General features: G+C 38.9%; 4 protein-coding genes and 1 pseudogene across 8 annotated transcripts; 3 read left to right on the top strand and 2 right to left on the bottom strand.

The window, feature by feature from the left end:
* The first annotated feature begins 21,342 nt into the window (after positions 1 to 21,342).
* On the top strand, positions 21,343 to 24,826 carry LOC106407849 (annotated as a pseudogene).
* Positions 24,827 to 26,237: 1,411 nt separating this feature from the next.
* On the bottom strand, positions 26,238 to 27,728 carry LOC111207967 (BTB/POZ domain-containing protein At2g13690-like). The gene is made up of 3 exons (XM_048763979.1): positions 27,519 to 27,728; positions 26,493 to 27,049; positions 26,238 to 26,442 (listed from the first exon to the last, which is right to left on the bottom strand). Exons 1-3 carry the CDS (start codon positions 27,726 to 27,728, stop codon positions 26,238 to 26,240), a joined length of 972 nt encoding a protein of 323 aa, XP_048619936.1.
* A 205-nt stretch (positions 27,729 to 27,933) lies between these two features.
* On the top strand, positions 27,934 to 31,589 carry LOC125590415. The gene is made up of 2 exons (XM_048763978.1): positions 27,934 to 28,018; positions 29,257 to 31,589. Exons 1-2 carry the CDS (start codon positions 27,934 to 27,936, stop codon positions 31,587 to 31,589), a joined length of 2,418 nt encoding a protein of 805 aa, XP_048619935.1.
* Positions 31,590 to 33,587: 1,998 nt separating this feature from the next.
* LOC106407851 lies at positions 33,588 to 34,838 on the bottom strand. The gene has a single exon (XM_013848709.2). The coding sequence runs from the start codon at positions 34,836 to 34,838 to the stop codon at positions 33,588 to 33,590; it is 1,251 nt and encodes a 416-aa protein (XP_013704163.2).
* Positions 34,839 to 47,877: 13,039 nt separating this feature from the next.
* On the top strand, positions 47,878 to 52,025 carry LOC106410693 (somatic embryogenesis receptor kinase 4). 5 transcript variants are annotated; one of them, XM_022706402.2, is made up of 11 exons: positions 47,878 to 48,476; positions 48,561 to 48,696; positions 48,782 to 48,849; positions 49,141 to 49,284; positions 49,504 to 49,572; positions 49,681 to 49,752; positions 49,832 to 49,905; positions 50,391 to 50,519; positions 50,604 to 50,945; positions 51,073 to 51,467; positions 51,557 to 52,025. In XM_022706402.2, the coding sequence occupies exons 4-11, from the start codon at positions 49,223 to 49,225 to the stop codon at positions 51,869 to 51,871; spliced, it is 1,458 nt and encodes a 485-aa protein (XP_022562123.1). In that variant the 5' UTR covers positions 47,878 to 48,476; positions 48,561 to 48,696; positions 48,782 to 48,849; positions 49,141 to 49,222; the 3' UTR covers positions 51,872 to 52,025. The 5 variants fall into 5 exon arrangements, with proteins under 5 accessions (XP_022562123.1, XP_022562124.1, XP_022562125.1 ...); XM_022706403.2 differs by having other exon boundaries at positions 49,011 to 49,284; XM_022706404.2 differs by lacking the exon at positions 49,504 to 49,572.
* The last annotated feature ends 3,736 nt before the right edge of the window (positions 52,026 to 55,761 follow it).

Below are 55,761 nucleotides of genomic sequence, written 5' to 3'. Positions count from 1 at the left end.
ATAGTAAAATACTTATATACCATGGGTAAAAATGGGTCAAATCCATGGTATATCACTACTCTTTAGAGATGTTGTCCGATTGCATGGCATGCCTAGAACAATTGTGTATGATCGAGATGCTAAGTTCCTTAGCTATTTCTGAAAGACTTTGTGGTCTAAGCTAGGAACTAGACTGTTGTTCTCGACTACTTGTCATCCTCAGACCGATGGTGAAACTGAGGTTGTGAACCGAACTTTGTTTGCACTGCTTAGGTCCTTGGTTAATAAGAATCTTAGGCTTTGGGAAGAATGTTTGCCACATGTTGAGTTTGCATACAATCATTCTGTGCATTCTGCGACTAAGTTCTCTCCATTTGAAATTGTTTATGGTTTCAACCCTATGTCTCCACTTGATCTTTTGCCTTTGCCTTTGAGTGAAAGGGTTAGTACAGATGGGAAGAAGAAAGCCGAGTCCATTCGGAAGTTGCATGGGGAATTTTGTGCCAACATCACGGCCAAGACAAAGATCTATGAGAGAAAGGCAAATAAGAAAAGAAGCCAGGTCGTTTTTGAGGAGGGTGATCTTGTTTCGGTTCATTTGAGGAAGGAACGCTTTCCGGAGGAAAGGAAGTCCAAACTTTTACCTAGGGTCGATGGACCATTCCAGATCCTTAAGAAAATCAGTGACAATGCGTATCAATTGGATCTGAAAGGTAAGTATGATATTTCTCAAAGTTTCAACGTTTCTGATCTATCTCCTTTCCTTGCAGATGATCTAGATTTGTGGGCAAATCCTTTTGAAGAGAGAGGGAATGATGCGCCTCAGTCCACGGATCAGTACATGGAACCGTACCAGAATGGAGATCAGACCGTTCAAGACAGCTCAGCCGAGGTTCGCCTTCCTAGCCATACCACCCAGGACGACAAGCCGTGTACCGCCTCGACCCACTTACATCCGGAAAGAAGCTTCGACCAAGTCCACGTCCAGAAGACCGATCTGGTCACCGCCACCCCCACAAGGCGCCGGCGAGGAGGAGAGAGAGAGACGGCGAGGAGAGAGAAACAGAGAGCGACAACGAGGGAAGAGAGAGCGAGAGATGGCGCGGAGGAGAGAGAGAGAGAGGGAGGCTAGGGCTTTCAGTCTCTGAGATTTCCCGACAGAGCTTCGCTGTAGTTTCTGAATGAGACAAAATAAGGGAGGTACAACTCCTTTTATAGTAAAAGGTAAGTGAACCCTAGGTTTTGTCAAATGGGCCGTAGAGATGCCCATTATTTTATGAAAATTTTTGGGCCAGGAACCGGGCCGTTACAATTCTCCCTCCGTTACCCGGAATTCGTCACCGAATTCCAAGGCCCCCAACTTGTGGACTTAACATCCGTTACCGAAATGGACTCACACAATCACACGCAGACAAGGGAGGCATACAAGGCGTAACAACTTTGCTTGGGATCTTTAAAAACCAATGAATGGGTTTCATAAATAAAAGGAGTAGGACCACAATAGTTTAAAACCCCCGACATCCGTACAAACACAGAATGCCGGAAAGAATGAAAATGAACACCAAATCCAACAATCAATAAATAAAATAAATCCAATAGCGAAGCAGGTGTCCTACTCCTACGATTTGACCCTAGGATCTCGTCTAGCCACATTGATGTGGCGAGGCACAGTTTGTCTCAGGTCTAGGACCAGCCGCACCATCATTCTCTGATGAAGGTTCTGGGTCTTCATCTCCCTCCATGAAGCGATCATACTCGGCCTCTGCTGCTCTTTCAGCCAACCACTCCTCTGCATGTAGTGCTTGACCGGCCACCCTTTTTACCAGTGCAAATTCTAGAGGCTCCAGAACACCCACGAGCTCTGCACGAATATCTTCACGGAGTCCAACCTTAAAGAGTCGACACCACTCTTCTGCTGGTTTCGGTTGACACATCTTGGCTGTATCCAAGAACTCCTCCAGGTAGTCTCTCTCCTTGTGTTCTTCTGCACCATCTGGACCAGTACATCACAATCACATGACCCTTTAGAAGATTTCCGCGGACGTCCCCGCTTCCCCTTAGTGAGTCCCCCAACCGGCACCTCCTGGCCTCCGTCGTCCATTCCCGGGTTCCCCTCTCCCCTAATCGAGCAGGCGGCCAATTCGGCTGCAATCTTTTTGTCCGCTTCAATTGCGAAGCCTGCCATCCGCTTCACCAGTGCGAACTCGAGAGGCTCCAAAACACCCTTCAACTGCGCCTAGATATCCTTGCAAAGCCCGTTCTTATACCATCCGCACCATGTCTCTGCATTCTTTGGCTTGCATAGCTTGGCTTGATTGATGAAGTCATCGGTGTATCCAGCAACTGATCGGTCCTCTTGAGTATTCTGGATCAGTACTCCACACTGACACTTCCCGATGAACGCCCTTGGAGGTTCCCCCACTGCACTTAGCGTCTTGAATGGGCGGCCACGCTTCCTCGGGGGCTCCCCTTCGGGTGCAAGCTGAAACTTCGCATGGCCCTGTAGTATGTGTTTCACCATAGCCATCCTCTGGAAATGTGGCATCAACACCTTACGCCCCACGGTCTGCTCGTGAGGGTACCTGAACGGGAATTCCCTGTACTACTCTTCAGGTTCCGGGAACATGGGTAGCACCCAGTTACCCTCCCCGTCGCGATGTTGCCTACGGCCGTACTCCCGGGTGTTCCTCTGTCCGTAGTGCATACGCGGCATCCTCCACTCGTAATGATCAAGCAAAAACATCCTGCAATGGAAATCCGATCAGAACCATAATAGAAATATGGATATAGTGGGTGGTTTCAAATACTCATGTCATAATCCGTAAATACATAGTACTTTCGCAAACTTTTTTTTTTAAAGGTTTTGTAAAATGTCGGAAATACTGATCCCTTAAGACAACACTAAGGGATCTTAACCCCCGCTCTGATACCAATTGTAACGCCCCGATTCCCCGGCGTCCGACCGGGTTATCGAAAAGGGGGTTAAGGACACGTGTCTACTCATTTAGACAACCCTATGTGTCCCATTACTGGTCCCAGGAGTCGACGGACGCATAACCTTCTTTGAAAATACCGTCACACCCATATCCATATATTTCTACTTACAGTCATGCGCACAGGGAAAATGGAAAAGGGAGGGGATGAGCAACAAGTTACTCAGTGAAGTGACTCTAGACCAGCATGCCCGCATGACACTCTATACTACTCAATGCGGGAACCAAGACTGACTAGCCACTACAATCAGTTAATGCAACTTAATGTTTTCATTACGTTATCATTTCCAAGCATTCACAATTCTCTACGATTCTAACAACCTAGCGATCACCCAATACAATGATCTCACTCATTGTCACGCACATCAACCCATAGACTCTGACCGACTCGGCATACACGACCGACTCGATCCTATGACACCTATAACACCAAAACGCTTCTTATATCCCGCCTCTCGCGGTAGGCACATTTTTATATCCCGCCTCTCGCCGCTGGCTCGTTCTTATAATTCTTCTCTCGTGGCTGGCTCGCCTTATCATCCCCCGTGGGTAGCTCTCGCTAGACCACTACCCCATAACCTGTGGGTGCCCCGTTGGACACTACCCCACAGCTCCTATGGGTGCCTAGCGTAGAGCTACTACCCCACGGCTTACATAACCTAGACTCTAGACGCCCACCCGTTCTCGGTGGTCCAAACAGGACATCAAGCAAATTCATTGACACGTTCACATTCTCATTCTCATTCTCATTCTCTTTCACTTTCACTTTCTCATCCTCTTCTCATTCATTTACCCTTAGACTCATACTCATACACGTTCACTAGACGCCACCCGTTATCGGTGTCTCACACAATACACATCGCATTCTCAAACACAACAGCTGACGCCAACAGACATCTCATTCACGTACTTCTTGCAATAACATTAGTAATCAATACACATCTATCATCTTAGCATTCACTTCTTTCTAGCATCCTAGCTTTATTCACAAACAACACATGGGACTGCACAACCAATCATACAAGCAACACAAGACAGTCCATTAAGTCCCATTTAACAGTACGAGGGTTCTTATGCATCATGATCCATTCATCTATCATCCTAGCAGTAGACATGATCTATCAACCTAGCTCTCAAACACGAACTAATCAATTCTAACTCCAACATAAAGGAGTATACATAATCATGAGAGAAGGTTGGGTTCAAGACACTCCACCTTAGCCTAGATCTGGATCTGGATCTGGAAACAAGAGACTAGGGGGAATGAGATCTTGTCACCGCCACCACCACTAGGCGCCGGCGAGGAGGAGAGAGAGAGACGGCGAGGAGAGAGAGAGAGAGCGACAACAAGGGAAGAGAGAGAGAGATGGCGCGGAGGAGAGAGAGAGAGAGAGAGGGAGGCTAGGGTTTTCAGTCTTTGGGATTTCCCAACAGAGCTTCGCTGTAGTTTCTGAATGAGACAAAAGAAGGGGGCTGCAACTCCTTTTATAGTAAAAGGTAAGGGAACCCTAGGTTTTGTCAAATGGGCCGTAGAGAAGCCCATTCTTTTATGAAAATTTTTGGACCATGAACCGGGCCGTTACACAGAAGGTAATAACAAATAACAAAATCCTTATTATTGTTTTTTGATTGTTTGGTCAATTTTTGTTTCCATTTCCACATTCATGCATTTCTTTCCTTCGCCTTCCCCTCAAAGGACGACGACGGATCTGTATTTATATCTACCGAAAGAACAAATTTCATCCTCTTCATTTCCTTTACCTTTACAAATATAATTTTGTCAAGAAAAAATGTCTTCTCTTACTGTCTATGGTTCGTCCGTCTCCGTGGGTCACCACCACGACCGTCACGCTCATCACCACCACTGGTCACCTCTCTCTCTTGCACTCTCTCTCTTGCACTCTCTCTCTCTGTCTCTCTCTGTGTTATGAATTTTATTTTTGGCTGTTCACAGGAAAGTGGACAAAGCATGGGAGCTTGATGAAGGAGGAGGTAGCAAAAGCGGTGTGTGACTGGAAGACGGCGACATAGGAGCTCCGTGGTGACAGAGACGGCGGAGATTGTTGTTGAGGGGTCTTGGGATAATTGGAAGACAAGGTCTTATCTTTTAAGTTTTATTTTGGGGTAGAAACGCTCAGATGTTCTTAATGAGGCAAAATTCATTACGGCATACTCTTACTTATTCTGTCGTACTCTTACCTATTCTGATACTCTCCATATGGATTGCTAATGTCGATAGTGCCCTTGCTCTACTTGACCGACTGAATGACCAATCAAAAATCGGGTTTCTCAAAAACCATTATTCCATTTCCAAATCGGGAATTCGAGTAATCTGTTATTTTCGGGTTCTCTCTCTCATCTCACCCACGGGTTTCTTCAGCGTTCTCTGCTTCCTCGCTATCACGTATTGAGCTACTAGGTTCCGTCGCTTGGATGCTGAATCATTGAGCTATTGATTCCCTTTTACAGGGTATGTATCTTATATCGTCGTTAAACCCAATGTTTATGAATTTCTCCAGTACTACTAGATCGAATTGCTCTATTTAAATCATCAATTCCCAATTAATTCGATCATCAAATTGATGATCATACTCGAGTTACATGCTACAATAAAATGTAAAATGCTCGATTTACAGAATTTGATGATCGAATTGCTCCAGTACTCCACCATACACGATCACCCTCGATTTACGGAGATTCCGATTTACAAGATTCGTGGTTGTAATTGGACTGGACTAATCGATGATCGGAAAGTGTGAGTGATCTGGCTATTAGGGAATTGGATAATCAACACTGTATGATCATAAGAAAAGGTAGAACATCAGGAATCAAACTGATAACTCGAAGGGGGATAACTATTGAAACTAATTGAAGAGGAAAAAACAGCTAGAACTGGGAAAAGTTTGGAAAGTTGAAAAAAGTTGGGAAAGTTGGGAGAGTTGGAAAAGTTGGGAAAGTTGGAAAAAGTTGGTTACTGACAAAACTGTATAACAAGGTATAACTTAGTATAACTTAAATGCTATAACTGTATAACAAGGTATAACTTAATGGTTTAATTTATTTTTTGTATTGCAGATGCGTCTTTCTTCTACAAACATACACTTTGATTATGATGGACATTATTCTAAGTCTGGAGATGATTATGAATGGATTCCAATGATGCTCATTTGTATGCTATATCCTTTAGGACATCATCATTAGAGGAGATCACTTATTCGTTGTTGAAGGAGAGGATATGCAGGAATATGGGAATAGATCCGTTTACGAAGAAGCTGAATTTGGGTTACATTCCATTGGTAGTGGAACTTAAGACGCAATCATATATTTTGGATGATGAAGATGTGTTTGTTTATCTAACATCGGTGGATAAAGAACAAAGAAGAAGTATTTTGCATGTAGAGGACATCCAAGAATTGGAAATAGTTCAAATAACCGAGCAACTATCAAGAGTTGAGAAAGAAGAAAGCTCATGTAGTAGGAACTATGGTGACCGTGAGAGTGGATATGGAGAAGAAGAGAATGTGGGCACTGGTTTGGAACAGAAGGAACACAATGAAAATCCCCACAAGAAACACAACAGGAGTAGGTTGTAAACCTTTCACTTTCATTTTGAATGTTTTTATTGTATGGGATTTGTATTTTGTGATTGTGCAACTAAGTGAAACTTTTTTCTTTACTGGTATAAGTACTATAGGTAAACTGAGTAATAGGATTGTAAATTTTAAACTTTTAATAAGTCACGAAAGTAGTAAGTTTATATTGTTATGAGTTATTTTGTGTTAATTGTGATTTAATCAGAACAAAAAAAAAACCATCTCGTTGCTTACTAGTAATCATGTAGTCGGAATTACATTGTCTTCTTATAGCTTTTTCGTTAATATTCACCTTGTCTCATTTGAAAACATACTTGGGCATGAAATCGAGTTTATGTTTACATGATCATATGAGAAATGAATCTAGTATACATAAAATAACTGGTATAACCATAAAATGAGTCATTCAAGTAGAGTAAAACTAATATAAATGGAAAAATTATAAAGTACAACTATGATGTTTTATGTAAAACTGCAAATTTGGTGAAACTTCAATGACAGAAATACTAGGCTAAAAATTTCCAGCCCACCATATTTTCGAATTTCTAATTTCACTCTTCCCCCCTTCTGAATTGGCTAAGAATTAAAACCCTTATTTTTGGGTTTTCCTCATTCTCTCTATCTTCCACTTTCTCTCTCTTCCCCATTTCCATTTATCTCTCTCTCTCTCTCTCTCTCTCTCTCTCTCTCTCTCTCTCTCTCTCTCTCTCTCTCTCTCTCTCTCTCTCTCTCTCTCTCTCTCTCAGCCGAATCCCCCAATTGAAAGAGAAATAATGTGGAACAACCCTATTCAACCTAGTAACGTCCGCTTCATCTTCCACGACTTGGGGTATTACCGGTGGTCAGAGACGAGTAAGAACTCTGGGAATACCTAAGAGGAGTTGTTGGTGCAGGGAGAGCATCATCGAGCTCATCTCCAAATTCGGTTCAAATCTATGTCGCCGGTATTATCGGTGTTTCTTTGCATATAAAAGGAGGGTACATCCCATATAGCTTTAGTTATTGAATGCTTGTTCTTATTAAGCTATAAGTTTAAATTTTTTGAACAAAATGTTGTAGCTCGAGAACGACGATCACGTCTTCAAATGGGTTGATGAAGCTTTCACCGATGAGATTCAACAGTTGGACTAACAAGTTCGAACCCTAGAAGAAGATGTTTTTTTTTTTTTTTTTTTTTTTGAATGAATGTTAAATTTATTCACCAAAAAAGCCTTTTTACATCAAGTGTGGACAAATTAAAAACTCATGCTCCTAATCAACTTTTAAACCACCCCCATAACTAGATTTTTATCTACACTCTATAACCAAACCAAAATTCGAGACCATCTACCATGCCTCTTCTAGAAGAAGAAGTTTAATTGCTCAAAGCAACAATAAGAAGTGAAGGTCCCAAAATAATGCCTAAGATAATGATATCAGGAGGTCGTGTTATTATCATCAGTGTCGTCGTAGTTCTTGGAATTTTGATGTACAAGTAATTGGGATTAGTGACAAAGTAAAACTTTCTGTTTTTTCTAAGTTTTTCGTTAGTTTCTCCTAAGTTATGCGAAGTTGGACTACTACGAAGTTTGGTCAATTGAAAAAGTTTCTCTAATGTTTATGATGTTGGACAACTGAGAAAGTGAAACTAACACAAAATTTGACATGCTTATACGAATACGAACATAAAGGTAACTTCAGAAGTTGAACTACTACTATGAAGTTTGGTCAATTAAAAAATTTTCTCTAATGTTTACGATGTTGGACAACTGAGAAAGTGAAACTAACACAAAATTTGACCTGCTTATACGAACACGAACTTCATGGTAACTTCAAAAGTTGAACTACTACTATGAAGTTTGGTCAATTGAAAAATTTTCTCTAATGTTTACGATGTTGGAAAACTGAGAAAGTGAAACTAACACAAAATTTGCCTGCTTATACGAACACGAACTTCATGGTAACTTCAAATTTTCCGAGATTTTATGCAGTTGGATAATTACAAAAGCGAACAAAACCAGTTTTAAGACACATAAGCACAAACCCAACATAAACTAAGAGCATTCAACATCACAAACCAAGTTTCAGCACACACTAACAAGTTTCAGAAACGTTAATACATAAGATAAAACCTTACAAAGGCCCTATAGCCCCGTGCCTCCGCACATAAGGGTCACTGTTATTGACCGATTGGCTGAACTCCTCAACCTCCGGCAAAAGCGGATTGAACCTGAAGTCAGATAATCCACCAACGGTCTCAATCCATAGTTCAGGAGGACCAAAATAACCTGCATAAATGAGTTTAGTAAACTTTTTACTAAACTACACTTACTGAAAAATATCCAGACCCTCCACATCTTAAGGACCACAATCACCTGTCCACGACCTCTCATGTTTTCAAGACCATCCCGGAAGGCATAAGCATGATCGCCATTTGCCACACACTTTATCCGACTCTCACTATGATGAATAAAACAAGGTGTGTCAGTTACACTAATGTATAAATTTTGCTTTGATCATATGTTACTCTCTACTTACATATTGTCCCTTATGTAAAACACCATATTTTGCCTTGCAGGGTCATCGAAATGGGATTTCGTGTTGAAGACCACTGCCATTGTATCTATAAGATAAGTGTTTTCGCTTCTGTTACTTACATCTAAATATCTGAAATATATTTTAATTTTGATAGTTAGCATTCATACCTATGGGATAGTTTCAGTCCATGTGGTTCATGTGAGGGATTTCATGGATGTTCTTGAAGTCCATGTAAAGCCGATTGACCAGAGGATTGATGATGTGGACTTGTGTATGGCGCGTAGCATTTAGTGTGAACCGAAAGTTTGTTGCCTGGAAACCTAGATAGGCACAGTGAACATCTACCCGAAAGATTTCCACCCATTTTCCCTCTTGCTTCTCTAGGCCTCTAAACCTATCTTCACATCCTCCATAGATGGTCATCACCATCTTGGTTCCCTGCATAGATAAAGTTCAAGGATCAAGTTTTTATTTTTCATTGTTGCATGATATTAGAAACTTGAGAGATGATGATTTAACACTTACATCTTCATCTGCTAGGATATAAGTCTAGTGTGGTCCGCTGCCGGTAACATAGGAATAGAAAGGGTAGCTCATGTGTATTTTGACTCTGAAACGCCAAGACGTGATCTCCTCGTTATAAGAAACTTCAGAAGGCCTATTGTAGTGTGTCATATTGTTTGTTGAGAGATGATGAATATTTTTGGTAAATTTTCTAGAGAAATGTTCTATCCATAGTGAAGGAGTCGTTTTAACTTCCGCAGTGGAGTTTAAATGCAAATGTAATGATAATTGTAGACGGTTTAGTGTTGTGGCGGTTAAAATGCAAGTGTAATGATGAACTCGTGTCACGCCAAATGAAGATTGTAGAATATTATCTCTGATACTGCTTGATGCTATCATTTCTTGCAGAATATAAACAAAAAATATCTAAATTTCTTAAAATTTTACATTGTTTCATTTATTTAGACTATCTAAATGGTTAAAATTTTGTTTAGTTTCATATATTTAGACAATGTAAATTTTTAATTTCACTTACTTATACAAAGTTATATATTTTTATCAATTAAAGTTATACACAGTTTCAAATCCAAGGCATATGATTGCTGCCGTGAAAATCGTACAAATTTGTATAGTTGGGGTAATAAATCAAAGCCGTCTATCAAATCTGGAGCCGTCTATCAAATCGGGTCACTCTTAAATGGAATTGTTACAACTTGTATAGTTGGGGTAATAAATCATTAAATAACAGAAATTAAAATTACTAAATATTACCATTTTCATTAAAATTACTATAAATGCAAGTGTAGTGATGAACTCGTGTCACGTCAAATGAAGATTGTAGAATATTATCTCCGAAACTGCTTGTTCCTATCCTTTCTTGCAAAAATATAACAATATAATATGCAAATTTCTTAAACTTTTACGTAGTTTCTTATATTTAAACTATCTAAATCGTTAAAAAATTTCTTAGTTTCATGATTTTATACAATCTAAATCAGTTATTTCACTTACTTATACAAAGTTATATATTTTTATCAATTAAAGTTATACAAAGTTTCAATTCCAAGGCATGCGACTGTTGCAGTGAGAAGTCGTGTCTTCTGAACTCGTGTCTTCTCGAGGCGTCTACTGTTTGTAGCTGGGTCAGAGGATCATTATCACCTTCTCCAAATATATATATAGAAAATATCTCTCCATTTACTTGTTGAATTACCCTTACTTGAGAAAACAAATATCTCTCCATTTACTAGAGAAAACAAATATCTCTCCATGGCGAACTTCAACTTGGCTTCTCTCCCTCCTTCCATGCTTCACGAGATTCTCTCTAAGGTAGCAACAACCAGTATCCGGGACTTTGGTAGTGCAAGAGTTGCTTTCCCCGGGTTTAACGCAGTTGGCAGAGAAGATCACTTTTACAAATCTGCCGATCTCATTTTCTTGAATGACTGGACAGATGAGGTCAATGCTGTTAGAACATTCAAGCTTAGGTGCTACCAACTAGGTAATCCAGAGGCCATATACTTGCAAGGTATGTATGAATACTTCATCCTTCCATTTACTTGATGAAGGAAGGTAAAAAATTCATCTTGCTGGTGAGAGAGGATGCATGTTGGCCAAATATGTTGAGGGTATGATGAACTTGGCTTTTAGTGTTGATCATAGAATATATTGATCATATGTATCACATGATCACTAGTTGGGCACACTCTGGCCATTGGGGTAACAATAAACCTGAGATGTTTATGTCCCTATTGGGAAGAATAGATCGCAACGTCTCATATCATTGCTGGTGCTCCGCAATAATAGAACCAATGTTTGTAGTCTCCATAGATGGATCAAGAACACGATGGAAATACGATCGTTTTTTCTGGCAATGTGCAGCGTGGGACTTCTGCAATGAAATTCATTTGACTGCTCCTAACTCGCCAATTGAAGATTAGTTGTGTGTTTATGACACATGTAATTTTTGTCTATTTTAACTAAGTTTTTGTAAAATACATTTCATAACGATTGGGCTCGATTTCATATAAAATCGCGAGTGGGCTTCTAGCCGCGTTCTGGACCCTTTCGGGCTGTTTTCCGACTTAAGCATTTTTATGATTTATCGAAAGACCGCTTCCGAAACGACGTCGATTCCGAACAAGGTTCCAATTTCTCGTATAGTGGAGGCAGTTCGAGGTGTTTAGTTAACCGTTGCCATTTTATACGATCAATTCGAACTTCATACGAGACAACGAGTTATTGCGGCTTTAAACCGTAAAGTTCCGACGGTGACTCTGATCGAGATGAAACTACAGCATGTTCGATCCAATCCCGAAGGAGGGAGATACAAAGACGGGACTGTAACAGCACGATCGTTCCAGCTCGACCATCCGCCGAACTGGACTGATCCAGCTCGGCGGATGGCCGAGCTGGTCGCGTGCTCGATCCAGCTCGGCCATCCGCCGAGCTGGTCGTGTTGTCGATCCAGCTTGGCCATCCGCCTAGCTGGACTGGTTCAGCTCGGCGGATGGCCGAGCTGGTCGCGTGGTCGATCCAGCTCGGCCATACGCCGAGCTGGGCTAGTTAAGCTTGGCAGATGGCCGAGCTGGTCGTTTGGTCGATCCAGCTCGGCCATCCGCCGAGCTGGACGGTGTGCTCTGTCCACCCTTCAATAAAGCGGGAATAACCTATGCTACAGGATGCTGATTGACCTCAGACCGGTGGAATTGGAAATATAACCCAAAGCTGTATCTTGTGTCAAAATATGAGCTCAATCAAACCATGGGAAGGTCTTCATCCATAGCTAAATATCTGACGGGTCTGTACAGTTCTGCACCTCAAAAGGTTCGAACGAACAAGTTGGACTGCTTGTTTGGTTCTGTGATCCATTTCTCTTGAGTCTTTTGCTCAGGAACTTTTGTCGAGAATGTGTCGAGAAAGCTTTCGTACAGAAACGCAATTTTTGGACATTTATTTTGAGATAACCGTTTTTGACCCCAACAATGTTTGCTTCTTATTGTCGATAAAATAATTCTAGAACGTCGTACAACCTTTTCAATAAAAATTATACGAAATTTATATTGGAGAAATATTTTCCGGGGACTTTTAGACATTGATTCCGTCTTGACCAATTTTGACCCCAACAGTTAGCTCCCCAACTCGTTAGAATTGTGAGCTTTTAGCGTGAGGTTCTAGCGAGTGGCTTGGCAAGTTAGGCAAGTTAGGCAAGTTAGGCAGAATTAATGGTTAAAAAGGTATGTCGTAAGTGGTATTCTCGTTCTTCTGAGAGTGGTATGCGATAAGATTGGGGCTGCGCCTTATGACGGCTGCCTATGTACCCTTGTTGAAAGGATCAAGCCTTTCGTAGTTCGTCTTGGAGTTAAGATTCTTAAGACCGGTTTTCCAGCGAGACCTTTAGGGTCTAGTTTATATGTCGTGTAGAGGTTATCAGGCATGTTGCTGCCGATGGAATTTTATATGGGCGTAGAGGGAAGACTACGAGTTGTCATCTCCTAATCTAACTCTGTGTGAACTGCTATATCCGTTATCTGTTTCGAGAGTTTTCCGCAGTGCGTAAACTTGCGGAATTTCTGAAGACGCTCGAATATTAGTCAAGAGACAAATTTTGGGATCTCATATCAGGGTGTTTGATACTATTCCTAGAGATGTTAGAGACCAGTGTGTTGGGTTTAGGGCAAGACCTAGGTCTAATCACGGGTTTAGGGGGTGCGATGACTACTTCGACTTACGTTTCCCATATCATTTTTGACCTAATTCAGTCCCGCTTTAAAGTCTGCGATATGTTCTCGGCTTACGTGACTTGTATGGTAGGAATCGAGCATCTCTTTGAGGACAATTTTTAAGTCTCCCGAAAGTGCTGACCAAAATTTCGGATTTTTTTTTATATAGCGTTATTACCCTTGTGTCGGGTGTTTGAGAGCTATCTCTATGAGATGGCTTAATCTGTTTAGGACGTTGAGAGTTGTTGTGATCAGCAACAAAATTATCGGTAGATATTAACGTTTTTGACTCTTCGCGAAGGATACATGTTTGAGAAGATGTTAGTGTGTATGATTGTTTGGTCTTCCGAGAAGGTGTTTTTATCGAGGAAGGTATTTTTTCGAAAAACTTATTCATCAAGCGTCTGCGACGTCTCGCGATACTGAAGGTTTGTTTTTCTTTTGCATGTCGTGTTTCGCGTTTGAAATGTTTGCGGGCTTGAAGATGTTTCACGGTGCTGCAAGAGTTTAGTCTTAGCCCTACGTCGGAGAAACATTTTTTGTTTGTCTGCGGATGTTCACAGTCAAAACTGTTATTGCTGTTTGGATGCTAATAGTTTGATTTGCGATCGAGGAATTAGGACTGAGAGGTCACGTAAATTTGTCAATGGGAAGAAGCGTTTTCTTCATAGTGCTTTGTGAAGTGTTGGCCTTCCGAGATCTATTTCATGTATCTTTGAGGATGTTTCGTATAGCTCTATGAGCTCTGTTATGTGTTTTCCTTACATGCCGCATTTTACGGGTAAAACATAGTGGGCTTTAAAGTTAATGGCGTATTGAACTTGGTCAACTGTCGACAAGTTTAGATTTTTCGTTAACCGTTTGGTTGTTAGGACTGAGTTTTGTTACGAAGAATTTATCATATGATTTCCGACTATGGGTTATACGATAATTGTTTTCCTAATAGTCACATGAAGTTTTTAGACAAATCGTATATTGTCGTTTAGGCATTAGGTGATGGAGCCATGGTTGCTCAAATACTTTGGCTTGGCGTGAAGGATTTGTTCACTTAGTTAGCCAAGGACGTTGTAGGTCAAGTAATTAGACCATGGTACTTTCGTGTTAACATGAAGATCATGTTAGTTTACGATTGTCCTTAAAGGGGATTCAAAATTCCGGTTCAGACTATTACTGCAAGGCGTAATTGACCGAGGGCCAAATAGCGCTTGTCGAGATTGATAGGCCAAGTTTGCCAAGGTTATCAGTGTTAAGATGGCCGATAGTCGTAGAAAATGATTCTCCGCTTTAGGTTTCAGTTATACGATGAATGTTTCGTATAATGTTACCTATAGTCTTATGAAAATTGATTCGTTTTTGTCTTAGGAAGACGATGCCTAAGATGTTTGATACAGAACCCGTGCGGAATCAGTTGCGGGATGATTGCTTGCTCGGATGTGACTGAGTGGAATGAAAGCCAGTAGCCAGCAAGTCGCAGGGCTAAAGAATGAGACTTTTTACGTTTACTTTCGAAAGTTACTATGTATGAGGTGATCTGTTTGTACGAAGGATTTTTCGTGTAAGTAACGGGCGGTCGATTTCATGAAGGTAGTAAATCAGTGCTATGTTTGGACATGTCAAAGTAGCGATGTTTCCGCAGATTTTACGAAAACCGTTTCTGCTATTATTTCGATCTTTGGTGAAATTTGCTTGGCGTTACTCATGGAGTGCTACCGAAGTTTATTTAATTACGTTCTAGTCGCAGAACGTTTTTCATAGGCTTTTGGAGGATTCCCATGACATATTCGTTTCTAGAACAAATTGGTCAACCAGCGGTAAATCTAGCCAACGATCGGGAAGAAAGCATTCCCTTTGTTGTGCTATCTGCTACTTTTATTCCGATTTTTCTTTCTCGCAAATGTTTTTTATGCTTTTCCGTGACCCACTTGGTTGAGTGGAAACTCAATGAAATGTTTGATGCGTGAAGATTTCTTGTATATTTTTTTTGGTTTTTATACGAGACTGGCTTTATAAAGCCGGAAAGGGTTTCAAGACTTTGGCAAATCGTCGAGTTTCAGTTTGATATTGGTACAGGTTTTCTATACGCATGATTGCGACAAGAAATGCTGTATAGTCTTTGAGATTATGTTCATAATCGTCTGGATATGTTGCTGGCGTTTTAGACAAATTTTAGATTGTCGTTTGCCTATTTGGGACGATTTGCTTTGACGAAAGCGTTTAATTGACGATTTGCAAAAAAAAATTGAAGTTTGGGAGTATACGATTATAGTATACGTACCTACTCCCCTTTTTTTTTACGAAAGACAACGGTTTTGAACCGATACTTTGAAGGGTTGTGTATGTTTCTTCTTCCGAGGTTTGGAATGATTGACAATCCGGGTCGATTTAAAGACGACGCTGGGACTGTGATTTGGTTGTTTCCAGGTTGACGACTTGGAATATGTCAGTTTTAATAAAATCACTAGAAACGAATCGGTTTTAAGACGACGTTCATTTCTCTAGTTTTTTCTCTCTTTAGGAAGCGAGCTGGATATGCGTGGCGATCGTTTCTCGATTTTCAGAGAGTTTAGATCGGTTTGCAAGATCTGGCTGAACAGTTATGGAACTATATATCGAGACAGGAAAAATCGCCTAAGACTTAGTTCGCTAGACTATCCACCTAGGTTTTAAGTTCCCTAAAGTTCTATTGCAGTCTCAAAGGCGTTTTTATTTCTTAGTAATTTCCTACGAAAATTTCAAGTCTGATTTCAAAAATTTCAAGTTGGAAATACCTTAGTTCTCACGAAGATTCGGGTTAGCCTCTTCTCTGTTTTGCTTTGCTCATTTGCCCTTACTCTTTTCGTGTCTGTCTGCCTATTTCGAATAGCATGAATATTGATTCTTCCGGGACTTCTCTGCTTCCCTGGCCGCGTTTAGGCTGCTGCCAATCTTGCGGTTTTCGTGATTCATGTTTCAATCTTAGTATCATTGTATTTACGAAATTGAATAAGCATCTCGTCAAACACTTTTTAGCATTTAGGAATAGCCAGAGACGATCAAGTGATGCCAAGGATGATCAGGAAGACTCGCCAGGTGATGAGGTTTTGGCGACAGATCAAGACGCGAGAGGAAGGATGGTGAGACCGTGGAGAGAGGGATGGGTGAATTTTGATTCCCGGATTTCGCTCAATCTCTTTCCTTATCTGAGAGTCTTTTTCAACGATCGTTGTTAGATTTTTGAAGGTTGTCAAATGTTACCAACTTTAGTTTTACGAAAGTTTTTCCGAAAAATAATGTCGAGTTTAATTTTTACGACAATTATTCCGCAAATGTTATCGATTTTAATTTTATGAAAGTTGTTTCATAAAATGTTATCGAGCTTAATTTTTGCAAAGGTTATTTCGCAAGATATTGTCGAGCATAATTTTTACGAGATTTGTTTCGTAAAGAAGTTTTCAAGTTTTTGCTGTACGAGAGCCGTCTCGAGGTTAAGTATCGCAACCAAACTAAATCAGAAGTTTTTCTCTTATCCTTGGGATTGACCCGTGGAAGTTTCGAGTAGTTTTTTCCGAAGTAAGATTTAGGTAACAAACATCGACAACTACTGGAATCTGTTACTATGGCACTGATACTTGAATTCTTACGAAATCTTAGGCTTCAGAAAACATTTTAGCGGTGGGGATACGATCTCCCATTTTGCTTTATTTAGTCTTCGTCAGTCGTTTTAGGTTTCGAGTGATTCTATAGAAATCAACTTCGTTTCTCTGAAAGTTATTTGGAAGAAGTACAGGCTTGGGGGTTCCGTAACCGATTTGTTGCGCTTCCTTTTTCTTTGATTAATCTAGGGTTTTTCCGAAAGATATTCGGATGAAGTACAGCGGCGAGTTATGGACCCGATTTTCTATGCTTCCTTTTTTCCGCGACTAACCTAGTGTTTTTCTGCGGTTTTGGAGAGAGCAAGTTTTACTTTTCCGAAAAGTTTTCGGAAAACGTGTTTTGGTAAAACCTTACGCGTTGAGACTTCTTTAGCTCGGTAATGAGCCAATCTTACGGGGTTTGATAAAATTTATCATTTCCCTTTATGTTTTGATAGAGAAATCACGAGTTTGTTTCGTTGCACTTCCTGTGGTGAAAAGTCGCGGCTAGGTTTTCGATTTTCTCAAGAACTGTGGCGTTTGCGTAACCGTTGGCCATAGGCGCAGTGGCTGCTGGAGTTGTCTTACCATCGTTGTTGCGAACTGCGATTTTGTCTTTCGTATTTCCAGACATTGTTTTGATCAATCGTTTTGCGGCAATGAGTTAGAGTAATCCCTACCCCCCCCCCCCTCCTTCTAGCGCCAAACTGTGGGAACCGAAATTCGCACCGTCGATTTTCGTAATTGGAGAAAAGTCAGGAAACTCTAACTTTCCCTGAGGTCCCGGATTCTCTGCGAGAGCCAACAACAAGTGACCAAATAAATGCTGAAAATATGAAAAGATAACAAAACAAATTTATAGAAAAGGTAGATCTTATTCTGAATCCGCATAAGAGCGTTACGATCATTACAAGAGATTATAAAAGCTTCAGCCGCAAGAGCTGTCAGCGAATTACCTAGTTCTAGCAACCTAAAACCTTAAACCTAGTGGAGTCGCAGCTCGATAACAGAAAACGGAAAAGATACGAAAAAGGTTTGATTGATTTTGGACTGACCCTTATGAAAGGCTGCCTACGTACCCCTTTAGAGGATCAAGCCGAACGTATTTCAAGAGTGAACCGGGAGATCGAACTGCTTGTGTGCATTCATCTGGTAATCGGGTGCCAGTCATAGAAACAGAGAATGTCGAGAATAATGCCTAAAAGTTTATAAGTGCAGAGAGTTCTAAGTCTAAAAGAATTGTCCTTTGCCTCTTCAACCTCGAAGTCCTTATATACTCATCCTAGAGGCGGTTTGCTCTTTCCCTTTCTGCCCTCGATCGAGTTTATCGCTTCGCGGAAATATTACATTTTCCTTCGATCTTCGTGTTTATCTTTGGAAACTTCACATTTATCCTCAGAACTAGACATTTATTTTTTCTTGCAGAATAAAAATAACCCGTCATAACGATTTGGCTCGATTTCGTATAAAATAGCGAGTGGGCTTCTAGCCGCGTTCTGGACCCTTTTGGGCCATTTTCCGACGTAAGCGTATTTATGATTTATCGAAAGAGCGCTTCCGAAACGACGTCGATTCCGAAGAAGGTTCAAATTTCTCGTATAGTGGAGGCAGTTCAAGGTGTTTAGTTAACCGTTGCCGTTTTATACGATCAATTCGAACTTCATACGAGACAACGAGTTATTGCGGCTTAAAATCGTAAAGTTCCGACGGTGACTCTGATCGAGATGAAACTAGAGGATGTTCGATCCAATCCCGAAGGAGGGAGCTACGAAGACGGGACTGTGATAGCACGATCGTTCCATCGCGGCGGATGGCTGAGCTCCGCCGAGCTGGTAGCGTGTTTGGTCCAGCTCGGCCATCCGCCGAACTGGGCTGGTCGCGTGTTCGATCCAGCTCGGCCATCTGCCGAACTGGACTGGTTCAGATCGGCGGATGGCCAAGCTGGTCGCGTGGGCGAGCTGGTCGTGTTGTCGATCCAGCTCGGCCATCCACCGAGCTGGACGGTGTGCTCTGTCCACCCTTCAATAAAACAGGCATAATTTATGTTACAGGATGCTGATTGACCTTAGACCGGTGGCATTGGAAATCTAACTCAAATTTCTATCTTGTGTTAAAATATGGGCCCAATCAAACCATGGGAAGGTCTTCATCCATAGCTAAACATCTGACGCGTCTGTGTAGTTCTGCACCCCAAAAGGTCAGAACAAACGAGTTGGACTGCTTGTTTGGTTTCGTGATCCATTTCTCTGGAGTCTTTTGCTCAGGAACTTTTGTCGAGAATGTGTCGAGAAAGCTTTTGTAAAGAACGCAATATTTGGACGTTTATTTTGAGATGACCGTTTTTGACCCCTCTTATTGTCAATAAAATAATTCTAGAACGTAGTAAAACCTTTTCAAAATAAATTATGCGGAATTTATATTGGGAGAAATATTTTCCGGGCACTTTTAGACATTGATTCCGTCGTGACCAATTTTGACCTCAACACTGGATTATCATGTCACAACAGGTTGAAAATCAAGTTATCATTTTGATTTTCAGATGTCTATTTAATGATGGTTTCTAATCTAGTGATTTTGAGCATCAGATGAAACGATCAAGAAGCTGGACGTGCAAAGTGAGACACACTCTGCTGTAAAGAGGCGTCGGATGTTACATTTCGAAGACCAGCCTATGGAAACGTCCCTTTTCAGCTCTGAGTGTTTCTCTTCAATCCTTAAATCAAACGTGAGTACACAAAACCAATATCTCAGTCTTTAGCTATGCACTAAGACGCAAACCTTATTGGTCAATTACTAGGATGCAAACCTCTATTAATTTTCAGGCTAGAGAGGAAGCACTTGATGAGCTTTCACCTGAAGGATCTCAGCTCATTGAAGGGTTTTCAGGCTGCCCTCTAAACAAGAGAAGTTAGGAGACCAGTGACCCAATCTTCTCCAAAGCTACCATCATCTATCAGCGCAGTCGTTATTTTTCAGGAGATATAACTTTAAATTAAGAAATTTTAATTAGGTGTAGGTTTAAGTTTTAAAAAATTTGGTTTAGTTCGATTTAGTGTGATATACTAATCATAAATATGTAAACAGCTTTGCTATATAAAATTTATAAAATATTTGTATTTTTCTTTTCTATTTTATTTTTAATAATGCTATGATAGCAATGATTATATGTTATCATAAGTTATACAATTGCATAACTAATAAATGCTATCGAACTAATACTTTAACATAGCATACGTAAAAACACCTATATAAAGTGCTAGAAAAAAAGATAATGGGGGCAGACACAGCATTCACCAAACGCTATGTTTCGGTGTAGTAGCGTTTTACGGACGTTATTTATGAACCTTTTTATTGTAGTGGTCTCTCTCACCAGAAAGACTTTCTCTACAGTTAGATATCGACACATTTTTTCTCCTCCAACAGATATCTTCTCTTTCGTTAGAATTTATACATTTACATATATTAACAAATATGTAATTAAATAGTGATTATTCTAAAAGTATAACCTTATAAAAACTTAAATAGAAAAATAACAAATCATTGAATACCTTTTTTATAAAAATGTATATTAGTTGATTATATTTACAATAGTAAAAATATTATAAAATAAAACTGAATTATTAATATAAAAAATCTAGTCACACTAAATAAACAACTTAATTATCTACGATTTACCACCGTTATTCATATTTTCCTTAACATTGACAAAATATTGGGTTATCAGATAGTAGACATGTCAAGATAGACCGCAGTCCGCGGGTTATGTCCAAGTAGCCCTCTAGCAGGGCGGGTCTGGACATATATATACAAACTGTAACCCGCACAGACCAAACTAAAACTGAATCCGCTGCAGGTTGGACTAGACGCGGATTTGCCCGCCTAACATTTGTGAAAGTAAGAATTTTGATGAAATATAAAAATTATGAATAACTTGAGACATGTGTTTTCTTAAATATTTTATTATCTATAACAAAAAAAAGTTTAAGATATTTAAAATAAAAATGAAGAAAAATAAGAAAAAAAACAAGCATAGACAAGACATCTGAAAAATCACATTTCATATTTGTACAACATAAATTAGGTTTTATGTTTCTTTTAGCAACTTTAGAGTCTAATTATTACAACAAACACAAAGAAGTGAATCTTGTAATCAAATATCTAAACACTTTTAACTTTCAATTGCTTTATATCAGCTGATATAGGCTTAGGATGATATTTGGTTTTTGTATCTCAATTCATTATATATTAATGAATTGGTTATTCTCAACCTTGTTAATTTTTAATCGCAAGTGTTAGATGATAACCAAAACCTAACATATTATATGTAAAATATATTTATTTATATCTCACATTTCTCTACAATTTTCTTATGGTTTCTTTTTTAAAATGAATGTTTTTCAATTTAATGCACTAATGTATATCATTTACAAAAAAAATTAATGAATTTTCTTTTATAACTCACATTCATTCTAAAATAACATTCATAGCATAAACTACATTAACATATTTTAAAATGACATTCATAACATGGAAGCTACTCAACATATTTTAAACTCGCGGATTGGCCCGCAAAACTGCTTAGCTAGGGTGGGCGGGCTTTGATGTATATGTACAAACCACAACTCGCAGCGGGCCGACCCGCGTAGTCCTCATGAAAGTTGAACCCCTACGGGTTGGGCTACTTGGATGCGGATTGTCCCGTCTGATGTCTCTATCTGAGAGAGGAAAAACATATAACTAAATAAATAAAATATTAATTCATTTTGAAAAACTAAAATCTTGAAAAAAATTGGGTTCATCTAATAAAGAGAGAAGACCAAAAATAGAGATGGAAATACTCATGTTTGACTCGTTGAGCAGAGAGGATGATACGGAATACCACCAACATTGAATCCATTTCCTTTCCAACATATGCCTATGTATGTGCTCCTGCATATGTACCAGAACAGACCTTTCAAACAATTCAAGTTGCAGAAAAAAAAATGGCTGAAGAAAACAGCACGGAAACTTCAATAATATGTTACGCGCCAAGCATGATCACCACCAATGGAGTTTGGCAAGGAGATAATCCTCTAGATTTCTCCCTGCCCCTCTTTGTTCTTCAGCTTACATTGGTCGTTGTTGTCACTCGATTTTTTGTCTTTGTACTCAAACCCTTTCGCCAACCTCGTGTTATCTCCGAGATCCTTGTGAGTAGGCCACACATTTGTTAGAATATCCCATTTCGGATGTGTAGATGATTTTTTTTTTTGGCTTCTTGCCAATCAGTCTTACAAGATTATCCTAAAACAATATCATTGATCTTAATTTTACAGGGAGGAATCGTGCTGGGGCCATCGGTGCTTGGGCGCTATGATAAATTCGCAAACACCATATTCCCACGAAGAAGTGTGATGGTCCTTGAAACAATGGCTAATGTTGGTTTACTTTACTTTTTGTTCCTAGTGGGTGTTGAGATGGACATTATGGTGGTACGCAAGACAGGGAAGCGAGCACTAACAATCGCACTTGGTGGTATGGTCTTACCATTCGTCATCGGTGCTGCTTTCTCTTTCTCAATGCAAAGATCAGAGGACCATTTGGGGCAAGGCACATACATACTCTTCCTTGGTGTAGCTCTCTCGGTAACAGCATTTCCGGTCCTTGCAAGGATTCTTGCTGAGCTCAAGCTCATCAATACCGAGATTGGTCGGATATCCATGTCTGCGGCCTTGGTAAATGACATGTTTGCTTGAATTCTCCTAGCTTTAGCAATCGCATTGGCAGAGAGTGAAAAATCTTCATTTGCCTCTCTTTGGGTCATGATCTCTAGTGCAGCTTTCATTGCCATTTGCGTCTTTGTTGTGAGACCAGGCATTTCTCGGATTATACGGAAAACCCCTGAAGGCGAGAACTTTAGTGAGTTCTACATTTGTCTCATCTTGACAGGAGTCATGATATGTGGTTTCATTACCGATTCAATTGGAACACATTCAGTCTTTGGTGCTTTTGTGTTTGGTCTTGTGATCCCCAATGGACCTCTTGGTCTTACCCTCATCGAGAAACTTGAAGATTTTGTCTCTGGACTTCTCTTACCTCTCTTCTTTGCCATAAGTGGTCTTAAAACTAATGTAGCTGCCATCCAAGGGCCTGCCACTTGGGTAACTCTCTTTCTTGTTATATTCCTCGCATGTACTGGAAAAGTCATCGGTACTGTCGTTGTTGCCTTTTTCCATGGAATGCCGGTTCGCGAAGGTATAACTCTTGGACTGCTATTAAACACTAAAGGTCTTGTTGAAATGATAGTCCTTAATGTTGGCAAAGATCAAAAGGTTTTAGATGATGAGACATTTGCTACAATGGTTCTTATAGCCTTAGTTATGACTGGAGTTATAACTCCTATTGTAACTGTCCTTTACAAACCAGTAAAACGTTCTGTTTCGTACAAGAGACGAACAATCCAACAAACAAAGCCAGACAGTGAGCTTCGAGTACTGGTATGCGTCCACACACCACGTAACGTTCCCACTATAATCAACCTTCTTGAAGCTTCACATCCTACAAAGAGATCTCCCATATGCATCTACGTTCTCCATCTTGTTGAGCTCACTGGTAGAGCATCTGCTATGCTGATTGTCCACAACACTCGGAAATCCGGAAAACCAGCACTTAACAGGACACAAGCTCAATCAGATCACATCATCAATGCCTTTGAGAACTATGAACAACATGCTGCCTTTGTTGCTGTTCAGGCCCTGACAGCTATTTCTCCTTATTCAACAATGCACGAAGATGTATGTAGCTTAGCAGAGAACAAACGTGTTTCCTTTATAATTATACCATTTCACAAACAACAAACGGTGGATGGAGGAATGGAAGCAACCAACCCAGCTTACCGTTTAGTTAACCAAAACCTTCTCGGAAACTCACCTTGTTCCGTTGGAATACTCGTTGACAGAGGACTAAATGGTGCCACAAGATTGACCTCAAACACTATCTCTCTCCAAGTTGCTGTTCTGTTTTTCGGTGGTCCAGACGATAGAGAAGCTTTAGCTTATGCTTGGAGAATGGCTGAACATCCATGGATTTCTTTAACCGTGTTACGCTTTATTCCTGATGAAGATGTAACAGATGCCGCTTCGACACGTGCAACCAACGAGACGAACAGAAATATGAATGTGGACATGAAGAAGCAAAGACAGCTTGATGATGAGTACGTCAATACCTTCAGAGCAGCAAATGCGGAGTACGAGACAATTGTTTATATCGACAAAGTGGTTAGCAATGGAGAAGAGACGGTTGCAGCTGTGAGATCAATGGATAGTTCTCATGATCTGTTTATAGTTGGAAGAAGAGAAGGAATGTTGTCTCCTCTCACCGCTGGTTTAACTGATTGGAGTGAATGTCCTGAGCTTGGTGCCATTGGAGATTTGCTTGCCTCTTCAGATTTTGCAGCCACTGTCTCGGTCCTTGTGGTTCAGCAGTATGTTGGGCCATGGGCCCAAGATGATGAAATGGATTTGCCTGATAGTCCGGTGCACTACCATGATCAACCAAATGCCATATATGGTCTAGAGGATCCAAGTTAGCCAACATAGATATTTTTTCGTATTTCTTGATCATTTTTATATTCTTTTATACCTAACAAATGTATTATAGTACAACTTTATTGGCTGACACCCTAAATTTGGGTGTTTACCGAAAACTGATTAATTTTAGGATCATTCCCTTCACAAGCGTGGAGCTCAATTGCCTTTCCTTACAGATATCGACTTCTTCTTTTTTAGATATCTATTATTAATCTTAGGTTTTTGTTATATTATTCTTTTCTATTTTGATCGTTTTCATTCATTTTCCCAAAATTTTGGTATAGTCTCATGTGTTTGTGTCTATTTCATGGTGTTTTTGATTTTTGTAGGTTTGTGTAATACCCGTATTTTTTAATAAAACTTAAACAAATACAAATTCTGAAATCTTCGTTTACTATTTCTCAAAATTCAACTCAAGAACATAAAATCTAATAGATAGAATAAAATATGAAAATATTGATAAAACATAAATCCTGAAGTTTGAAAAAGAAAGAGGTAAAAATGCCCAAAATCACCAATCGGATATAAATCACTCCTGCTCGTCAGTCTCACCAGAAATAGGAAAAGTGGGGTGACTAAGAATAACTCAGTGAGGTATGGGATGTTAAATCGAAAACAACTGACTCAGTACATAGCACTACAACCATCTAGGTCTAGCTCTAACATGAAACACGGTGTCTAGTACACCACACAAAACAATCAATGCGCTGTTAATTCGTAGCTACTCTCTGGTGAGACTGACGAGCAGGATATAAATCACTCCTGCTCGTCAGTTCACCAGAAATAGGAATAGAGCGGTGACTAAGAATAACTCAGTGAGGTATGGGATGTTAAATTGAAAACAACTGACTCAGTACATAGCACTACAACCATCTAGGTCTAGCTCTAACATGAAACACGGTGTCTAGTACACCACACAAAACAATCAATGCGCTGTTAATTCGTAGCTACTCTCTGCATCCCGCATTCCCCTCCGTGCGTACAAGAGTCCATCTGATGTTCAGATTGCTGAAGCTGTTTCTATTCGTAGGAGCAGTGATGATAGTTGGAATGATATTCCACTTCGTGAAACTAATAGTGGGAGATATAATGCAGAGTTTCTCAGCTTTTCTACCAACGGGATGGGCTCTGCTTCAGATCTCGTAAGTGGGAGAACACCGATGAAGGCTGTAGGAATGTGGGGTTCGGTCAAGACTTTAGTAAGAGGATATGAGTATATAATGGGGGTTGTGATCTTCATTCCAGCGACTGTTGTCGCGTGGTTCCCGTTCGTCTCTGAATTTCAGACCAGACTTCTTTTCAACCAAGCATTTAGCCTTGCTCTTCAGATCCAGCGTATTCTTGCTGGTGGTAAGAAGCAGAAATGAGATAATTGATTGGTTTTCTTAATCACTACTTTGCTTATTTTCCTCTTAAATCTCTTTCTGTATTGGTTTCCTAGATTCAATTGGTTTGTGTGTTTGTATCCCCTCTTTTATAAGTGAATGTAAATTATATTGTGAGAAACACATAACTGACAGAAGAAAGTAACCATACGACTAAACTAAGCTTCGATGAAACATCTGATACAAACAGAACAAAGTGGACAACATACAAGAGGAGATAAAAGTCATAGAAGCTAACACCCTAGCAGTGTCTCTCAACACTTTTGTTTCACCTACAAATAGAAGAAGAATCTACACCTCTAAGGAAAGACCTACGCCACCAAATCTGAAACGCTTTTCTGAAATTAGGACACTCAGTCCCATGCTTAGAGAACCACCTGAACCATTCGATGAACACTGGATACTGCTGCGTCAGTGGCAGTGTTAAAAGCGTATGCCCCATCCCTTCTTCCACTTCCCTCGCGTCTAATCCCTTCTTGCACCTTTGCAGCCACCCGAAATCTAGCAACATTGGCTTGAACCACATATCTACTAGCCCCGCTCTTGCTTCTCCTCCGCATTACACTCTCCCTTTCCCAATTGCAGTAAACATCAACCCTGTTACTATGCTTAATTCATACCTCACCATTGGCGACGCTTCCTCATGCATCTCCACTAGCTTTCTTTGCTTCCCCCATATCTCCACAAATTCTTCAGCTATTTCCCAGTCTATCATGATTTCCAACAGCCAAATTATGTTCTCCACTTCCCTTGATATACCTTCAATCAATGGCCTTCCGCTCTTGCTACTACGTCCCTCTTCGAACAGCTTAACAAGTGAATACACACAGTACTTGCCTGCTTTATATATGTCTTCCTTGTTGATCTCAGGCTGTTCTTTCTCGTACACTGAACTTTTGCAAAGAATACCTTTCACCAGAGATATTAGCTCGTTTCTAGGATTTGTATCACTGCAAGAGGTTATTGACCAAACCAGCTGCTTTGATAAGTTTTCCTGTGTGTTCTCTGTCTCGTTTGAATTAAACCTCGCTAAAATTTCTTCAGTTGCAGCATCATCCAAATTATAAAGTGCAAGAACTCTCCTCAATCTTTCCTCTTCGTCTTCAGTCCATGGAACAGCTTCAAGATATTTCAGATAGGACAAGCCGGCTCTAGAGACTTTGATTCCAGCCACTACCTGTTTGTGGTCAAGATGCTTTGTTAGCTCCACCAGGCACAACGATATGTTCATAGAAAAAAAAACTTTAGCAGTGGGCCTCCACACACACATCAAAGAGTCCCAAAAACATTCACCGAAATGGCAGTATGAAGTTAGAATCATGAGAGTAGTATATAACTAAAAGCCAGAGAATTAAGTGCCCAGTATCTCAACCCAGCAATAAAAAAAACTTATGTCAGCAATGTAGTCTACTACATCCTAACAAATTGTAGATTCCTTCAAATATATGCTTTTAGGAGCAATTTGAGGCTCAAGGGTTTAGCCAAAGATGTGTGAGGTTTGAATCCAAGGCGAAAATGCAGTGTTTTTCTACAGGCAAGCAAATGTAGATAACTAAGATAAGGCAGTTCAAGCAAATGTAATAACAGCAACAAAACCCATCAAACTCCAAGAGCCAAAAGGAAGAAGGAAGAACAGTTTTCCAAACCTCGAGTACATCAATGGCTCTGTAAACACCCATTTTCATGAGCTTCTTGATAATGCCATTACTTTCCTCAAACATGAGTTCCACAGTTTCCTTAAAAACGCCAAGATTCTCCACATCAGAGACTTCCATCCTGCATGTCAAACCTGGAGACTTCTGAGCAATCAAACCCGCGAACACATCCGAGTTAGCTGACAGAACCTCCGAGCTCATCTGCAGCCCCAAAAATCCACCGTTTCTGCCATTCAGACTCACCCTAGCGTCGTACCCCGGACCCGGATCTGAGACAGTTCTCTCGATCTAAGGTTCTCGGAAACTCTCTGAACGAAGATTTGGTAACGAATCTACAACCACTTCTTCTTCTTCTTCTTCATGAGTAGTCTCTTCTTGCATTGTGTTGATGGTGAGATCTGAATCTATGGGAGAAACCCGACCCGGAGATAAGATCCGACGAGGGTCGATTCGACCTATTAAAGCAGATTTAGAGCTCTGCGGTGAGCAAGGTACCGATTTGGGACCCGCTTTATCAACGTTTTCGGGTTTGGTCCTCTGATGCTGTTGCGGCTGGGTCTTGGCTTGAATGGAGAAATCACCTCTGGTGCCCCCCAAATGTGATAATCCAATCTCTATTATACACTCTAATAAACAGAAAAATAAATAATTTTTCTTTAATTCGGAAAATACGGAAATGACATAAAACCCTGGGAATAGTTGAAGTAATTACAAGTTGTACCAGGGTATAACCCATCCGCCCCGACCCAACTCGTTTGTATGGGCAAATCAATTGAACCGAATCGTCTAACCGTGTAACCATACTAACCAAACGAACCAATCCCTCAAAACCGAATCGTCCAACTCGTTTTAGCAAACCCTCTCAATGTATTTGGAGATCTAATTTGTGTCAATTTAAAACGAGTCATCACCTCTGGTGCCCCCAACAGCACAAAGCAGAATCTCCTATGGGCTCCATAATCGCCTATGCCCATTTTTCATTAAGTGGGCGTGAAATGACGGGAATGCCCTTGGAAAGTGGAAAAAAATTAAAAAAAAAAAGAAAAAGAAAATTCAAATTTGGGGGGCATTTCGGTCTGGGTTTGGTGTGGGTTTCGTTCTGGGTTTCATTAATTCAATTCAATTGAAACCAAATCAATTCAATTGGAATTCTGGAAAAAAAATTAAAATTAAAAGAAAATAAAATCCCGCAGCTCGAGGAGGAAAGCTCCTCTCCTCTACAGTTCCCACCCGAGAAGCTCGTTATTGTCTCTATTTCGCAGCTCCCTCACAGCAACTCTGTTGTCGATGTCAATAGCTACTCCGGCGACGCCGTCGGACCGCAACGTTTCCACCGGCTAGCATTCTTTCGGATAGGTCGTAATGAAGGTTAGTTATTCTCTCCTTAGCGAGCTGCAAGATAGAAATTTGATTTAGGGTTTGTAATTGAAAGTGTTGAAACAATATTGATTCTGGGATGATTTGGTTGATTTATATATGAAATTGTTATGCATTGGGGTGCGTGAATTGTCTTTATTGTGAGTAGCTTTGCACGGAGATCTCTCTGATCAATCAATCGTACATACATTTGAATTCTTATTTAAGCATTAAGCATTAATTTGTATAACTAGGTATAACAAGTAGAACTGATAATTGTTGTAGAGTAGGTAAAACTTGGTAAAACTGTTGACAAGTCGGTAGAATTAAGAACTACGGGTATAACTAAAACTTTTTTATTTTGTTCTTGCAGGATACAATGATGAATATGTGAGCGTCTATTTCAAATTCAAAGGGGATATCTCTTGTGTAACCTTGAAGACAACAGTGGAGGATATAAGTTTGGCAATGCTAGAAGAAAAGTTGTATAAAAAGCTTGCGTTGGATGAAAGTAAGGTAAAACTGGCATTGAAGTGCATGCCGATGGTGTATGGATCTGAAGAACAGCAAATTATTCGTGATGATGATTATCTGTTTGGTTTCCTAACAACCGTTGATAAAGACAACCGTAGATCTCTTTTGTTAGTGGAGGAGACGAGTAGATCAGATCAGTTAGAGAAGTTGTTGAGAGTGGGCATAAGTTCGTTTGGTATGAACTACGAAGTGTTGCAGGGAAATGATGATGTTTATGATGAAATTGGACTGAAGGCCATAACTCTGTATGTAGAAAATGGTCAAGCAAATCAACAGAAGGATCCGATAGATGCAGAGAATGATTTTATGGATACGGACACCGCAGCGGAGACAGACACTGCAGCAGAGACATACACTGCAGCAGAGACAGACACTGCAGCAGAGACAGACACCGCAGCTGAAATAGACACAGCAGCTGAAACGGACACAGCAGCTGAGACGGACACCGCAACTGAGACGAACACCGCATGTGAGACGGGTATGGCTGCAGATAAGTATGTTGAGCAGCCACCTATAAAAAAAGGTAGTCAGGTTATAGAGGCTTGGGAAGACGGTTTGGGTCTGTATAAGCTGCAGGAGTTTCCAAGTAAGAAAGCACTTCAAGAGGTGGTCGATAGAGCTGCATTTGGTGAATGCTTTCGTTATGTTATCAAAAAGTCTGACCGGAGACGATTGGTGTTAAAATGTTGTGAAGCAACTTGTAAGTGGAGTTTACGAGCTGCAAAGATTTCAGAGACTGAAATTTTTTCAGTTAGGAGGTACACGGGTGTGCATACATGCTCTTGGTCTAATCAAAGTAAAAGCAGCAACATCAAGAGGAAAGGCTCAGCAGAATTAGTTGCAACTTTTCTGAATGAGGAATATCCTGGAAAACTAAATACTCCTGTTCCGAGAGATATCATGGATCTTATAAAATTAAAACTTGGTGTAACAATATCCTACTCGACAGCCTTGAGAGGGAAAAATCTAGCTATTTCTGAGTTGCGTGGTGGTTCGGAAGAGAGCTACAAGATGCTATGTAGCTACTTGTATATGTTAGAGCATGTCAATCCGGGAACAAAAACAGGGGTGAAGTTGGATGAGGCAAATAAGTTCAAGTACCTCTTCGTAGCTCTGGGAGCTTGTATTGAAGGTTTTGCAGCCATGAGGAAGGTGATAGTTGTCGATGCCACATTTCTGAAGAATGGATATGGTGGTGTACTAGTATTTGCTAAAGCTCAAGATCCTAATCATCACCATTATCCGCTTGCGTTTGGTGTACTCGACGGTGAGAATAATGCTAGTTGGACATGGTTTTTCGAGATGCTCAAAACTGCTATACCAGACTCTTCTGAATTAGTATTTATGAGTGATAGAAACCAGAGCCTAATCGCGGCTGTAGCTAATGTGTTTCCACAATATCACCATGGCCATTGTATATGGCATTTGTCTCAGAATGTGAGAGGGCATGCTTGTAACACAACCAAAGCCGTAGTCGCATGGAGATTTATGGAGTTGGCTAGGTGTTACACGGTGGCTGAGTTCGAGTCTGCTTACGCATCTTTTAAGGTGAGATTTCCTCCAGCGTACAAGTATTTGGAGGAGCATACGGATAAACGCACATGGGCTCGGGTTTATTTCCCAGGTGTGAGATACAACTTGGACACTAGCAACAGTGTGGAGTCAATGAACAGCGTCTTTAGGGACGCCAGGAGGTATGCTTTAATACCATTGTTGGATACAATCATAAAAAAGTTTTCAGACTGGTTCAATGAACATCGGAAGGACTCTGTGGCTGGGTCGATTGATACCAAACTGGTTCCTCTTGTCGAGATTCACTTGCATAACCTATGGAGCACAGCTGAGAAAACACCAGTGCGTGAGCTTAATAGTTATGAGCTTGAGTACGAGGTAACCGACAATGAAAATGGGAAGAATTATGTTGTGAACTTGATAGAGAAGAGCTGTAGCTGCAAGGTGTATGATTATAAAAAGTATCCTTGTCTGCACGGACGTGCTGCTTACTTATATTTCCTTGAGGTTGAAGCTGCTCCTTGTCATCGACATGATGTCAAGATAGAGTATCATGAGTTGTGCTCGAAATATTACTGGACGGAACTTTGGGCATTGGTGTGTGAGAGTCTAGGGGAGTACCAATTGATAAAGGAGATGCCTCACTTGCTTGGTGTGTGAAAACTTTGTTTTATGATTTTTATGAAGTAGACAAACGATGTCTTTTGATGTTCAGAACTTTTAACTATGTTATGAAATCTTTGTTGTGGATGCTTTTACTTTTATTGTGTAGGTCGAGTGAGAGTCTAGGAGAGTACCAATTGATAAAGTCTAGGAAATTAGTTTAGGAGAGTACCAATATAATGTGTAGGAAATTAGTTTTTTAGATTAATGGTTGATGATGAAAGTCTAAACATAGAGTACCAATTGATAAACGTAAGAGTGTTTAGCATAACATAAGTTTGAACACATAAACTTACACAAGTCTTAACAAGAGTCCTCTCTCTTAACAAACAAAGACTTGTGTTAACCGAAATAAGAAAAATAGATAGGTAGGGAAGACAAAGTTTTTAGCACATGAACTCAGAACGTGCGAGGTCGAGAATCTCATGGACGGGAGGTCGAGGTAATGAGCCTCTTAAGCTTAGCAATCTCTTCAGCCAACTCTTTCACCTCCCCCCTTAGGCGCTCCACTTCTTGCTGAACACCAAAAGCCCATGGCTGATGAAAGTGCAACCCATCGTCTTGCACAGTTTCAACCAGAGTAGAAGTCAGTTTCACCATAACACAGTTTCACCATAACACAGTTTCAGCCATAGGATAACACAGTTTCACCCATAGATATCCAGAATATAACACAGTTTCACCCATAGATATCCAGAGTATAACACAGTTTCACCCATAGTATAAACTCAGTTTATCTCAGTTTCCCTTAGTTGGAGAAAAATTACCTCATAATTCTTGCAGGTGAAGTACCTACTCCCAGGCAAGGTATCGAAATCTGATTTCTACTTCGGAGTTGGAGAAACATTCGTCATTATTTCACCACCACATGGGCAACGGGTGGGAATTCCATATTGGGCATCGGCAACGAACCCTAACATGTCGTAGTCTTTCTTCAGCCTCTTCATCTCCTTCATCTCTTCATACGGATGAGTCATGTTCAGTAAAAGGGAAAGAGTAAAACCGTGAACCTTCAGAGAATATAGAAAGAGAATGGATAAAGAGAGAGTGTATGAATGGTGAGAGAGAGTTGAAATAGAGAGTGGTGGGAAAGTGAAAAAATGTCTGGGAAAAGATAGGAAAAGACGAGACCCAGATAAAAGAGCAGAGGGAATCTACTTTTTGACCAAAATAATTGGAAATTTTGGCTTTTTTCGTTTATGCCCGAAATTTTTTTTTATTCTCCCTCCGAAATATTTGCTCTTAGTTATACTGAAGTTTCTGGTTTTACCAATTTTCTTCATAGTTCTATTTTTCGTGATTTCAACATTTTTTAGTTTTACGTATAATTTTAATTTCTAAAGAAAGTTTTACTTGTCATTTTTCTGCATTACCATGAAAGCATAAATGATTAGTGCAATAACATATTTTAAATCATGAAAACTATAGAATACTTCTTTATAAGCTGATCTTATTAACAAAGTGCTCTTTGAAAGACTATATACGATGATATATTTTTCATGAAACAATGAGTTTTTTTTGTCATGAGGTTTGTAAATATTTGTTATCTTCACTAATGTATTTTGAGAAGCAGTATCTGCTATATAATTTTTGGTGACCGTGTTTCTGTATTAAGACTTATGTAGTTGGGATTTTTCGGATTATGCCGATTTCTATCATAGTTACACCTTCTTATAATAGTTTTCCGCGGTTTTCCAATATATCATTTAAACATAACTGCCAAAACGCTTAAACAGAGGTTGCAAAACAAACACTTAAACTTAGATAATACATGGTTAGATCGCTTAAACATAGAATTCTTCAAACTTTCAAACTTCCGAGTCTATACCACAAATACCAAAAGCAACATACCAAAAGCAACATACCAAAAGCCAAAACAACACAACATCAATAAAATTCAAACAAGAAGATCTAGTTTGATTCACTGGGATTACTACTACGCATTCCAAACAACAGCCAACTGAAACCGAAATTTTTCCTTGGTCGCCTTATGTTTTATGTTCTTTTACGTCGTTCACCAAAAGATGGATTCCTCTTATTCTCTTTTCTTCCCTTCCTCTTGAGGCGATCCGGAGGTATGATCTGAAGCTCTTTGATGTGATCTGGTACATTCAAATCACACCTGTCCGGCACAGAATAAATGGTCTTGTAATAAGCCAATGCCCAAAGTTCCGTCCAGTAATATTTCGAGCACAACTCATGATACTCTATCTTGACATCACGTCGACGACAAGGAGCAGCTTCAACCTCAAGGAAATATAAGTAAGCAGCAAGTCCGTGCAGACAAGGATACTTTTCATAATCATACACCTTGCAGCTACAGCTCTTCTCTATCAAGTTCACAACATAATTCTTCCCATTTTCAGTGTCGGTTACCTCGTACTCAAGCTCATAACTATTAAGCTCACGCACTGGTGTTTTCTCAGCTGTGCTCCCAGCTGTGCTCCATAGGTTATGCAAGTGAATCTCGACAAGAAGAACCAGTTTGGTATCAATCGACCCAGCCACAGAGTCCTTCCGATGTTCATTGAACCAGTCTGAAAACTTTTTGATGATTGTATCCAACAGTGGTATTAAAGCATACCTCCAGGCGTCCCTAAAGACGCTGTTCATTGACTCCACACTGTTGCTAGTGTCCAAGTTGTATCTCACACCTGGGAAATAAACCCGAGCCCATGTGCATTTATCCGTATGCTCCTCCAAATACTTGTACGCTGGAGGAAATCTCACCTTAAAAGATGCGTAAGCAGACTCGAACTCAGCCACCGTGTAACACCTAGCCAACTCCATAAATATCCATGCGACTACGGTTTTGGTTGTGTTACAAGCATGCCCTCTCACATTCTGAGACAAATGCCATATACAATGGCCATGGTGATATTGTGGAAACACATTAGCTACAGCCGCGATTAGGCTCTGGTTTCTATCACTCATAAATACTAATTTAGAAGAGTCTGGTATAGCAGTTTTGAGCATCTCGAAAAACCATGTCCAACTAGCATTATTCTCACCGTCGAGTACACCAAACGTAAGCGGATAATGGTGACGATTAGGATCTTGATCTTTAGCAAATACTAGTACACCACCATATCCATTCTTCAGAAATGTGGCATCGACAACTATCACCTTCCTCATGGCTGCAAAACCTTCAATACAAGCTCCCAGAGCTACGAAGAGGTACTTGAACTTATTTGCCTCATCCAACTTCACCCATGTTTTTGTTCCCGGATTGACATGCTCTAACATATATAAGTAGCTATATAGCATCTTGTAGCTCTCTTCCGAACCACCACGCAACTCAGAAATAGCTAGATTTTTCCCTCTCAAGGCTGTGGAGTAGGATATTGTTACACAAAGTTTTAATTTTATAATATCCATGATATCTTTCGGAACAGGAGTACTTAGTTTTCCAGGATATTCCTCATTCAAAAAAGTTGCAACTAAATCTGCGAAGCCTTTCCTCTTGATGTTGCTGCTTTTACTTTGATTCGACCGAGAGCATGTATGCACACCCGTGTACCTCCTAACTGAAAAAATTTCAGTCTCTGAAATCTTTGCAGCTCGTAAACTCCACTTACAGGTTGCTTCACAACATTTTAACACCAATCGTCTCCGGTCCGACTTTTTGATAACATAACAAAAGCATTCACCAAATGCAGCTCTATCGACCACCTCTTGAAGTGCTTTCTTACTTGGAAACTCCTGAAGCTTATACAGACCCAACCGTCTTCCCAAGCCTCTATAACCTGACTACCTTTTTTATAGGTGGCTGCTCAACATACTTATCCGCAGCCATACCCGTCTCACATGCGGTGTTCGTCTCTGTTGCGGTGTCCGTCTCAGTTGCTGTGTCCGTTTCAGCTGCTGTGTCCGTTTCAACTGTGGTGTATGTCTCTGCTGCAGTGTCTGTCTCTGCTGCAGTGTCTGTCTCTGCTGCAGTGTATAGCAGTGTATGTCTCTGCTGCAGTGTCTGTCTCCGCTGCGGTGTCCGTATCCATAAAATCATTCTCTGCATCTATCGGATCCTTCTGTTGATTTGCTTGACCATTTTCTACATACAGAGTTATGGCCTTCGGTCCGATTTCATCATAAACATCATCATTTCCCTGCAACACTTCGTAGTTCATACCAAACGAACATATGCCCACTCTCAACACCTTCTCTAACTGATCTGATCTACTCGTCTCCTCCACTAACAAAAGAGATCTACGGTTGTCTTTATCAACGGTTGTTAGGAAACCAAACAGATGATCATCATCACGAATAATTTGCTGTTCTTCAGATCCATACACCATCGGCATGCACTTCAATGCCAGTTTTACCTTACTTTCATCCAACGCAAGCTTTTTATACAACTTTTCTTCTAGCATTGCCAAACTTATATCCTCCACTGTTGTCTTCAAGGTTACACAAGAGATCTCCCCTTTGAATTTGAAATAGACGCTCACGTATTTCATCATTGTATCCTGCAAGAACAAAATAAAAAAGTTTTAGTTATACCTGTAGTTCTTAGTACTACCGACTTGTCAACAGTTTTACCAAGTTTTACCTACTCTACAACAATTATGAGTTCTACTTGTTATACCTGGTTATACAAAGTAATGCTTAATGCTTAAACAAGAACTCAAATGTATGTACGATTGATTGATCGGAGAGATCTCCGTGCAAAGCTACTCACAATTAAGACAATTCACGCACCCCAATGCATAACAATTTCATATATAAATCAACCAAATCATCCCAGAATCAATGTTGTTTCAACACTTTCAATTACAAACCCTAAATCAAATTTCTATCTTGCAGCTCGCTAAGGAGAGAATAACTAACTTGCATTACGACCCATCCGAAAGAATGCTAGCCGGTGGAAACGTTGCGGTCCGACGGCGTCGCCGGAGTAGCTATCAACATCGACAACAGAGTTGCTGTGAGGGAGCTGCGAACCAGAGACAATAACGAGCTTCTCGGGTGGGAGCTATAGAGGAGAGGAGCTTTCCTCCTCGAGCTGCGGGATTTTATTTTCTTTTAATTTTAAATTTTCTTTTTCCAGAAATCCAATTGAATTGATTCGGTTTCAATTGAATTGAATTAATGAAATCCAGACTGAAACCCACACCAAACCCAGACCGAAATCCCCCCCCCCCCAAATTCGAATTTTTTCCACCTTCCAAGGGTATTCACGTCATTTCACGCCCACTTAATGAAAAAAGGGCATAGGCGATTATAGAGCCCATATGAGATTCTGCTTTGTGCTGTTGGGGGCACCAGAGGTGATGACTCGCTTGAATGTGGTTACGAGATGAAATTGAGCGAACATCAGGACTCGCTGGCGGAACGGCGAAAGTAAAGTAAATTGATTGCTTTCTATTCTGTTTTTGTTTTTGTTTTTCTTTTATTTTTACTTTTCTTCTTTTTCATATTCGTCATGTGAAAATTCAGATGACGAGAAATCTTGTCGGTACAATTCCCTAGAACTTTTGTCATCAAAAATTTAAAAAGATGTGACTGGCAAAATGTTAGGTTTCATTTGTTGGGGTAAATGACATATTTTCATAGGAGTATTATATAGTAACAGTTCTACACAATTTTTCAACCTCGACCTAATTCTACATATTAAAATTATTAAAACCAATTTCTCCCCAATCCAAAAGATCAAAACTTGTATCTTCATAATATATTAAGTATGAACTAAAATCCACACAATCTGATTTAAATCGGTTTACTATTCAAAAATTTGAAACTTAACCAATGGCTTACCTAAATCGATACAATTTGATTTTAAAAATTTATCAAAGTCTGATTGGGAAGTTAGGTCGGGTTTGCATTTGGATCTCAGGTTGGCATGGGTTTTAAATTCAGTCCAAAACATACTAACTTGGTATCGTTTACGTTCAAACCATTTAAACCAAGTTAAACCTTCATTTATAGGGATATGAGTTTCGATCTAACTGACTGGGGAGAAATAAGTTTTAGTACTTCTAATATGTAGAACTAGGTCGAGGTTGAAAGATTGTATGGAACTGTTACTATATGATATTTCTGGTGTGGAAATATGTCGTTTACCCCATTTGTTGTTTTGCTAGGCACCCGACTTTTAACCTGAATCGAGTACCTCTCTCTCTCTCTCATGATCCGGTCCAAATAGATTGGTTTGGCTCAGTTTCGAATCTGAAAGACTTAGGGCCTGATTGGTTCAAACGCAGCGGCTACGGTTGTGGTTGTGAGAGTTTGCGGATGCGGGTGGTTGCGGTTTCTAGCGGTTTTAAGAGATTTGTAAGACTGGTTTTACGGTTATAAATTGGTGTGTTTGTGGGATATTTATGACTGGTTAACTACCAAATGCAGCAGCGGTTAAATAATAAATTAACAAAATTTACATTTTATATAATTATAAAAATATCAAAATAATAATATTATAATAAATATAAAAATTATATTTAGAAAGTTATAGTTTTAAATTTTTAAAAATTATAGAAAATATTTTTATTTAAAATTTTTATAATATTAATTAAAATATAATAGATATATTTTAGTATTCTTATAATTCCAATTTAAAATTTTTATTGAATATTTTATCTTTGTATTTATAATGTTTTTAAAAAAGAAAAAAAATTATCATCGTGCAACCGCAAACGCTAACTGGAACCAACTTTTGAATTTTTAAGGTTTAGAACGGTTTGAATCGGTTTAGAATGGTTTAGAGCAGTTTGAGTGATTGTTGCAATACGCCAACAACCGCTACCAACCGCAAAAACTGTGTTTGCGGGTGGTACCACCGAAACCAATCATACCCTTAACTGATGGATATAGATCACATAGTTATGAATATTCAGGTGTCGGGTCGGGTACGGTTTATACCTAGAACCTTTTGGATAACCGCATGAATCCAAAATTCCTATGTAAGTACACAAACAGTAGATATTTTTTTTTTTTTGCTTTTCAAATTTATAACCAGTGACTATATGTTAAATCTTGATGTTTTATGTGTAAATGGCAAAAACCATGAATTAAAATGATGAATTTGATACATTTTAGGTATCGGAACTGGTAATACACTACAAATACTGATAATATTGATAATAAAAGTGTTTACAAACGTGAGAGAGTTGAAAGAGGGTATCTCATCTCTCCCTGAACATTAGTGATCTAATCTCTAGATGACCTTTCTCTCATTCTCACTTCTCCTCATATACTCTTATTACTAGATTAGGTTAAAAGACACTTGAGATGAAGCCCATATAATCTAACCCATTAGTCTAATGGCCTCTCACACAAATGGGCCTCGTAACAGAATTTAAGTCTGCAACACCAAAGGAGACTGCACATTAAGGTTTCGAAAGGGGGGGGGGGGGGGTGGCACGAGGAAAAAGATGAATACAACTGCCATTTATTAAAAAAAAAAAAATTAAAAAGAAAAAATTGATCTTCAATTTCTCAAACTCAGGTTGCATTAAAGCATCTCCCAAAAAAATTCTCTATTTTATAGTTTGCAAACCTCTAAATTTGAAGTTTCAAGGTGTTCTTCTCCAAAAGCAAAACTTCAAACTCAACTTCAAAATTATTTATATTTTACATTATGGTCTTTATATTGTTATAATTAATATAAATCCATATAACTTTTATAAATAACTAGCATATATATAAAAATATTACAGTAATATTAATTAATAAATCTTACATTAAATATATAAAATTATAAATAGAATAAATAATTAAATATTAAACTAAAAGCAAAATACCACATTATTCCAAAAATTATTTTTGTAATGCTCCATCTTGGGTTACTCAAAATTTGTTTGGACAATATTTTATAGATTTTGGAGGTTTCGGAGTAAATTTATTATTAGTGTTTTTGGAATATTTAAATTTGTCTAATAATTATGTCTTCATGTATCATATTTAAAAAAAAGTATTAAGTTTCTTTTGTAATATTTTTGTGGTCTAATTATAGTCTTAAAATATTATAAATTATATTTTAAATTTTTTATTTAATTTTATGTGTAAATTTAGAATTTATAAAACAAATTTGAAATATTTATGAAAAAAAAAAAAATTAAGGATTAAAACGATAAATGAGAAAATACTTAAGAATCATAAACGTGATGTGTAACTAATTATAAGGATCAAAATGCAAATAAAAAGATGAAACTTCATATTTAAAGTTTTGAGTAGTGAAACTTCAAATTTGAAGTTTCATTCCTCATACTCTAAATTTGAAGTTTTAAATTTCTATTTTGGAGAGCAAAAAACTCTATATTTAAAGTTATAGAGTTTCTTTTGGAGATACTCTTAACTATGAAAGCGTTTGTGACCGCTCAGACACTTTAACTAATTGTATAGTGCGGTTAAAGTATGCACATATATTTTCATTTAATAAACAGTTAAACCAAACCGGATCGAAGTCAAAATCCTACCAAGTACTATTTAGATACAATTTCTCTATAACTGATAGACCCTGAACTGAACGGATCCTACACGGAACCGACTCAAATACCCGAAGTCGCAGGCTTAGTTTTGAACCTTCTTTTCCTATTTCCCCATAGAACATTCATAAACATTTGACCATGATTAGGTAGATATCCAATCCACACATAATTACAAACATAAACATAACTAGCTTTTGCCCGCTCGCCCGCGCGGGTGTATGTTCTATGTAATTATATGTTTTTCGTAGTTTTGAAAAAATCATGTTATTGTTTCATATGTTATTGAGTTCTAATATTGGTGTATCTTTTTTATTCGGTTTATTGTACATTTATAAACAATGAGGTTTTATTCTTCTTATATTGTATTTTTTTCTTTTGCTTGGTAAACTAAACATAAAGTGTATAAAATTAGAGCATGTAGTTGAGGTTAAATAGTATTATTAAATAAGAAAACATATAATTAAAAATATATTAAAATAAAAATATAGCATTACAAAGAAAAAAAAAGAAATTTGTAGTAATTATATTAAAAATTTGGAAAAGAAATTTTTTTTTCTTTTGTTTATATAGCGTTAAAAAGAAAAGAAATATCGATAGAAACTATAAAACTAATTGGAAAAGTAACTCCAAAATATGTATCGGTAGTAATTATATTAACAAAGCTTTATTATATGAATTGATTTGGGCCTTTTGGTTACGATACTAAAATTACTATCATCTGTAACACAAAAATTAGTGGACCTGAAGCACAAATCAAAGGCCATATAATTTTTTTTTCCGAAAAAAAAGCAGAAAATGATTGCCTGTAGTGACTTTTTATTTTCCCGTATAACATTGGTTTCTCCTACCGATCTCTTCGTCGGCGATGTCTGTTGTTCTGGTGAGATATTCTTAAACGCCTGTGATTTTTTCACTAAAAGGATTACAGAAGATAGATCTATTGATTACGCCTGAAGATCATGGCATATGAAGGTTTTTCCTGATCTACTGCTTTGTTTCGATTATTTGTGAATTTTCGTAGAATGATATGGTGTTGAAGCTATTGGGGAAGAGGTATATATAGCTTGTTAGGAAAGGTTGAAACAATCACGTATTAATAACTAAGATTTTGTTAGTTGTGAATTTTTAGTATTAAATAGCGAATATGCTATACAATTTTATTCCAAGAATGGTCTGTTTGTTAGTTGCTTATCGAATAAAGATTTTTAAATATTAGATTGTTTTATGTGATCTGCAAGAATATGAACAAATAAGGATTGTGGTTGTTGATTGATATCGAATTTTTAGAAGATTTCTTAAATATAGGAATATATTATGGAAGGTAATCATTTTGAGGTTAATAATAAATGTTTTACGTGATTTTCAAGATTAGAAATAAAAAAAAAACATTATTTGTTAGTTTATTGATATCGTATTTTCTTAAATATAAGAATAGATATCGTAAGGTAATTTTTATTTTGGAAAATAATAAATGAGTAGTTTTGATTTTGAATTATTAAATTTAATTTGAATAAATCATATTAAATAATCAAAATGTTGAGTTTTAATGTCAGTAGTATATGTTGGTAAATATTGTGAAAAACTTAGTGCTAAATACTATTTGTACTTCCCTTTTAATAGTTTAGATCCCTGTTCGAAAACGCGGCCGCCTAGCCGATTAGTCGTCCGACTAGGCGCTTGGCGGAATCCAACCGCCGCGATTTCAACCAAGTCGCTAGAATTAATCGGAAAACCGTTTAATCTAATAATACCTGATTAGGCGCTTGAAAATCGGATTAAAACCGCGTAACAATTAATCTTCTTTGACAAATATTGGGCTTTAAAACAAAAGCCCATTCGTCTGAGAGATTATGTGGCTTGGTACCTGTATTTATAAGGCACTTCAAGACTTCTCTCCCTTGTTATTAACCGATGTGGGACAAATACATGTGTTTTCTTTAAAAAAAATTTCAGCATCGCACTGATAAAAAATAAGAGGAAGATTCATTGCCGGAAAATCGAACCTGACACCTGTTAGAGTATCATATGCATCCCAAACCACTGGCCTATGATGCTTCGACATTTACTTATCACATATATTTGTATAAATACATTATAAATATATTAAATTGTATTAAAAACTAGGCCCCGATTAATCTCCGCTTAATCCCCGATTTTTTGGTAACTCGATAGGCCCGGGGTCACCGCCCGACTAGCGCCTAGCGTAGTTCCGAACAGGGGTTTAGATACATAAATTATATGCATATTAATTGTTTTCCTATTTCTCCCCTAGAACATTCATAACATTTGACCATGATTAGGTAGATATCCAATCCACACATAATTACAAACATAAACATAAAACATAAATTATAGAAATGTTCCACGGTCTGCGAACTAAACCAAGTGGACGCAGTAAAAAAAATGGCCATTAAAACGGAAATGAGCAAAGCATATGACAGGATGGAATGGTCGTTTATTGAAGCTGTCATGCGTAAGATGGGTTTTTCAGAGACATGGATCACCTGGATAATGCGATGCATTACGTCGGTGAAATATAAGGTACTCTTGAATGGACAGCCAAGAGGAGATATTGTTCCTGGTAGAGGCCTACGCTAAGGAGATCCTTTGTCTCCTTTCATTTTTATTCTATGCACGGAAGCGCTCGATAGCCTTCTCAATCATGCAGAGAGACAAGGGAAGATAACGGGGATGCGCGTCACACGCACGTGCCCTGCGGTATCCCACCTTCTCTTTGCTGATGATAGTCTTTTCTTCTGTAAGGCGGAGCCCCGTGAATGTAAAGAAGCAATGAAAGTAGTCAGGAAGTATGGTAAAGCATCAGGTCAATGTATCAACTTTGATAAATCGTCCCTACTCTTTGGTAAACGGATTAATGCAAATATTAGACAAGAGATTAAATATGCACTCGAAATACAAAACGAAGGAGGAATGGGAACTTACCAAGGTATCCCAGAAAACATAAGTGGTTCCAAGTGCAAACTTTTTGCATTTCTCAAGGATAAGTTGATGCATAGAGTGAATGGATGGACATGTAGATGGCTCTCAAAAGGAGGGAAGGAAGTGTTGATTAAATCCATTATGTTAGCTCTTCCGACTTACGTTATGTCTACTTTCATGTTCCCTTTGGAGATATGTGAAAACCTAGCAAGTGCCATTGCTCAATTCTGGTAGAGTTCAAATCCACCACAAAGAGGAATACACTGGCCGAAATGGGAAAAGGTCTGTTTACCAAGAGAGGAGGGTGAGATTGGTTTTCGTATGATCCATGAGTTCAATATGGCACTATTAACAAAACAATTATGGAGGCTAGTTCAATTTCCTGACTCTTTGGTTGCTCGGGTCTTGAGGGGAAGATACTATAGATTGAGTTCACCACTCAGAGTAAACTCTGCTAGCAGCCCATCGTATGTGTGGACTAGCATTTCTGCTGCAAGGAAGTTGTTATTACTAGGAATCAAACATAAGATACATTCAGGTTATGAAGTCAAGGTGTGGGACGATCCGTGGATTCCAACGATCCCTTCGAGGTTAGCTATCCCTGTAGCGCCAGTTATGCATCATAATCTGAAAGTTAGCGACCTCATTAATCAGGTATCGAAGGATTGGGATGTTGTTCTATTGGAGAACTATGTCAATCTTGATGACATACCACTTATAAGGAGTTTGGCCATAAGCTCAACTCATCATCGTGATACATTCTGCTGGAACTACACAAAGAATGGCCAATACACGGTTAAATCTGGATATTGGGTAGCTCAGAATTTATTAAAGACAGAGGAGGAGAAGGAGGTCTTGGAGCCGTGTATCACTAAGCTTCAAGCCTTTGCTTGGAAGTTAAAGGCGCCTAAGAAGATATGTCATCTTATATGGAAATTGTTAACTGGTCATGTGGCAGTAACGAGGAACTTAGCAAGACGCAATATGAGGTGTGATAACTACTGCCCAAGATGTGGAGAACTAGAAGAATATGTAACCCATGCCATAATCGAATTCCCGCTAGCTCTACAAGTTTGGTCCTTATCATCAACTCCAACAAGCCCATATATATTTCTAGTACCAAGCGTCTACACAAATATGGATTACCTATTCTGGAGGAAAAACGGCATTATCGAGCCAGAACAAGACAGAGATCCTTATCCCTAGATAATCTGGTATATTTGGAAGGCTAGGTATGACAAACTTTTCAGGGGGGTAGACAGAGATCCTTTGGAGCTAGTTCGACATGCAGAAAGTGAATGTCAAGCCTGGTTTGATGCAAACGAAGTTGTACAACCAGTGGTACAAGATAACAACACTGAGGAACCCCAAGTCATAAGCTTGGGTAATATTTGATTGTTAGATGGACCTTTGACAGCCTCTGCTCACTTTAGTGGATGTGAATGGGTATGGATGGACAGTGGTGGGAACATTCAACTTATGGGGACAAGAAATTTCATTCGACGCGAATCAGCCTTGCATTCGAAAGTAAAAGCTGTCATGTCCCCGTTCCTGGAACTTGACATAGGGTCAATATGTTTCAACAGAAACGGAATTGCTTTGGTTCAGATCATGGGAATTGATCGTGAACAAGCTGTAATGAAGTAAATGATCAGGATGGATCATGAGAAACCTAAGTCTAGGTCTGGAAATAGACCAAGGGACTTAGTAAGATTGAATAAGATGAAGAGAAGAAGCTGTACTGAGTGTTCAAGTGTTAGACAGTGACCGGGCCTTGTGGACGACCCATGGGTACCGATGGGCCGGTTGGCTCTTGTGGTTGAACCATAGGCGTGGGCAATCACTTTGGGCTTGTTTTATACATGTCCAGGGGTGGTTTGGAAGGCCCAGGACGTGAATTTAAAAAAGAAGAATAACCGCCATAGGCAGTTACTTGGTGGCGGTTATGGGAAAAACTGCCCCTTTTGGTACCTTTTTGGTAACTGCTCGTCCAGGCAGTTAGGGGGGAGGTTATGACCGAATTCTTCTTCATTTTTCTGGTATCTGGTCGAAAATATCATTACAGAGAAGATAGAAAACTCAGACAAACTTCCAGGGAGAAAAGAGAGGCAAACCGACGGTTGGACGATCTGATCCGTGGTGGTTCCTGGTTGTTTCTGGTGGAGTTTGTTTGTGAGATCAAGAGGATGGATACGAGGCACGTCAGGGCTTCCTTCTACACTCTGAAACACAAATAATCCAGAGAAAAATACAGAGAGTTGGTCGGATTCCCAATCCAAGACCTATGGTGGTGTGAACGCCATAAAGAGACAGTTTTGGGGCAGATCAAGGGGGAAGTTGGGAACGACCCTCTGAACGGTTTTGATCATTGTTGACAACACCCAAAGCCTTATCTGGAGCCTGTGAACACACGCAAATGGTGAGGAAAGTAGGGAGTTGGCCGGAATCCATTCCCAAGGGGCAATGCAGCCTTAAAGGGAGATTGGTGTGGAAAGCAGTTTCATGGGGAACAAAGAGGGAAGTGATGCACGACCTTTGGATGGTGATTGATCATGGATGATCATGTCTAAGGCTTCCTCTGTGTCTTGGGAACACACGCAATTGGTTAGGAGAGAAGGGGGAAGGCTTGACTCCACTCTCAAAGGCATGAACAGCCTTGAAGATGGATGCAGTATAGAAACTGGTTTCATGGAAGTTCCATGGAAGGAGTGATGGGCACGGACCATGGTTAGATATTATCAATACTGGAAGTATGTGATAAGGGTTTTATGAAGGCGTGCTAGGAGGAGCATGGACGCCCCTGATGAGGTAACAGGTGGGGACTGCAGACCATTGGACATAGTCTGGTACACTATGGGCTGATCTGGTCCTGCAGTTACACCTTACTCTGTTTTATGATTATTAATCATATTATTTCTTCTTCTTATGATTGAGATTGATGATTAGACATAGTAGCACTGAACCATAGCTTGGCCGGTTCAGAAGAACCCTCCATGGCCTTGGTTTGGCAGCTTAGTCCAGATCTCCTACTTCCTGATGGATTTATGGCGATCTGACTTTGGAATCCTCTTAGTGGTGAATTATCATGAATTATCATGGTATTTGGGGATTTTTATCTGATTGATTTCGAGATGGTCAAGGTGGCCAGTGGGGCTGTTCTAGGTCGAGATCCATAGGATTGAGATCGGTTCTTGGAATTCTGACTTGACCATTCTCTTAGTTAAGATTTATCATGAATTATCATGAATCCTAATGAGTTTTTAGGGATTGATTTAGAGATGGTCCCTTGGACCGGTTTGGCTGATCTTGGCCGAGATCTATGGGATGGAGGCCGGTTCTGGGAAATATGATTGGACCATTCTCTTAGTTATGATTTATCATGAATTTTCATGAATTTTAATTGATTTTTGGAGCAGGTTTGCTTGCGGTCGAAATTGCACCTGAGGGCATATTGGGGTCAGATCCTTGTGTTAGGATATCTGATCATATGTTTGTGTGCTGGAACATATTGTCACTTATGATATTGATCATAAGGAATTGCTGGTTATCAACCTTGGCGTTGGTAAGGCAGGCCGTGTGTGACCTGATCATGGGCAAGGATGGATGACCTGATCCTTGGATGATGGATCAAGGTGTCTGATCTGATTGATCAAAGGATGCACCGGTGGTAAGAGCAACACTAATCAGGTTCAGTGGGACATGGTTCCATGACTGATTAGGAAGTATGGAGACTCATCAGTTCTGAGTCATGTGGGGTGGTTGGTTGATTGACTCAGGATCTGATGGGCATTGTTAGTCCATGAGCTGGACTTGGTATCATAAGTTGATAAGGCAAAAAGGATGTGGGACAGTGCATGAGCCGGTAAGGGCCAGATGCATGTCCTTAGCTGTTTGAAGACTTCTCAAGGGTTACTTATGTCTGTGGGGATGGTTGGCTGAATGACTAAGTACCCAAGGGAAGAGTTTATGCAGGTATAAGGGAGTTGGACGAGTGGACGGGGAGCTGGACAAAGCTACCTCGCAGCTCGATCAGCTGGAACGGAGCAGCAAACCTCAAGTGAAGTGGTTCAGCTCAACTAGCTGGGTGAGCTAGCTAAGACAGCTAAGTCAGCTGGGACAATGAGCTAACAAGCTCTGGGAATGTGGCAAGGGTATGATCTGTCAATGTTGCATAGATATAGATAGAATGGCTTAGGGGAACGGAACCTCTGATTGTATGACTTGGTCTAAGTTCATGATCGACCTTGGAGCTAGCTGGCAGTTGCGTTTACTGACCAGTAGCTGAGGAGATCTGACCAGACAAGTGTTAGATTGGATTTAGTCCAATGGTTAAGTAGATACTATTCCGCTGCGTATGTGTTGTATTGATCTAAGCTAGGAAAGACTATGGTAGTCTTGAGCTAAGATCTAAGTTAGCCCTCGCCTATGGGCGATGTTTTAAATAAAGGGCAAAAATTTTTAGAGGTTCGGTCCGGTATGGACTGAGCGACGTGAGGCATCGACCGCGGCCTAGTAGGCCGGGATCGGGTCTTACAAAAGCACTGCAGTGGGCAATGGAGAACATGCTTCAACATACAACATGCCAGAGCTTTGAGACAGGCCGTAAGGAACTGATTGCAATGATAAAAGAGCCTCAGGCATGGCCAAGCTTTGCGACGGAATTAGAAAGAATAGAAACGCTACAGATATGCTTCCCGGATTTCAACATCATTCATGTTCCACGAGCACGCAATCAGATTTCAGACTTTTTAGCTAAAACTGTTTGATCATTCCACAGGGAGTTACATTTTATGGGTTGTTCTATTCCGGTCTAGTTACCTAAACCACCTCAAGATTGAATAATAGAATGCCGTAAAAAAAAAACATAATACATAAATTATATGTATATCAATTGCAAATATTTGGAGAATAAAATACTTACTTTACCAAAGTTTGGAGGTTTTTTTTTTTTTTCTGATCAAACATAATTAGTTTACCTCCACCAAAGGAGGTTACAGAATGCAAGGCAAGAGCTGACTTAGCCACCTGATTAAACGAGGTACATGGGAGAAAGATATGCATCAAAATAGGAGCTAAAGTGATAAATTAGAGTTTGGAGGGTATTTGAACATTTGATCCTAATTTCAGGCTTGTTCAGATTTTGACACACTCTCTTTGAGACTAGAGTTTGCTTCTTCGCCTTGCTTAGCTTTCGCCATCAGTCTGAGGAAGAAAATTCTCCGTCTTTGACAAATCAATACCCATTTCTTCTCCACAGAAATGGGGTCCACGGTCAGCACCCCCAGAATCCAATTTTGGGTTTATCTCAAAACTGGTCAAAGGCCGAATACGCGTAGAGGGAAGACCCTTTTCTCTAATAATTACTTCTTCTTCGTCAACGGTGGAAGTAATTAGCCGATTCGCAGTCCTCTCATGGGTTTTGCTTTTGGTAAAATGGAACAACAAGGGCCATCGCTCCGTAGCTTGATTTCCCTGATTCTACTCTTCGTTTTGCTTCTCAGAGCCGCCGGAAACCCAGAAGGTTCTTCCTCTCTTGAATTGAATTAGCGTAAAGCTTATGACTTTTCACATAATAACTTGTAGGGGGTTATTATGCATACAACAGGGGATGCCTTATATGAGCTGAAAAAGAGTTTAGTTGATGATCCTAACAATGTACTCCAAAGCTGGGATGCTACTCTTGTCTCTCCATGTACTTGGTTTCATATTACTTGCAATAGCGAGAATAGTGTTATTCGTCTGTAAGTAGTAATCCTGTTGCTCGTTTCTATGTGAAATGATTCAAGCCTTTTTTTTGGTAATCTACTGCTTCATGTTTTCTCTCAGTGACTTAATGCAAATCTATCTGGACAACTCGTGCCACAGCTTCGTCATCTTCCAAGCTTGCAGTACTTGTACGTCATCTTTATTTTTACTTCCAATTCATGAACAGATAAACACCTAGAACCGGTGGCATTATAAAATTATGATACTGCTGCGATATGTTCACAAAATAGAGGCTGCACTCTCATGTATCTAAGCTCTGAAAATTATTATTTAATGTTCCAAATTACAGGGTATCTTGTTTGGTACATACTGCATTATGTTTTCTGTAAGATGGATATTTGGTAAAGTAGTTTCAGAGGTTTCCAATCTAAGGATTCTTCTGTCGCCTAAAATATAAACTAAGCAAAGCTGAGTGACAGGGAGCTTTATAGCAATAACATTACTGGGGGAATACCTGAAGAGCTTGGAGACTTGGCGGAACTGGTGAGCTTGGATCTTTACATGAACAAAATAAGCGGACCAATCCCGTCGTCTCTTGGCAAACTAGAGAAACTCAAGTTCCTGTATGTACCTAAAAAATCTTTCTTTATGCCGCTTCATTTATTTTATCGACTGAAAGACTGGCGAATCTCATCTAATCACAAGTAGACTGATGCTATTTTTTTTTCAAATGTGCATTGCCCTTTAAGTCTTATGCAGTTGGATAGATTTCAAAAGAGTACTAGCTTATGTTTGTCATCTTGAACTCTTTACTGATATGGTATCCTACTCTATGTGATTAGGCGTCTTAATAACAACAAGTTATCTGGAGAAATTCCAAGGTCTTTGACTAATGTGTCACTGCAAGTTCTGTGAGTGTAATTTCGTCTCTCTTGAATTGTTCTGTGCATCTTTGTTGGTGTATTTTTGTGTTATGAAAAGAAAAGAAAAAAAAAGAAACATATCATTCTAAAATGCAGGGATATCGCAAACAATGGACTCAGTGGAGATATTCCTGTTAATGGTTCCTTCACACTGTTCACTCCTATTAGGTTTTCCTTCTTGTCCCTAATTTCATTGTCCATGGGCTGGTTACAGTGAGTTACTGAATTGTCTGAAAATCATCTGCAGTTTTGCCAATAATAGTTTAAGGCCGCTTCCTGATCCTCCATCTACTTCTAACTCTCCTCCTCAACCACCACCAGGTTTGCATTTGGTTGATATTTCATGTTTATGTGACTTTTTCCTTATAGAAATAAATGTTGTTATGTAGTTGACATGTCACATATCTTTACTAGGACTAATAATCTGCAAATGAGGAACGCCTCTCTTTTCTATGACTGATATTAGTTTCCAGTTACTAGAGTTTAATTTGACAGCTTGATAGTAGCAATCACGGATATTGCTGAAAAGTATTCAAAAGTTCGTATAACTGTGGACTTGCTAGTTGGTTTAGAAAAGAAGGGTTGATAAACGCTGTTGAATAATTGTGGGTAACACAGGACATGAAGATCTATTTGACTCTTTTGCAGCCTTTTGATCTAAAAAAATATATTATCTCTTTCACATTTGTTGAAACGTTAGTCATGGTTGATGGAATCAACGGTTTCCTCATAGAAACTATTCAATGCGTCAGGTAACTGCGAATGGTTTGTATTATGAAAACTTTGTGTTTACTTAATACCCTCAGGGAAGAAAACGACTACATCAATAGCAATTGGAGCTGCTGCAGGTGCAGCAATTCTTTGTGCTGGTCCAGCCATAGCGCTTGCTTGGTGGCTGAGAAGTAAAGCACAGGACCGCTTTGTTGATATACCTGGTTTGTCAACTATCTTCATCTCTTTTTCCGATTGAAGCTTCCTTGGTTAACTTTAATTCTGTTTTGGTGAACTATATTTTGCAGGTGAAGAAGACCCAGAGGTTCACTTAGGACAACTCAGAAGGTTTTCCTTGCGTGAACTGCTAGTTGCTACAGATAACTTTAGCAACAAAAATGTATTGGGTAGAGGCGGTTTTGGTAAAGTGTATAAAGGACGTTTGGCCAATGGCAAGCTAGTGGCTGTGAAAAGGCTAAAAGAAGAACGTACCATGGGTGGGGAACTTCAGTTCCAGACCGAAGTTGAGATGATTAGTTTGGCCGTTCATAGGAACTTGCTTCGGCTTCATGGATTTTGCATGACACCTACTGAAAGATTGCTCGTTTATCCCTACATGTCTAATGGAAGTGTTGCTTCTTGTTTGAGAGGTAACTTACTCTCTCCCTCTCTCTTGTAAGAATTGTTATTATTCCTTCCAGTTTTTTCAACCGTAATATAGTTTTATTTTTGAATTGTATTGATTGGTAAGAAAATCTTTCATTTTTCCTTTGTTAGAAAGTCATGAAGGCAATCCAGCACTTGATTGGCCAAAAAGAAAGCATATTGCTCTGGGAGCAGCAAGGGGTCTTGCTTATTTACATGATCACTGCGACCAAAAAATCATTCACCGGGATGTGAAAGCTGCGAACATATTGTTAGATGAAAACTTTGAAGCTGTGGTTGGAGATTTTGGGCTCGCAAAGCTCATGAATTATAACGAGTCCCATGTGACAACTGCCGTACGCGGTACAATTGGCCATATAGCCCCTGAGTATCTTTCCACTGGAAAATCTTCTGAGAAAACTGATGTTTTTGGGTATGGTGTGATGCTTCTCGAGCTCATCACCGGACAAAAGGCTTTCGATCTTGCTCGGCTTGCAAATGATGATGATATCATGTTACTCGACTGGGTATATCTCATGGTTTTCTTTCATCTTTTTAGTACAAGATGATCATTTTTTACACTGATGAAGAATGATTTCGTTTCATGGGTGACTAGGTGAAAGAGGTTCTGAAAGAGAAGAAGTTGGAAAGTCTTGTGGATGCGGGGCTCGAAGGAAAGTACGTGGATAAAGAAGTGGAGCAGCTGATCCAAATGGCTCTGCTCTGCACTCAAAGTTCTTCGTTGGAACGTCCCAATATGTCAGAAGTGGTGAGAATGCTTGAAGGAGATGGTTTAGCTGAGAAATGGGAAGAATGGGAAAAGGAGGAGATGCTGACAAATGATTTTAACTATCCTCATGCTGACATTAACTGGCTCATTCCAGAATCCCTCTCCCACATCGAAAACGATTACCCTTCAGGACCAAGATAACTTCCTCTTTTAGAAAAGGCCATGCGGGTTCTTTACTAAGTGTAGATAAGAACAATATGTTTACAATTCAATGAAAAAAACACCGACTGTTTTGTTTCTTAGCCCAAAAAAATCTCTAATAGTATTATTTGATAAATCAAATTTCTACGAAGTACATTGAAACTTCTATAAATTAATAATGTTGGGACTACACCAAAACTATAATTTTTTTATTAATTTATAGATATATTAATTTATCGATATACTAATTGAACCAAAAACTCAATTTGAGATTATAAAATTATATTATTTTATAGAGATTTTTAGTGTATATTAATTTATAGAGTATTAATTTAAAGAGGTTATACTATATATTTATTTTCACAATGGAGAACTTTTAAATACACAAAATTAATTTGACTAGTTGCAATTAGTAATTTTTAGTCTTCTTTTTAATTAAAAACATTATTTCAATTTTTTAGAAATAAAAATAAATAAATATAGAGCATCTCAAAAATAGCTTATATCTAAATGAATATGAGTTTGAAAGTCTTTTTTCATTTTTAGAAATTGCACATGTGTTAAGTTCTTGTGAGTCTAATAATATAAGGGAAACAAATGAATTAAAGTTAATTTATGAATTAATTTTATTTTTAAAATATTTTTTGTTGGAGATAATTAATTCATGAAGTCGTTCTTCATTCATGTTTAGAGCAAGACGTCAACCTTATTTTCATGTTGATTAGACGATTTTCTGTTTCTGAACTGCGTTTTCTTTATGTCTCCAGATACAATGGATAACTTATACTAATTGGAGATCTTTTTATATTTCAAAAATTTAACTTAATCTCTGGCTACATATAATATAAAAAGATTCTTAAGCTTGGGTTTAGTGTTGAAGGTTTTAAGTATTTGTAAAAGAACATATATCTCAAGAAAAAGTTATTTAGTGTGTCCACTTGAAAATTCAAGAAAGTACTTCAATTACATTATATTCACTTATTGAAAAGAGGAGCTTCAATATAACTGTAAAAAGTACTTTAATTACATAAATCAAAATTTTCAATTTTAGGGTATATTTGAGGTTAGGCTCAGTTACGTAAAAGATAAGGTTGAGTTATGTAAATGATAAGGTTGAGTTATAATAATTACAAAATATAAAGTTGTCTGAGTTACAACCGTTATATAGCATAAATCAAATACAAAATACATGTTCATGAATAGTAAATCATTTGAACTGCATGAACATATCAAAGCTTTCATTGAGGTTCTCTGATGCCACATGAACCTGTATACCCTGAATATTTGCATCGCATATCCCATCGAAAGTTAGACCAAGTGCTAGTAACTTGACAAACTTTAATGAATACACCTCACAGTCGCCAGCTAGGATATTTTGTGGGATGTATTTGCTTTTCCTCCTTCGGAACGCAAACAGATTGTAGCTAGGTTTTCAGACATGGGCATGAACTAAATCATTCATTATTGCAAGGATCATTTGCGTAAATGGCCTAAATGCATCTAGAATTTTCTGTTCACTTTCGAGGGTTACATGTCCAATGATGGGATCGTAGCAATCAATTTTTTCCTTCAGAAGGTCCACGTGAAACGCAAACCAATGACCGCATCCAGTTTGATGAACTCCGTACACGTGATCCACATCACCACTTTTTGTTTGTTGATAAGGCTACGGGAATCCTGCCGTTTACTAATTCCTCATACCCAACCCAATATCTTTGAATTTGAACAGCTTTGGTTTCATGTTGAACTGCTTATAATGGTGACACCATAATCCAACAAACTAAGTATCCAAAAAGGCAATACACTTGTTGTTGAATGGGTTGGGATCTCGCATTGACCTTTTTATGAGGACTCTCATATAAGCAGCAACATGCTGTACTAATATAATTAAGTCAGCCGCAAGGTATCTCATATAAGCCCCACATAATATATAACTCGACATAAAGTAGACTTAAACCTACATAACTCAGGCGTACGAAATCGCAAGTCAGCCCCAGATAATATATAACACAAACATAAAGTATACTTGCATTATCAAACAACCATCCATACTTTTTGACTGTCCAGAAGCTCTCTCAGTGATGAGGATTTTGTAGAACTCAATATCCTCATGACACCTTAGAAGTGGAATGTCCCTAACAATTAAACACAAGTCAGTATAGGCAAATATTGTCGTATCAACACATGGTTTAAAGGGTCATAATTGAATGTCCTTAGGAGATCCATAAGTTTATCCAATTTTGTTGGATCAGAAGGTGCGAGAGGATCATAGATTGCTGGTGAAGGTTCATAATTCTTCCTCATGCATGTCGTTCCATTGTCTCCAATGGAGAACATATTCTGGCCTTACTGCAAACCCATATGGAGATAATTGAACACTTGACTGCCAATAAGACTTAATTCTCGCAGACCTAATCCTTTCCTCTTCGTCGCTGTCAGAATCCGGCAAAAGTTTGTTTTGTTGCGCAATAAAATCGTCGGTGACATCCTTGAGCTCACTATCATTTGCAACCTGTTTCTTCTTTGCAACGTGTATTCTTATTTTAGGGATCATTGTTCTAAACGTCATTGCCTTTATGATTCCTCGTTGTCCTTCTTAAAGCATCGGCTTCCTATTTTTTCAACTGCTTGTGCTTTGTTTTAAATGAGATGCATCTTTCTTTTTTTTTGACATAGCTTTCTGTTTTATTAATTCAGCTTCCTGCTTTTTTGCATCGGCCGCCGCTGAGTCCACTTGGTTCAGCTTTTACCTAGCCCTCAAGTCGCGTCTAACTAGGTCCTTGACAGAAAAAATAGTAACAAAATCAACTGGGTCCTTAGCATCGGCATTACCAAACTCCTTAGCCAAATTCTTATTCAAATCAGTGGTTTTGATTTTTTTGACCTTTGAGTTGCCTCTTCCTTCTTTCGATTACGGTTTACTAACGTGAAACAACTATTAGTGACGTGGATTAGTTAATCAGTTTTTAATTATAAATAATCTCAATTAGAAAAATTTAATCAATGGTGTTTATTGTATTTTTTTTTAGGGACTAGGAATTATTTGAGTATTTTTTAAAAGATGTATGCTATGAGAGTCATTTAATAACTTTTTATGTTATTTAAGTAAATTTCTCTCAAAGTATCTTAGGTGGGGGTATTGGATTTAGAAATTTGATAGAATTTGAAGGAAATATGGTTTCCATTAAATTCTAGTGTTATTCAATTGTGTATTTTATCAATTCTTTTAAATTCTTGTGTTATTCAATTGCGTATTTTACCAATTCATTTAAATTCTAGTGTTATTCAATATTTGCTAGATTTAATAGGAATGTTATTTGAAAAGAATTTAATGGAAAATGTAATGTAAAATGCAAAGGATCAATTCCTTACTTTTATGAAGGGATTTGTCATTTTTAGAACCAATTTGACCCCACGGTAACCCACTACGTCTTTAGAAGACATATCACCTACACCAGCCCAATTCCATGTCTCTCCTCTTCCAAAACCGGAACCGAAAAACTGAACTAGAACCAAACCAAATTATTCGAAACCAAAACCGGACCGCCTCAAATACCTGAATGGTTTCTATATTTCTATATCTGAATAACCGAATCGGAAACGGAACCGAACCGAGAACCGAACGGTACCCGAATATCCGAAAAAACAAGTTTCAACACTTTGATATAAAATAAAATGTCATCAGTTTCACTCAACCCGAATGCTCATGGCTAGTTCACCCAAAAAGATTCTTTTAGTAAAAAAAATCTATCTACAAAAAGTAAAATTTTCTCAAGTGTTTTATTTTGGTAAAAAAATATCTAAGAGTTAACTTAACTATTAGTTGTGTATTTTTTCGTTATCATTCATAGCGTTAGTATTACCATTTGAATTCCATCAAATTAATTTAC

The sequence above is a fragment of the Brassica napus genome, chromosome C7 (assembly GCF_020379485.1).
Source record: "Brassica napus cultivar Da-Ae chromosome C7, Da-Ae, whole genome shotgun sequence".
Taxonomy (NCBI): Eukaryota; Viridiplantae; Streptophyta; class Magnoliopsida; order Brassicales; family Brassicaceae; genus Brassica; species Brassica napus.
The sequence above is the reverse complement of the archived record's forward strand: the minus strand, read 5'-3'. Positions and strand labels throughout refer to the sequence as shown.

Coding starts and splice junctions, on each gene's coding strand:
- LOC106410693 (XM_022706402.2), top strand. CDS start 49,223: ATGAACAAAATAAGCGGACCAATCCCGTCGTCTCTTGGCAAACTAGAG. Junction 50,520..50,603: donor CCGCTTTGTTGATATACCTG/GTTTGTCAACTA, acceptor TATATTTTGCAG/GTGAAGAAGACCCAGAGGTT. Junction 51,468..51,556: donor ATATCATGTTACTCGACTGG/GTATATCTCATG, acceptor ATGGGTGACTAG/GTGAAAGAGGTTCTGAAAGA.
- LOC125590415 (XM_048763978.1), top strand. CDS start 27,934: ATGGGAGAAACCCGACCCGGAGATAAGATCCGACGAGGGTCGATTCGA. Junction 28,019..29,256: donor AGAGCTCTGCGGTGAGCAAG/GTACCGATTTGG, acceptor TTGTTCTTGCAG/GATACAATGATGAATATGTG.
- LOC111207967 (XM_048763979.1), bottom strand. CDS start 27,728: ATGAGCTCGGAGGTTCTGTCAGCTAACTCGGATGTGTTCGCGGGTTTG. Junction 27,050..27,518: donor GAGCCATTGATGTACTCGAG/GTTTGGAAAACT, acceptor GACCACAAACAG/GTAGTGGCTGGAATCAAAGT. Junction 26,443..26,492: donor GAAGCGTCGCCAATGGTGAG/GTATGAATTAAG, acceptor CAATTGGGAAAG/GGAGAGTGTAATGCGGAGGA.
- LOC106407851 (XM_013848709.2), bottom strand. CDS start 34,838: ATGTTAGAGCATGTCAATCCGGGAACAAAAACATGGGTGAAGTTGGAT.